At 42.3% G+C, this 64,862-nt stretch overlaps 1 protein-coding gene across 2 annotated transcripts; it reads left to right on the plus strand.

Annotated features, from left to right (window-relative positions):
- The first annotated feature begins 19,813 nt into the window (after window positions 1–19,813).
- On the plus strand, window positions 19,814–59,134 carry dalrd3 (DALR anticodon binding domain containing 3). Of its 2 annotated transcripts, XM_060835071.1 has the most exons (13): window positions 19,814–20,027; window positions 28,976–29,277; window positions 30,761–31,056; window positions 35,062–35,114; window positions 36,054–36,170; window positions 36,840–36,910; window positions 45,166–45,224; window positions 47,960–48,042; window positions 48,786–48,912; window positions 52,554–52,612; window positions 54,600–54,713; window positions 56,214–56,282; window positions 58,519–59,134. In XM_060835071.1, exons 1-13 carry the CDS (start codon window positions 19,836–19,838, stop codon window positions 58,636–58,638), a joined length of 1,662 nt encoding a protein of 553 aa, XP_060691054.1. In that variant the 5' UTR covers window positions 19,814–19,835; the 3' UTR covers window positions 58,639–59,134. The 2 variants fall into 2 exon arrangements, with proteins under 2 accessions (XP_060691054.1, XP_060691055.1); XM_060835072.1 differs by lacking the exons at window positions 52,554–52,612; window positions 58,519–59,134.
- The last annotated feature ends 5,728 nt before the right edge of the window (window positions 59,135–64,862 follow it).

Raw genomic sequence — 64,862 nt, forward strand, 5'->3', positions numbered from 1 at the left:
CTCCGGGTGCTCTGGTTTCCTCCCACAATCCAAAAATGTGCAGGTTAGGTGAATTGGCCATGCTAAATTGCCCGTAGTATTAGGTGAAGGGGTAAATGTATGGGAATGGGTCTGGGTGGGTTATGCTGCGGTGGGTTGGTGTGGACTTGTTGGGCCGAAGGGCCTGTTTCCACACTGTAAGAAATCTAAATGAACTATAGGCTCCTCAAGATCCCAGGCAATTTAAAGACAGGTGCTTGATTGGGATATTCTCCATTTTGTTTGGGGAGTAATAGCTTCTTCACACATATGGTGGTGGACATTTGGAATGCAATTTTCCAAATGGTATTTGAGGTAGGGTTACTTATCTGAGAATCATAGAATCCCTGCAGTGTGGAAGCAGGCCATTTCACCTATCGAGTCCATGCCGAACCCTGAAGAGCATCCCACCCTGACCCACCCCATCTCGGTATTTCCCATTGCCAATCCATCCTAACCTGCATATCTTTGGAATCTAGGAGGAAACCGGAGCACCCGGAGGAAACCCATGCAACACAGGGAGAATGTGCAAGCTCCACACAGACAGTCATCTGAGGCTGGAATTGAACCCGCGTCCCTGTGATGTAGCAGTGCCAACCACTGAGCTACCATGAGCTTGATAGATATCTGTGTTCCATGATATTGAAAAATATGGGCAATGTCAGCTTAATGCAGTTAAGTCGGAGATCAGCCAAGATCTGTTTGGATGTCAGAACAGGTTTGAGTGGTGAGGTAGCCTACTCGTATTCCTATGTTCAAAGGTGATTGAACTGCAAGCAAGATGTTCTATCTATAATAATGATATTTATCACCTAAAAGGACAAGGGAAATGGAGAAACACTACCTTCAAGTTCCCTCCTCACTACACACCTTCCTGAGTTGGAAATATCACTGTTCCTTCACTGTTGCTAGTCTAAATCTTGGATTTCCATCCAGTAGCACAGTAGATGTACCTAACTGCCATGACCTAAAGTGGATCAGGAAGGCAGGAGTGGGGAATAAAGGCTGGCTGTGAACCAAAAAAGGAAATCTTAAAAATTAATGAGAAAAAAGACCAATGTTGATTTGAAGCAAAAATAGAAATTGCTGGAAAATCTCAAAGCATCTGTGGAGAGAAATTAGAGTTCTGAGGAAAAGTCACTGGACCCAAAACATTAAATCTGATTCTCTCCATTGATGGTGCCAGACTTGCTGAGCTTTTCCAGCAATTTCTGTTTTACTAGAATCCCTAGAGTGTGGAAATAGACCATTTGGCCCAACAAGCCCACACCAACCCTCCAAACAGTAACTTATCCAGATCCCTTTCCCGTCGGTGGCACGGTGGCACAGTGGTTAGCACTGCTGCCTCACAGCGCCAGAGACCCGGGTTCAATTCCCGCCTCAGGTGGCTGACTGTTTGGAGTTTGCATATTCTCCCTGTGTCTGCGTGGGTTTCCTTCAGGTGCTCCGGTTTCCTCCCACAGTCACAAAGGTGTGTGGATCAGGTGAATTGGCCATGCTAAATTGCCCGTAGTGTGGGGTAAGGGGTAGGGGTAGGGGTATGGGTGGGTTGCCCTTTGATGGGTTGGTGTGGACTTGTTGGGCCGAAGGGCCTGTTTCCACACTGTAAGTAATCTATCTACTCTATATTTACCCTTGCTTAGTGCACCTAACCTACACATTCCTGAACACTGTGGGCAATTTAGCATGGCCAATTCTCTAACCTGCACATCTTTGGACTGTGGGAGGAAAGCAGAGCACCTGGAAAAAACCCAGCAGCTACAGGGAGAATGTGCAAACAACACACAGACAGACACCTGACACTGGAATTGAACCCAGGGCCCTGCTGCTGTAAGGTAACAGGGCTAACCAGTAAGCCAGAATCTAGATTAGAGTGGTGCTGGAAAAACACATCAAAATTTTACCTGCACATCCACCAATATCATTTATTGTATCCGTTGCTCCCGATGCGGACTCCTCTACATTGGGAAGACTGGACGCATCCTAGCAGAGCGCTTTAGGGAATATCTCCGGGACACTCCCACCAATCAACCCCACCACCCTGTGGCCCAACATTTCAACTCCCCCTCCCACTCTGCTGAGGACATGGAGGTCCTGGGCCTCCTCCACTGCCGCTCCCTCACCACCCGACGCCTGGAGGAAGAATGCTTCATCTTTCGTCTCAGAACACTTCAACCCCAGGGCATCAATGCGGACTTCACCAGTTCCCTCATTTCCTCTTCCCCCACCTCACCCCAGCTCCAACCTTCCAACTTAGCACCACCCTCATGACCTGCCCTAACTGCCAATCTCTCTTCCCACCTATCCACTCCACCCTCCTCCCTGACCTATCACCTTCATCCCCACCCCCATCCACCCATTGTACGCTTTGCTACCTTACCCCACCCTCTTCCCTGACCTATCACCTCCATCCCCTCTCCCATTCACCTGTTGTACTCTATGCTACTTTCTCCCCACCCCCACCCCCCTCTCATTTATCTCTCCACTCTGCAGGCACCCTGCCTCTATTCCTGATGAAGAACTGTTGCCCGAAACATGGATTTTCCTGCTCCTCAGATGCTGCCTGACCTGTGGTGCTTTTCCAGCACCACTCTAATCTAGATTCAGCCTCCTTGTTATTACCGAACCACTGAGCCACCCGATTTTCTAGGATCCATAGTTCTTTTGGTTTTTAGTGTTGAAATCAATTGAATTTGCAGTGAAGTAATCTATTTCTTTCGGACTCAAATGGAGAAAAATTAGTAACCATTTAACTGTTGTTAACTTAACTCTCAAATAACTGAGAGCTTCTTATAGTAGTTATTAATTATGGGTGTTCTTAAATGAATAAAATATAAGGCACTTTTCAAATCACAATTAAGCAATCTGTCTGATTTATATAGGAGCTATAAATTTCAGTCTCTTGGTTTCAGCTCCACTTTGCAATCCCATTCAATTTTTGGCATGTGAGAATATTCCCTTGAAGAGTAACAAATTGAGGCCATAATAATGGAGTTATAACAAATTGAATTTAACGTGTACAACTGTAAAATGCATCCTGTAGCAATTATTTAAAGTGAATTTAGAGTCATAGAGTCATAGAGATTTACAGCACTGAAACAGACCCTTTGTTCCAACTCTACCTTGCCATCCAGATGTCCCAATCTAATCAAATCCCACTTGTCAGCACTTTGCCCATATCCCTCTAAACTCTTCCTGTTCATATACCCGTCCAGATGCCTTTCAAATGTTGCAATTGTACCAGCCTCCACCACTTCCTCTGGCAGCTCATTCCATACATGTACCACCCTCTGCATGAAAGTTGCCTCTTAGGTCTCTTTTATATCTTTCCCCTCTCAGCCTAAACCAATGCACTCTAGTTCTGGACTCCCCACCCCAGGGAAAAGACTTTGTCTATTTATCCTATCCATGCCCCTCGTGATTTTATAAACCTCCATAAGGTCACCCCTCAGCCTCCGACGCTCCAGGGAAAACCACCCCAGCCTGTTCAACCTCTCCCTATAGCTCAAATCCTCCAACCTTGGCAACATCCATGTAAATCTTTTCTGAACCCTTTCAAGTTTCACAATATCCTTCTGATATGACAAAAAATTTTGATTACAAAGAAATTCGTCAAATCCACGAATAGGTGCACAATTTTCTCAGTTAATCAAACTGTGGCCAGGAATGGGTGGAGTGAGAGAAACAGACGACATTTCTTTTACAGATGTACATTTCTAAAACTATCAACGTCTGGAGAAATATGTTTTAGTCATCTGATGATTACTATGAGTCAAGTAGACCAGGAAATTCCCAGGTTTGACTTAAGCATGCAGGTTTGGGCAGGGCATTGTGGGAGCAGAAAAACTTGAATAGCAAATGCACGAAAGAATGTGAAGGGCCCTGGAGAGTCCAAGTTTGATTAAACCCGATTTTCCCTTACCAAATTTTCCCTCTTCATAATAAGCAGTTGGCACCACTGAATTAGAGTAGATATTTACAGCAGCCCTGAACATGAAACCTGATAAACAGCATAAAATTGGCAATAAAATATACACAAGAACAATAGTTTCTGCACACACTTAAATTAGTCTACTTTTCCAGTTAATACATTTCTTTAACGTGGGTGCCAAGTTATCACAACGTTCATAGGCTTATTGGCAACCAGTGTTATCCCAGTGATATATTTGCCTAAACATATTCTGACAGGTTATTACACATTGCTATGTCTCCAGCACATTTGACTGTCGAGTATATGTTGAATTCTTGCCAAAAGTTGTTTGTTCCAATTCAGATTCAGCTGATTACCCAGATCGTTTGCAAGATGTTCCACCCATACAGACATCACTTGGCCTTTGCATGAATCAATTGGAATATCTTAACTGGGCTGTCTTTCAAGTGGCATTTGTTGCTGGGGTCTACAAAGGTAGAATGTTCAAAATGCCATCTCAGCTGCCAAGGTCACTTTGACATGGAGTATTTTTAGTTCTAATGGCTAGGAAGGTGTGGGCACCTCTCACAAATACTTTCAAGGCAACTTGTAGCTCTGGAAAGGACCATCATCAGTTGTGAAACAGGAATTGATACCAATTTGACTAAATACTGCAGTTTTAACATTTCGTTAGTGTAAAAGTGTTTCACGCAAAATAAATCCATGAAATAGTTTTAACAGCAGTGTATTCAGGTCAAATTACAAAGATGCAACTAGTCATAAATGGCTTCGCAACTGAGCACATTTGACTCAAGAATAAAAACTTGCCAACTGTACATTTTTAATAGCAGACTTTGGAGAAATGCATTACAAACCCACATTTTCTACGTAATGAACTCTCACAATCAGGTTCAGCATCCTGTTTATTAAAAAGTTTAAATTGAAATTTGCACATCATCATAAGAAATCATGCAATGAGAAATATATAGTGGGTTGTCAAGCCACAAAGCGTTTACAGTTTCATGGAGTCATAGAGATGTACAGCATGGAAACAGATCCTTCAGTCCAACTTGTTCATGCCAACCCAGATATCCTAACCTAATCTAGTCCCATTTGTTAGTACTTGGCCCATATCCCTATCAACCCTTCCCATTCATATACCTATCCAGATGCCTTTTAAATGGTGCAATTGTACCAGCTGGGAGCCTTATTGAGAATGTCTGCATTTTCTGGAAACTTGTTTGATCATTCTGTGGAATTGGTGAATTTTTTCTCAACGTCCTCTGGCAGCTCATTCCATACACAATCCACCCTCTGCATGAAAAAGTTGCCCCCTTAGGTCATTTTTATATTTTCCCCTCTCACCCTAAACCTATGCCCTCTAGTTCTGGCCTCCCCACCCCAGAGTAAAAACTTTGTCTATTTATCTTATCCATGTCTATCATGATTTTATAAACCTCTATAAGGTTGTCCCACAGCCTCCGACGCTCCAGGGAAAATAACCACAGCCTATTCAGCCTCTCCCGATAGTGCAAATCCTCCAACCCTGGCAACATCTTTGTAAATCTTTTCTGAACCTTTCAAGTTTCACAACATCATTCCAATAGTTAATATTCCAAAAGTGGCCTAACCAAAGTCCTGTACAGCCACAACATGACTATACCCATACTCGAGTAAAAAATGAGGTCTGCAGATGCTGGAGATCACAGCTGCAAATGTGTTGCTGGTCAAAGCACAGCAGGTTAGGCAGCATCTCAGGAATAGAGAATTCGACGTTTCGAGCATAAGCCCTTCATCAGGAATAAGAGAGAGAGAGCCAAGCAGGCTGAGATAAAAGGTAGGGAGGAGGGACTAGGGGGAGGGGCGATGGAGGTGGGATAGGTGGAAGGAGGTCAAGGTGAGGGTGATAGGCCGGTGTGGGGTGGGGGCGGAGAGGTCAGGAAGAGGATTGCAGGTTAGGAGGGCGGTGCTGAGTTGAGGGAACCGACTGAGACAAGGTGGGGGGAGGGGAAATGAGGAAGCTGGAGAAATCTGAATTCATACCTTGTGGTTGGAGGGTTCCCAGGCGGAAGATGAGGCGCTCCTCCTCCAGCCGTCGTGTAGTTGTGTTCTGCCGGTGGAGGAGTCCAAGGACCTGCATGTCCTCGGTGGAGTGGGAGGGGGAGTTAAAGTGTTGAGCCACGGGGTGATTGGGTTGGTTGGTTCGGGCGGCCCAGAGGTGTTCTCTGAAGCGTTCCGCAAGTAAGCGGCCTGTCTCACCAATATAGAGGAGGCCACATCGGGTGCAGCGGATGCAATAGATGATGTGTGTGGAGGTACAGGTGAACTTGTGGCGGATATGGAAGGATCCCTTGGGGCCTTGGAGGGAAGTGAGTGTGGAGGTGTGGGCGCAAGTTTTACATTTCCTGCGGTTGCAGGGGAAGGTGCCGGGGGTGGAGGTTGGGTTGGTGGGGGGTGTGGATCTGACAAGGGAGTCACGAAGGGAGTGGTCCTTGCGGAACGCTGATAGGGGAGGGGAGGGAAATATATCCTTGGTGGTGGGGTCCGTTTGGAGGTGGCGGAAATGGCGGCGGATAATACGTTGTATGCGCAGGTTGGTGGGGTGGTAGGTGAGAACCAGTGGGGTTCTGTCTTGGTGGCGGTTGGAGGAGCGGGGCTCAAGGGCGGAGGAGCGGGAAGTGGAGGAGATGCGGTGGAGGGCATCGTCGATCACGTCTGGGGGGAATCTGCGGTCTACTCATATACTTAATGCTCTGATCAATAAAGGAAAGCATACTAAACGCCTTCTTCGCTGTCTACCTGCAGTTCTACTTTCAATAAACTATGATCCTGCACTCCCAAGCTCTCCTTATTCAGCAGCAAACCGTAGGACCTTACCAGAAATGTATAAGTCCTGCTCTGATTTCCCTTTCTAAAATGCAGCACCTCACATTTATCTAAATTTAGCTCCATCTGCCACTGCTCAGCCCATGAGCCCATCTGATCAAGATCCCATTGTACTCTGAGGTAACCTTCTTCACTTTGGAGGGTTCCTATGACCCAGGTTTGGGTCTGGCATTAGAAATTATTGTTATAAACTCTATTGCCAATATAATTTCTAACATCAAAAGTTCTGAAAAAAATTCACCAATTCCACAGAATGATCAAACAAGTTTCCAGAAAATGCATTCATTCTCAATAAGGCTCCCATGCAACCACAATCTACTCTTTACCTGGGAAATGAGGCAGTACTCTTGCAAACAACAATTTGATCATGGTCAGATACGCCATTTTTGTGATGTTGATTGAGTGATAGATGTTGGCTAGAGTTGGCTGTCTTGCCTTTCTTGAAAATAGCGTCACGTGAATCTTCCACATCCATCTGACAGAATGTAGAACGCGCGAAGAAGCTATCTATATGATAGCTAATGACCCCACTAACGGTAATGTATCCAGGTCACATGCACTAAACAACCCCACCGCTTTGTGGCCGACCACTTCAACTCACCCTCCCACTCCGCCAAGGACATGCAAGTCCTGGGCTTCCGCCAATGCCAAATCCTGGCCACCTGACGCCTGGAGGAACGCCTTATCTTCCACCTTGGGAACCTCCAACCGCACAGGATCAATGCCAATTTCCTCATCTCCCTCCCCCCACCTTATCCCAAATCCAACCCTCAAACCCTCCAGTAATGTCCTCCCTGTCCATTTTGCTTCCACCTAATCCGCTCCACCCGCCTCTCCGCCCTATCACCATCACCACCCCCCACCTGCATCTATTGCCTTCCCAGCTACCTTGTTCCCAGTCCCTCCCCTCTCCCATTTATCTCTCAGCTCCCTTGGACCACACCGCTTCCCACATCTCTGATCAAGGGCTTATGTCCGAAACGATGGTTTTCCTGCTCCTTGGATGCTGCCTGACTTGCTTTGCTTTTCCAGTGCCACACTTCTTTACAGTAATGTTTGTCAGGTCACAAGATATACAGTTTGTTGAGTATCTTGATCTGAGATGGTCATGCAGGAATCACTTCCTGCTTGACATGCAATGTATATAGCTGAATATACAGCTGAATGTATATAGCTGAATATACAGCTGAATGTATATAGCTGAATAAAAAAAGTTTCTGACTGTCAAGAATTGCTCTGTGGCTGTCTTTAAGGATGATTACAAATTTGTGGCAGTGGACCTTCCTCCTAGGAATGGGATCAGCATCCAGCTGTGCCTGGCACTGACCCTGAAATTTTAGCAAAAATCAACAGCATGTCCTGATGTTAAAGCACCACAGGAAGGTCAAAAAAATAGCAAGCATACAAAATGAAGTGAGTGAAACTGCCAGAGAATCAGTTCTCTTCTCCCTTCCTTCAGTCAAATAGAAATAATTAAGCACCATGTTATTGAATTTTCTGATGAAAGATGTAAAATTCATATAGTTTACTATCATTTTTGGAATTCAGATTTCAAAACAAAGCCAATCACTTCTGTGAAGGATTTTCATTAAAACAAAATGGCTACTTTTGTCCTTCTGGAACAGTCCTGCATTCCATTAGAAAGCAGGTGACTGCAGTCTTGTGGCTTTAAAGAAAAGATGTTTATACAGTTGGGTTTACAACAGGTGGAGTAGATCTGCAAGGCCATCAGCTTTACTTTCAGTCCACAAAGAATGTAGGAGTAAGCATTTTTAAAGTTCATTGCGGAAGACACCAGGGGTTCAGTCTGTTAGAAAATGCTGTTTTTATACATTCACAGGATCTGGGCGTCACTGGCTAGGCCAGCATTTATTGGGAAAAAATGAGGACTGCAGATGCTGGAGATCAGAGTCAAAACGTGTGGTGCTGGAAAAGCACAGCAGGTCAGGCAACATCCGAGGAGCAGGAGAGTCGACGTTTCGAACATTAGCTCTTTATCAAGCATTTATTACCCATCCCTAATTTCTTAGATGGTAGTTTAGAGTCAGTTGCATAGCTGTGGATCTGGGGCCACATGAGGACCAGACCAGGAAAGGATGGCAGATTTTTTTTTCTCTGAAGGACATTCATGAACCAGCTGGGATTTTATGACAATTGAAGTGGCTATATAGTTGCCACTATGCTATGGTTTTATTGCAGTCAAGGGCAAGGAAGCAGTCCCCTTGTCTACCTAGGCTGAAAGAGGTCAAACCCCATGCTAAGGTATCATTCAAAACCACATGCTATCCATCTAGCCGTCTGAACGAATTGCCACACAGAAAGTCAGAGATCAGAGGCATGGAAAATATAGGTGGAAGCTTTAAGGGCTGCAGATACTTACTGAGATGCAGCACTAAAGCAATTTGATAAAGATAAAAATGTTAAATTTGAGGCATTAAAGAGAGAGGAAAAAGTAAGGACTGCAGATGCTGGAGATCAGAGACAAGAACGTGATGTTGGAAAAGTACAGCAGGTCAGGCAGCATCCAAGGAACAGGAGAATCCACATTTTGGGCATAAGCCCTTCATCAGGAATGCCCGAAACATCGATTCTCCTGCTCCTCGGATGCTGCCTGACCTGCTGTGCTTTTCCAGTCCCACACTCTTGACCCCGCATTAAAGAGAAAGCAGAGTCCAATGTAGATGCAGGATGACATGGAAGGTGAACAGTCCTTGTTGTGGGACAGGACAAGAGCAGAGCTTTGAAAGGGCTTATGTTTGCATAGGATGGGGAGTCTCACTAGGAGATCATCGACATGGTCTTATTTGCAGTTGGAACCGGTACAAATGGGGGTTTCAGCAGCGAACAGACTGAAATAAGGATAGAGGTATTGTTGTGAATGCAGTTTTGTAATGATGAGGATCTGAGGTCAAACAAGGTGCTGAGGTAGCAAACAAGTAGTCACAAGAGAAAATGGAAATAGCCAAAATGAAGTATTATCCCATGACTGATGATGGGTAGAGGATGCAGGTAGTGGCAGAAAAACAAAACAGCAAGATGCAAGTAGACCAGTTTTACCAGTTTTGATTGCAAGTTCTATCATTACAACGGAGGGAGAACTTTTCTTTAACAAGTCACATATAAGGGTACTCCAGGTTGCACTGTGCTGTTGATACTGATAAGTAAAATGCAAAAAAAAAGGCCTAAATACATAGATGAAACAATATTCTTGGGCCCTATAGAATATTTTGGAATATCTTTGGCATTTCTTTATCTTTGGAATTTCTGTTTCATCGAGTTCAAAGGATATCTGGATGGATTAAAGTGAATTTTGTACACAAAATATGGGAACATTTTGATACAGGCTAGATGGGCAGGTCTTTTCCTCTCTTTCATCACTCACATCTGCAATTTGAACTCATTATTTTCCCAAAGGTTGGATCTCCACAGTGTAATTTCTCTTGTGACCTTGGTCACTTTAGATCAGATAAACATGGAATATAGGAGCAGGAGTAGGTCAACTGGCCCATCGAGCCAGCTCTGCCATTCACTACCATCATGGCTCAGTACCCCATTCCCACTTTTTCCCTATATCCTTTGACCCCTTTAACCCCAAGAACTATATCAACATCCTTCATGAAAGTCTTCCCGATTAAGTCATCAAATATCCCTGCCCTGATTTCAACTAGTCTGGTGAAGAACCACTTCCTTTTTGCCTTTTCATTTGTAGTTGCATCTATATTCTGCCCATACCTGTAGAACTCAAAAGCAATCCCAGTGTAACTTGAGTCCCTCCATTACTTATGGAAAACAGAATAGTACAGCATAGGAATAGGCCCTTCAGCCCATCTGGTGCCATCCGTAATACCATTCTAAAATTATCGAACTTTTTAAAATTATATTCAGCTGTTTATAGCTATACCAGGGGATTTGCTGTCATGGTTTAGCACACTTATCTGTCTCTTGCCACCCTACAGATCCACTGTGACTACTCTGTGACATCCATCATCTAACTATGCCTTGCTCACTCCTCTGCTGCTGTCTCCTACATTGCACTCCAAGAGTGATTCTTTAGCCTTTGAGCCCTGATCAAATGGCAGAAATGCTGATTTCTCTGTTTCTAGGTGTCACTTTGAAAGGTTTATTTTGTTCTTAATTACACTTTGCTTCCCTTCTCCCAAAGGCAATGGCTGCTTCTTGGATACCTATTCCCATCCAATTGACCGTGCCTCCGAGAATCAGCAGAGAAAAAGACCATTCATCCCATTATATCTACAAAAGTGCTATCCGATTAGTCCCACTCCCCTGCACTTGCAATGTAGCCCAGCAATTTCTTTTCCTCTTCGACTTTGTATCTAATTCTCATGGTTTTGTGCCAAAGAAATTATGTCTCACAAACTTGATTGAATTTTTTGAGGAAGTAACCAAGAAGATTGATGAGGGCAGAGCGGTAGACATTGTTTACTTGAACTCCAGTAAAGCCTTTGATGAAGTTCCACATGGTAGACTAATTAGTGAAGTTAGATCACATGGAATTCATGGTGAGCTTGCCAATTGGTTAGAAAATTGGCTTAACACAGGGGACAGAAAGTGATGGTGATGTTTTTTGGACTGGAAATCTGTGCCTAGCAGTGTTCCACAGGGATCGGTGCTGGGTCCACTTTTGTTTGTCATTCATATAGATGATTTAGATGAGAATATAGAAAGCATAGTTTGCGAATGACACCAAAATTGGTGGTATAGTGGAGAGTGAAGACAATTATACAGATCATAAAGAGATCTTGATCATTTGGATCAATGGGCTGAAGAGTGACCAATAGAGTTTAATTTAGATAAATGTGAGGTATTTTGTTCTAGTAAAACAAAGACAAGATTAATATAATCAAAAGTAATGTCTTGGGCAGTGTATTGGAACATTGAAGGGTTCAGGTACATAATTCTTTGAAGTTTGCATCATGTATAGTAAAGGTGATTAAGAAGGTGTTTAGTGTGCTTGCCTTCATTGCTTTGAGTATAGGAGTTGGGGTGTTATGTTGAGGTTGTAGAAGACTTTGGTGAGGCCTCTTCTGGAGTACTATGTCCAGTTCTGGTCACCCTGTTAGCGGAAGGATATGAAGCTGGAGAGGGTTCAGAAGAGATTTATCAGGATGTTGCTGGGAATAGAGGGTTTCACTTATAAGAAGAGACTGGATAGGGTCTTTTTTCCCTGGAACATAGGAGGTTGAGAGGTGATCTTATAAAAGTTTATAAAATAATGAGAGGTATAGATATGGCGAACAGTAGATATGTTTTCCCTAGGGTGGAGGATTTCATGACCAGGGCCATATTTTAAAGTGAGAAAAAATACATTTAAAAAAGACATAAAGGGCAATTTTTTACACAGAGAAGGTGGGATGAAAGTCCAGAGGAGGTGGTGCATGCAGATACAAGTTATACCTTTTAAAAGACATTTAGATAAGTGCATGAATAAGAAATGTTTGGAGGGTCAAGAACAGGCAGTTTAGTTTGGGATTGATTGGCAAGAACTGGTTGGACCAAGTCTGTTTGCCAAGAGTCTGTTTCTGTGCTGTATGACTATGACTCTATGAAATATGCCCGTTTAGGTAATTTGAGCTCATTGTTCCTGAACCAGTATTGACATTGATTTACAGTTAACAAGCTAGTATCTAGAAAGTACTAACACAGTTAGACTGGTCTTTCTTAGGTAAAAAGCTTTTTGCTTTGACAGCCACTTTCCTGTGGTTACACAGAGGAAGTGAAAGAATCTAAAAAGATGTTTGCTTTAGAATAAACTTCGCCATCCTGGTATTCTAGTTAATGGTTTTAGCATTACAAAGAAAGAACAAATTATTTGGTCATTTATCTCATTGCTGCTGGTGGGGATTTTGTTCAAAGTTTGCGAGAGGATTTGTAGCTCGGGTGCTCGTTGTGGTTCTGTTCGCTGAGCTGGGAGTTTTTGTCGCAAACGTTTCATCCCCTTTCTAGGTGACATCCTCAGTGCTTGGGAGCCTCCTGTGAAGTGCTTCTGTGCTGATTCCTCCGGCATTTATAGTGGTTTGAATCTGCCGCTTCCGGTTGTCAGTTGCTGTCCGCTGCAGTGGCCGGTATATAGGGTCTAGGTCTAGGATTTTTTATATGTGTATTGTACAATAATAAAATATTATATATTGCTATAGAAATGGGTTTTTTTTGCTTTCCCTGTGTGGATCCAAGAACATTTAAATGAGTTTGAATTCAAACAGGAGAAAATATTGGAAACATCAACAGTCCATCGCACCTTGGGAGAGAAACATGTTAAGTCTGGGAAAACTGGGAAAAGTTATGAATGTTGAAGATAAGGGGAACTTGTTGTGGTTTGGGAAATTCCAGAGAAAAAGGCAGAACTTCTTCAAGTTAGGCATTCCTGGAAGAGAAGTGACAGCAATTTAAACATAAATTGAAAAGCAATGTCCTCTTTCAAGGAGTCATGTGTTGCCAAGATAGTTGTGTTTCTTTTTCACCTGTGCCAACATCCTGATAATTTCTTAAAAACAAAGTTTAAAAATCCAGGAACACCAGGTTATAGTCCAACAGGTTTATTTGAAAGTACAAGCTTTTGGAATGCTTCTCCTTCGTCAGGTAGTTATTTTTAACCTTGTCCATCCCAGTCCAACACCAGCACCTCCACATCATTCCCAAAAACAGTTCACCTATCTCTGTTTTCACCTTCTCCCTTTGAGTTAAACATAAACTGGGCTAGAGGATAGAAAAAATTTTGCCAACTTTCTTCCTACAAATAGTCATCATGTTATAGACAGTGTCCCTCCCCCCAGCAAACTGAAGAGAGTCATCAAAATCATTTGGGCACCGAGTGCTCCAATAAAGTCAGAAGTCACACAACACCAGGTTTAAGATCAACAGGTTTATTTGAAATCACAAGCTTTTGGAGCATAGCTCCTGTGTCAGATGAATAGTGTTGCTAGCTCTACTGGACATATTCCAGGAGATGGCATCACTTGACCTCCCACCTTTAACTGCCCCATCCCCAAGACTCTCACCATCGATCACCCACTATGTCAATCGGCACTGAGACCTACCTTTCTGAAGCCTTTCAATGTCTCAAGGATTTAACTTCCAAAATATCTGATCCCATTTAATTCGTCACCCTAATACTGCTGGTATAACCTGCTCAGTACTTCCAGAATTTTTCTGCCTCTAGTAAAGCTTTTCAACTGCTATACTACCACAGAATCATTCCAGACCGTTTAGTACATCATTCCTAGGCCAGTGTTATGCCAATGAATTGCCTTTTCCTCATAAACTTGCACATTGTTTCTGTTTGAATAATCATCTAATGTCTTCTTCAAACTAAGCGGTACAGTCCCTAAACCAACACATTCCACCCTGACCTTAAATTTACCCGGACCATCTCTGACACCACACTCGCCTTCCTGGACTTCTCCATCTCCATCAACGACGAACCACTCAACACTGACAATTTTTACAAACCCACCGACTCCCACAGCTACCTGGATTACATCTCCTCCCACCCCACCTCCTTCAAAAATGACATCCCGTATTCCCAATTCCTCCGCCTCCGCCACATCTGCTCCCAGGAGGACCAGTTCCACCACAGAACACACCAGATGGCCTCCTTCTTTAAAGACCGCAATTTCCCCTCCCACGTGGTTGAAGATGCCCTCCAATGCATCTCAGCTACATCCTGCACCTCCAGCCTCACTCCCACCCCTCTAACCACAAGAAGCATTGAACTCCCCCGGTCCTCATCTTCCACCCCACCAACCTCCACATAAATCAGACCATCTGCCGACATTTCCACCATCTCCAAACGGACTCCACCTCTGGGGATATATTTCCCTCCCCATCCCTTTCCGCTTTCCACAAATACCTTTCTCTCCACGACTACCTGGTCAAGTCCATGCCCCTCAACAATCCACCCTCCCCTCCTGGCACCTTCCCCTGCCACTGCAGGAATTGCAACACCTGCACCCACACCTCCCGCCTCACCTCCATCCAAGGCCCCAAAGGAGCCTTCCACATCTATCAAAATTTCACCTGCACTTCCACATATGTCATATCTGTTGCTCCCGATGCAGTTTCCTCTACACTGGGGAGACTGGACACCTTCTAGCAGAGCGCTTCAGAGAACACCTCTGGGACACCAGCATCAATCAACCCCACCGCCGCGTCGCTGAATATTTCAACTTCCCCTCCCACTCTGTCGAGGACATGCAGGTCCTGGGCCTCCTCTGCTGCCACTCCCTCACCACCCGACGTCTGGAGGAAGAATGCCTCATCTTCCACCACGGGACCCTTCAACCCCGTGGCATCAATGTAGACTTTACCAGTTTTCTCATTTCCCCTCTACCCACCTTACCCCAGTTCCAACCTTCCAGCTCAGCACCGTCCTCGTGACCTGTCCCACCTGTCAATCTTCCTTCCCACCAATCGGCTCCACCCTCCTCTCCGACCTATCATCTTTACCTCCACCTCCATCCACCTGTTGCACTCTTAATTACCTTCTCCCCAGCTCCACCCCCTCCCATTTATCTCTCCACCCCCAAGGCTCCCAGCCTCATTCCTGATGAAGGGCTTTTGCCTGAAATGTTGATTTTCCTGCTCCTCGGATGCTGCCTAACCTGCTGTGCATTTCCAGCACCAGTCTAATCTTGACACTGAGGTCTGCATTCAAGTACTACCTCCTCCAGAGTCGTGTCATCATATAGTTGAATAAGCTGAATGAAAATTTAGAGTCAAAGAGTGTTTAAAGCACAGAAAGAGTTCCTTTGGCCCATCATTCCATGTCAGTCACCAAGCACCTAATGACCCAGCACTTCACCCAGAGCCTTATATGCTATGGCATTTCAAATGCTCTTCTTATATAGTTCTTAACTGCCTTGAAGGTTCCCACCTCTACCACCTTTTTCGGCACCTTTACAGCACCCTTCAATCCAACTCATCCATGCCAACCAAGTTTCTGAAATGAAACTAGTCCCACTTGCCTGCATTTGGCCCTTATCCCTCTAAACCTTTCCTATTCACATACCTGTCTAAATGTCTTTTGAATACTTTAACTGTACCTGCGTCTACCACTTCCTCTGAAAGTTCATTCCACATACAAGCCATCCTGTGTGTAATACAGTTGCCCCCCACGACCTTTTTAAATCTTTCTCCTCTCACCTTAAAAATTTGTCCCCTTGTCTTGAACTCCTCTACCTTATGGAAAGAATCTTTGCTATTCACCTCATCTGTGTTCCACATGATTTTATAAACCTCTGTAAGGTCTCCCCTCAGCCTCCTATGCTCCAGTGAAAAAAGTCCCAGTCCATCCAGCCTTTCCTTATAATTCAAACCCTCTAGTCCCAGCAGCATGCTGGTAAATCTTCTCTGAACCCTCTCCTGTTTAATAATATGCTTCCTATAGCAGGGCGACCAGGACTGTACAAAATACTCCAAATGTGGCCTCACCAACATCCAACAATTTTGATTTCCATTTGTGTCAGATCTCCAACATCCGCAGTTTTTGTCTAATATTCCTGGTGGATCTTTCTTCCAGTGCAATCACATCCCTTTGGCATCCTGCAGCCTTCGGGACTCAATATTGAGTTCAAAAGTGTTAGAACCTGAACATCTCTTTTACCCATTTCCACACCAATGTCAGTCATTAAATGGCTTACTTTCATCACAGACAATGCATTTTTCACCCCCACAGCCCAATTATGACCTATCCAACTTCTCTTCTTAAATGATGAAAATGAAGATGACACAAAAGAAGAAATCTGAAACAAAATCAAACAATTCTGAAGAAACTCACCAGCACCGGCAACATCAGTTGAAAGAAAACAGACTTAATGTTTCAAGTTCAAAGACCCTTCAACAATCCCTCCGTGAAACCTTTTTAATTTCTCTCTGGACTGTCTCTACCTATCTGTTCACTCCTTCTTTATCTGACTCTTTATCTGACCCCCCATCTTCCCACCCCTGTCATCAAGATAAGAACCATAATAAACAGGAACAGGAGTAGGTCGTCCAGGCCCTCAAGCCTTCTCCACCATTCAATAGATAAAAACAAGCACTGCAGATGCTGGAAACCAGATTCTAGATTAGAGTGGTGCTGGAAAAGCACTGCAGTTCAGGCAGCATCCAAGGACCAGAAAAATCGGCATTTCGGGCAAAAGCCCTTCATCAGGAATAGAGGCAGAGTGCCTGCAGGGTGGAGAGGTAGGGTCATGGCTGATCTGACGTTCCTCACAATCACTTTCCTGGGTTTTCCCCGCAACCCCGATTCCCTGACTGATCAAAAATCTCTCATTCTCAGCCTTAAAGATACACAAGGGACTTGTTCAGTATTATAATCAGCTGGGGCCATACCATTTCTGTACTGTAAATAGTTCTGGTCTTCACATGCCAAAAATAATAGAGAGAGACATCTGCAGTAACTTGAAAATAAATGTTTACTAAAATGAGACCTGAGCGAGAGACCCATCAGAAAAGTGGAACAGTTTGAATTTTTCTGTAGAAAAGAGAAGATTGAAGGGTAAACTGCTGAAAATATTTCTACTTATGAGGGAAGATCAGAATGGGACATTAAGATAACCACTAATAGATCCAATAAGGAATTCAGGACAAACTTTGTTACCATAGAATGGTGAATATATGGAAGCCATGTACACAGAGAATGATTGAGGCAACTTGCATTGATGCATTTGAAGGGGATATGTTGATAGGGTCAGATAAAGAGTCTTGGGAAGAGGTTTGTGTTGATCATAGGCCCTGCAATAAACCTTTTGATTCAAATGACCTGTTTCACGTTTGAAATACTTCTGAAAGTTATGATTGAATCTATTTCCACCAGCATTTCAAGCAATGCCTTTTAAACCAATATCATTTCTTGCATTAAAAGAAAATCCTCCTCAAAGTCCATCACCAGAGGTCAACATATCAACACAAGCAGATGTTAGAGTAGTTAAAACCATCTAAGAATAAGGATAATTCAAAATAAGTGTTTGTCATGTGTTCATTCATTGAGGCTCAGAAACCAGTTAGTATAGGGCTCTGGGTTGTGTCAAACTGAAACCTAGGGGTGCAGGCATATAGTTCCTTGAAAGTAGCGGCAGAGGTAGTCAGGGTGGTGAAGTAGGCATTTGGCAAGCTTGCTTTCATTGATAGAGCATTTAGTATAGGAGTTGAAACGTTATATTATGGCTGTACAAAACATTGTTAAGGCTACATTTGAAGGAATACAAATCTGGTCACCCTGCTATTGGATGAATTTTATTAAACTGGAAAGCATGCAAAAAGTATTTACGTTAAAGATCTCTAGTCCGGAAGGTTTGGGTTATCAGGAGAGGCTGGATGGGTTGGGACATTTTCCCTGGAGTGTCGGAAGCTATGGGGTGACCTTAAAAAGGTTTATAAAATCCATAGCAACCTGAATGGTCCGTCTACACAGAAACACGAGGCTTCAAACAAAAATAAGCCCTGAAATTAGAAATAATCTCAAAATCTTGTCTCCACTATAAAAAGAAAATGTCTCCTTTTGGGTTTTGTAGATAAGGTCCAAAACCAGAGGGCACATGTTTAAGGTGAAAGGAAAAAGATTTAGAAGGGGCCTGAGGGGCAACTTCTTTCCAGATGATGGTGTGTATATGGAACAAGCTGCCAGAGTAGTGGCAGATACAATTACAATACTGATAAGACATTTGGATAGGTACATGGATAAGGAAGAAAAACCAAAACAATTGTGGATGCCATAAATCAGAAACAAATATAGAAATTGCTGATAAAGCTCAGCTGAACTTGCAGCATCTTTGGAGCGAAATCGGAGTCAACATTTTGGGTTTAGTTCTGAGGAAGGGTCACTCAATCTGAAACATTAATTCTGATTTCTCTCCACAGATGCTGCCAGACCTGGTGAGCTTTTCCAGCAATTTCTGTTTTTGTTATGGATAAGGGAGGTTTCCCCTGATTCTGAAGTCTGCAAACAGGGGACACCATTGGAAAATAAGTGGAATACCATTTAGTACCGAGGTGAAGAGAATTTCTGTAACTGAGAGGATTGTGAACCTTTGGATTTCTCTGCCACAGAGGGCTAAGCTTAGCCTTTGACTATAAAGAAAAGTAGTATATTTTCATTCCTGCTGTCAATTCTGAAATAGGGACTCAACACATTAGCTCTGCTTTCTTTCTCCACAGATGCTTGAGTTTCTCCAGCATTTTTTTTTTGGTTCACATTCATCCTGCAGGCCAGAACTGCTTACAGTACTCCATGTATATACTTGAAAACAGATGTTTTCATTTTATAGTGGGGGCAGAACTTTGAGATTATTTGTGTTTATACTTGAAAAGAGTTTTTTTTAATATAGTGGAGGCAGGATTTTGAGATTATTTCTAATTCTGGGGTTTCTTTTATTGGTTCACATCCTTCCTATAGACCAGAACTACATACAGTACTCTGTGTATATACTTGAAAAGAGATATTTTCATTTTATAGTGGGGCAGGACTTTGAGATTATTTGTGTATATACTTGAAAATATTTTTTTTAATATAGTGGAGGCAGGATTTTGAGACTATTTCTAATTCCAGGGTTTCTTTTATTGGTTCACATCCTTCCTATAGACCAGAACTACATACAATACTCCATATGTATACATTGAAAAAAGATGTTTTCTTTTTTATAGTGGACATGATTTTGAGATTATTTGTGTATATAGTTGAAAAAGGATTTTTTAAAATATAGTTTTTTGAGATTATTTCTAATTCTGGGGTTTTATTGTTTCACATCCTTCCTATAGATCAGAACTGCATACAGTACTCCATGTGTGAATGCTTAAAAAGATGTGTTTTCTTTTTATAGTGGAGGCAGGAGTTTGGGATTATTTCTGATTCCAGGGTTTAATTTTAATGTTTGAAGTCTCCTGTATCTGTGCAGTGGGACCACACAGGTTGCTATGGCAACCAGCTCCGCCAGAACCGGAAGTTGCCGGGTGACCCGGAAGCGGTACACCGCCTCCTCCTCACGGGGCTGAAGGGTCCGTTGTGATGGAGACGGCGGCCTTCGCTCCGGAGTTCAGCCTCGCCGCCTGCTCGGCCGTGCTGGAGGCGGCGCTGCGGGGCCCGGGCCGCGCCCCTGACGGCCGGGTCTGGTTCAAGGAGAGCAGCGGGCGCAACCTGAAACGCCGGGACTGGATAGCGCCTCGAGCGGCCCTGAGCAAACTTTACCCGCGGGGCCAGGTGGGGCGAGAGGAACTAGGCCGCGAGCCTGAGGGGGGAGGGGAGGGGGTGTGGAAGGGTAAAAACAAACTCATAGCCCCCACCCCCGCAATAAAACACACAAAATCCACCTTGACCAAAAATATGATGAGGCGACACTCTTGCATCCAAAGGCAAAGGGCGAGTTGGAGCTGGGATTATTTTCACTGGAGTCAAGAGAGTTCACTCAATGAAGATTTTCAGAGATTCACTTCGATGTGATCAGGAGCTTGGATGTGAGCAGAATGCCTGCAAATCGACTGGTGGTAGAAGGGCCGAGAGAGCTGCTCGCGTTCCCAAGACTGTTTTCCTCCGCGCGGGGAGATCCTTCAGATAAGGGGGTCATTAATCGTCCAAGAGAGTGAGATGTGCCAGGAGAAATTTGCTTGAGCAGGCTTTGTAAATTCAGGAAGCATGCTGTGGCTGCCTGGCTCACATTGTTCCGGATATCTGTATGGCCTAGCTCGCATTGATCAGGATATCTGCATGATCTGGCTCACATGGATCAGGATATCTGTATGGCCCAGCTCATATTGATCAGGGTATCTGTATGGCCTAGTTCGCATTGATCAAGATGTCTGTATGACCCAGCTCACATTGATCAGGATATCTGCATGATCTGGCTCACATCGATCAGGATATCTGTATGGCCTAGCTCACATCGATCAGGATATCTGTATGGCCTAGCTCACATCGATCAGGATATCTGTATGGCCTAGGTCATATTGATCAGGATATCTGTATGGCCTAGCTTGCATTGATCAGGATATCTGTATGGCGTACCTCACATTGATCAGGATATCTGCATGATCTGGCTCACATTGATCAGGATATCTGTATGGCCTAACTCACATTGATCAGGATATCTGTATGGCCTAACTCACATTGATCTGGATATCTGTATGATCTGGCTCACATTGATCAGGATATCCGTATGGCCTAGCTTGCATTGATGAGGATATCTGTATGGCCTAGCTCACATCGATCAGGATATCTGCATGGCATACCTCACATTGATCAGGATATCTGTATGGCCTAGCTCACATTGATCAGGAATCTGCATGATCTGGCTCACATTGATCAGGATATCTGTATGATCTGGCTCACATTGATCAGGATATCTGTATGATCTGGCTCACATTGATCAGGATATCTGTATGATCTGGCTCACATTGATCAGGATATCTGTATGGCCTAGCTCACATTGATCAGGAATCTGCATGATCTGGCTCACATTGATCAGGATATCTGTATGATCTGGCTCACATTGATCAGGATATCTGTATGGCCTAGCTCACATTGATCAGGAATCTGCATGATCTGGCTCACATTGATCAGGATATCTGTATGATCTGGCTCACATTAATCAGGATATCTGTATGATCTGGCTCACATTGATCAGGATATCTGTATGATCTGGCTCACATTGATCAGGATATCTGTATGATCTGGCTCACATTGATCAGGATATCTGTATGGCCTAGCTCACATTGATCAGGAATCTGCATGATCTGGCTCACATTGATCAGGATATCTGTATGATCTGGCTCACATTGATCAGGATATCTGTATGGCCTAGCTCACATTGATCAGGAATCTGCATGATCTGGCTCACATTGATCAGGATATCTGTATGGCCTAACTCACATTGATCAGGAATCTGCATGATCTGGCTCACATTGATCAGGATATCTGCATGATCTGGCTCACATTGATCAGGATATCTGTATGGCCTAACTCACATTGATCAGGAATCTGCATGATCTGGCTCACATTGATCAGGAATCTGCATGATCTGGCTCACATTGATCAGGATATCTGTATGATCTGGCTCACATTGATCAGGAAATCTGTATGATCTGGCTCACATTGATCAGGATATCTGTATGATCTGGCTCACATTGATCAGGATATCTGTATGGCCTAGCTCACATTGATCAGGAATCTGCATGATCTGGCTCACATTGATCAGGATATCTGTATGGCCTAACTCACATTGATCAGGATATCTGTATGATCTGGCTCACATTGATCAGGATATCTGTATGGCATGGCCCATATTGATCAGGATATGGCATGTCTCACATTAATCAGGATATCTATGGCCTGGCCCATATTGATCATGATATCTGTATGGCCTGGCTCACATTGATCAGGGTATCTGTAGGGCTTGGCTCATATTGATCAGTGTGATTTAGCTCACATTGATCAGGGTATCTGCATGGCTGACTGGTCCAGTTTCTAGCAACCCGTCATTCAGCATTTTGACTTGGGCTAGATTTCTCTCTGTCATTTTCTGATGTGGAGACCATTTAGAGATTTGTTGAGTGGCTGGGTGCGTCGAGCAAACAGCTTGCAGACACTGAGCATAAGCTGTATAACTTAAAGTCCTTTGTCAGTCTGCCAATCCAACTGATTGAAAATCAGAATTTGACACTCCCATACCCATCACCCATTTCAATAACTGACTACTGGGTAGAACTGTATATTTGGCTCCTAATTATGGGTTTACCCATAGTGCATGGACTGCAGCTGTTCAAGAAGGCAACTCGCCACTAATATAAGGATATCAACTTAAGTTCACACTTATTGCTAAGGGTAGCCTTTGAGGGTGGAAAATAATCATATGGCATGTGACATTGCTTCAGCTAGTTCTGTTGCTGGAAAATTGGAACATACTGGTCACCTGAGTTTTTTACAGTGTTTTTGGCATTGAAATTTGTTGTTTAATAGTGTATTTGAGGCAGAAATTATTTTAAAAATTAAAGTTTGTGCATATGGGTGATATAGGATGATACAGCAAACATGAGAGACAATGGAATTAATTTTAGATTGTCCTGTCAAAGAGTAACTAGACTTCTGATCATTTCAGTAGACCAGCTTTCTAATAGAATACGTGATGTTTGCTGTTGCAAGTACAAAATAAGTGGTGATCATTATTCACATAACTCAGTACCCTTCTCTTTAAGACATCTCCAATACAGTAGATGAGTATGTCCCAATCAAAATTGTACATGTTATTGACAGTACAATTTTGTTTTAGTGCCTCACCACATTTAATGAGTGGTTTAGACAGCAGCAGTATCATAGAGGAGAAAGTGAGGACTGCAAATGCTGGAGAAGGGCTGAAGAAGGGCTTATGCCCGAAATGTCGAATCTCCTGTTCCTTGGACGCTGCCTGACCTGCTGCGCTTTTCCAGCAACACATTTTTCAGCACCAGTATCATAGACAAGTATGTTCAGCGTCTGTGATGGAAAGCAGTTAGACAAGTTATTTTTCTTGAGGGTAGTCTTATAGGTTTTTTTTAATAGGGTTTAAGTGATACCTTTGGCAAATGTTGGTAAAAATATTACTTGTTGAAGATGCTCTCATTGGCTCATTAGTTATACACACATCCCATTATGATATGAACCCTGTTTATCCAGAAGCCCATTAGATGATCCACTTCAGCCTCCTCCTTCAGCTGCCAGCTCTACTGATGTCAGTCTTCAGCTAATTTGATTAATTTTCCATGATATCAAGAAACTGTTGAAAACACTGAATACTCAAAGACAATGGGCCTGAACAGCATCCTCACTGTGTCATAGAACTGTGCTGCAAAGTTAGCAGCACCCCACATCAAACTATTGTGATATAGTTCCAGCACTGTCAACTACTTGTTAATGTGAAAAACTGTTCAGGTATGTCCCAACCACAGAAAATGAAGAACAATCAAACTATCTCCATCTACTGAGAACCTTTTACTGACACTGAGAACCTTTTACCGCTAATGGAGTCAGGTGTTACTAGGGGACGCAGCTTTAAATTAAGGGGTGGTAGGTATAGGACAGATGTTAGGGGTAGATTCTTTACACAGCGGGTTGTGAGTTCATGGAATGCCCTGCCAGTAGCAGTGGTGAACTCTCCTTCTTTATGGTCATTTAAGCGGGCATTGGATAGGCATTTGGAAGTTATTGGGCTAGTGTAGGTTAGGTAGGATTCGGTCGGCGCAACATCGAGGGCCGAAGGGCCTGTACTGCGCTGTATCTTTCTATGTTCTATGTACTGCAAATCAGAGATGTTCGTGACAGTGCTGTCGTGTGGCATATACTCAGCAACTGCTGACCAGAGCTCACTTTAGGTTTTGTTGAGACAAGTCAGTTCCAGACCTCATTACAGTTTATCAGAACATAAGAGCTGAATTCCAGAGGTAAGCTGTGATTGACTGCCCTTCACCATATCATGGCAACATTTGATTAAGCGTTACAGTCAGTGGAAATGATTAGTTGCGATAATATTTAAACACAAAGGCAGATGGTTTTTGGAGACAACAGTAATTGTATTATAATTGTATTATCACTGAACTGTTCATTCAGAAACCTAGATAGTGATCTGGGGTGGAGATTGAATCCTGCCACCGCAAATGGTGAATTTTGGATTCAGTAACAAAAAATCTGGAATTAAAAGTCTAATGGTGACCATGAGTCCATTGTCGATTGTTGGAAAAACCCATCTGGTTCATTCATGTCTTTTAGGGAAGGAAGCTGACCTACATGTGCTCTCAGACCTGCAGTAATGAGGTTGATAAATGACGGAGAGAGAAATCTGGCCCTAGCCAATGATGCCTTCATCCTATGAATGAATAAAAAAAGACAGTGATCTCAATCCCAGGGTATTTCTGCAAGAGTTCCTTAGGATAGAATCCTGGGTCCAACCAACTGCTCAATCAGTGGCCTTCCCTCCAACATATGGCCAGAAAGAGTGTCACTCTCTGTGCAGTGTTCAACCTTTCAGAAGTTTACAACTTCTTAGAAACTAGGTAGCTGACAATGATTGGGCCCCGGACACAACCTTGAGTAAGTCCTGCATAATACTGTGAGCAGTTTGATCTTCGTTTCTTAGGAGGCATTGGAGGCAGTCTGGAAAAGGCTTGTGTGGTTGATCCCAGGGATGGAGGGACTGTCTTAACAGCAGAGATTGAGTAGTTTGGGCCTGTACTTGTTGGATTTTAGAAGAATGAGCGGTGACCTTATTGAAACACAAGATACTTAGGGGACGTTAGAGAGTGTATGTGGAAAGTTTGTTTTCCCTGTGGGAGAGTCGAGGACCAGAAGACATAATCTCCAGAATAAGGGGTGGGCTTTTGAGACAGTGATGAGGAAACTGTGGCATTCTTTACTGCAGGCTGTAGAAGCTGGCTCATTAATTATCTTCAAGCTGAGATCGACACATTTTTAATGGGTCAGGAAGTCAAGGGTTATGGGGAAAAGACAGGAAAGTAGAGTTGAGGATTATCAGTTGAGCCATGATCTCATTGCATGGCAGAGCACATTTGAAGGGCTCAATGGCCTACACTTGATGATCATTGACCTGGGACTAAGAACATTGGTTTTCAAGAAACCACAGCCCAGCTTCCTCATTCATGAATAATAAGCAGAGAAGGACAAGGTACCATTTTTGATCCTTCAGTTAAATTAACTGAAGAAATAGAAATAGAGCACAAGAAATAGGAGCAAGATTAGACCATTCTGCCTCAAAACTGCTCAGCCATTCAGTACAAACATGGCTGACCTTCAGCATCAACTCCACTTTTCTGCCTGCTTCCCACATCTCTTGATGGCCTGAGAGACGAAGACCTATCTAGTTCAGCCTCAAATGTATTCAATGATGGAATATCCACAATCCTCTGGGGTAAAGGATTCCAAAGATTCACAACCCTTTGAATGAAGAAGTTTTACCTCAATTTCACCCTAATATGTCAGTCCCTTGAAATTGTGCCCCATGTTCTAAATTCCCCAACTAGCGGGAACAAACTCTCAGTATTGTGTCTCAATCCTCTTGAGCATCTTGCATATTTCAGTGAGATTGCCTCTCATTCTTCTTAACTCCAGAAAATACAGACCCACTTTGCTAAGTGTCTCATTATCAGCTTATGGGATGAGGGTTGTTCTGTGCTCTGAAGCTTTACTGTACTGCCTTCAATCCTACGTCCTTCCTTTATTTAGAGAACAACAGAACAGATCACCACATTCCACCAATAAAGGCCATTTGCTTTAGTCATGTCTTGCTGTACCTACTTGCTCACTGCATATTCCTTGTATGGTTATATCCAAGTCCCTCTGAACATCAACATTTACACGTTTCACTTATAAAAATGTTTTCCCTTTCTATTCCGTATTTCCAAAGTAATTTGAGGGCTGTAATTAAATTACCTGCCACCACAGGTTAAGAAAAGGGGAGGAATAAAGATATCAAGATTCCTACTATTGCATATTGTCCAATGGCTCCTGTAGATAACTAAGCATGTATATGCAGACTTTGGGTGTGAATGTATGCCAGGTAGTCACAGGAAGGCTACCTCTTTTATGTTCAGACAAACAATGCTTTTCACATGAAAGATTGGCATGCGGAGGGTAATGGAGGGCTTAGTTTGGTATCAGGCATTGCACCACAGCTTGAATAGGTGCTTTTCAATCAAGAAACTGCATTGAGACAAGAAGTGGGAATAGAAACATAGCTCCTGGCAGTGAATCAGCAAGGACTGGGTAGAAGAGGTTAACCAGCTTTCTTTGAGTTTGCCACTCAGCAAGTTAGAAAACACCTGGGACTCGTGAATCGTACAAATTGTCAGATTGTTAGAAAACCTATTACAGTCAGTTCACAAGAATGTTTTGCAAGTTGACTGAATATTCACACATTTTAATTTCAAAAGAAAATTGGATGGGCAGTAGAGGGAAATACACTTGCAAAGTCATGGGAATAGATTGGAAGAATGTGTCTCCACAAGAGTCAACACAGATTCAATGGGCCAAATGGCTTTCAGTGCCGTGATAACTATTGATTCTATGATGACCACCACGGCAAAATAATCAAAGATTGTTCTGCTAAAGGGTGCAATAGTATATCACAATGAAATCACAGTTGGCAGTGTAAGTTCAATTTAGGTTTTATCAGATACAAATGAGCATTTAATAATAATGCAGGCATTAATTTCTCTAAACTCAGGGAATTTTGTGCTGCAGGTGTTTTCAACAGCACTTTTGACCAAGGGACTACAGTCAGATTGAGTTCCAGCAATGTGCTTTTTGACGACAAAGCATAACTTCTCATTTTAAAGAAACAAACAAACCAAGAGATTAAATCATTTCTGTCATATCCCCATTGCAAAATAAAACCTCTGGTCATCTGCAGTGAACCTGGAGAATACTGAATGTCATTTGCTGGCAATTTAGCCACTGGGTGATATAACAGACAAGCAAGAATCACTGCAAATCTTGGAGTGGTTTGTCACATCCATGTCTCTGGGTCAAAAGGTTCAAGTCCCTTTGAGGTTTGAAGATATAAGTCAAGGCTGATAACTTCATTGCGAGATGAAGAGAGTGTTGCATTGTTGGATGCGTTGTCTTTTGGACGAGGTGCTAATTTAAGTGCACCTCTGCTTCTGAGAGAGTCTAAAAATTCCATGGCTCCATTTTGAACAAGAGTTTTATACAATCATAGTGGGGATGAATAGCCAAGGTCTTTTTCTCAGGTAGGAAATCCAAAACTGGTTCCAGGGGAAGTGGTGGAGACTGGTACAATTACAACATTTAAAAAGCATCTGGATGGGTACATGAATAGGAAGTGTTGAGATGGGTATGGGCCAAATGCTCACAAACAGGATTGGGGTGGCATGATGGCTCAGTGGTTAGCACTGCTGCCTCACAGCACCAGGGTCCCAGGTTTGATTCCAGCCTCGGGAAACTGTCTGGGTGGAGTTTGCACATTCTTCCCGTGTGGGTTTCCTCCACAGTCCAAAGATGTGCAGGTCGGGTGAATTGCCCATAGTGTTAGGTGTATTAGTCAGAGGGTTGGTGTGGACTGGTTGGGCTGAAGGGAATCTAATATCTGTTTGACACAGACAGGTTGGATAACTGAATTCTCCCTGGTGCCCTAGTCAATATTTATTCTTCTATCAACATCATTACTATTTATGGGAACTTATTGTGCCAATTGCTACCATGTTTCCTGCACTGTAATAGTGATTACATTTCAAAAGTATTTCAAAGTTGTTTGAGATATTCGATGACTGTGAACGGCACTAATACAATTGAAACCCTCCTTTGTGATTAGGAACAAGAACACCAGCCGATCATCCATAATTGCACTTTTTCTCCATCCCCTGTACCTAGCATAGTTCTTATATCTGATCTTGCCTTCCCAATAGAAAACACCATAGAGCAAAAGAATCACATCTGCCAAGTGAAGTGCACTTACCAAAATCAACCACATGGTGGATCCCAAAGCAAACCCAGGGCCACACAGGACCTTGTTTAGCAATATTTGAAAGGGAGTGAGGTTCAAATATTTTCTTCTTTTACCTCTTCCTCAAAAAAAATGTGGTGATGTCAGCCATGTTTCACACCAAATTATGTTCACATGTCACTCCTATGATCGCTGACCTGCACGTTCTCCAGTTAATCTGCAACATCTTGATTTTAAAATGTTCAAAAAAATCCTTATTTTCAAAATCCATTACCTCCTTTCTGTCATTGTAATCTGTTCTGGCTGTGAAACCCTTGACAATGACTGCAATTCTGGATTCTTGCACATCCCCTCAATTGTAAACCATTCCACCATTGGTGGTGATTCCCTCAGGTTGATATACCCTAAACTCTGAAATTGCCTTCCTAAATCTCTCTTGTTTCTGCTAAAAATCTCCTTATAAGCTCTTTCCTTGTCCATCAACCCAAATTTCCCTACGTGGTCAATTATGGCATCAAATTTAGCCTGATTGAGCCTAAGAGACAAAGCAACGCTTAGCCCTAACCTTTATTCAAGCTTTCAGCTCAACTTTCCTGATACCAGATAGAAGCTGGACTGCTCAGCATGTTCCTGATTGTCTATTCAAATTGTTATCCCTTCAGATTCAAAATAATTATAAATAATCAAAGTCTTCAAATGCTTTCAGGTTCCCGAAGACCTCATAGAAAGGTTGTTGTCAGAGTACCGCCACCGTCTCTACATTCAGAGCTGCAAGCAGACAGGCAATGGACTGGTGATTCTCCTGGACCATCCTGCCCTTTTCACACAAGTCCTGAGCAACATCCTTCCCTATACAAGACCTCTGAAAGTTTTGTCAACAAAGAAGAAATGTGTGATTCTTAACTGTGCACCTTTACAAGGGAATAAAGGACCTGAATCACTTACAGTTAGTCACTTACGAGCTATCTTACTGGTGGACCACCTGGCCATAGTGTTAAGGCAACAAGGGTAAGTTTTACTTCAATCACCTTCTCAATATGCTCACTTACAATGGACTCGTCTCCCAAAAGCTTCTGTTCTGCAAAACTTAATAGCGATTGATTGTACCCTACAAGGCAAGCATTGGCACTAATATTTAAAAACACTGTCAACTTCCATGTTATGTCAAAATGTTAAGTAACGCAACCATTATGATTATTAATCCATTTAAACAGCTTAATTCATTTTTAACGTTGTTAATGACTGGATTCAAATCCTACATAAATTATTTGCAAACATCTTTAACAAAAGAAAATGCAATTGCAGAGCTCTTGAAAATCCTTATCGTTAATCAATCCACAGAATCTGACAAAGCTCTAGGACTGTCAGTGTCAAAAACCTGAATGTCAAGGAATTGGTGCATTCAGGAGCGGGGAAGGAAATCAGATATTTTGTGACCTATTCATATCTAAATCATCCTTTGCCTCTAGTTCTGATCCCTTTCATTTACAGTTATACAGTGTGCAAGTTTGAGACTCTTTTAATCCCTGCAGGAGCTTTAAACTACATATTTAATTTACCAACAATTCTGTTCATTTCTACATCTACAATATCGTCTGCATTCAAGATCTTTGTTGTCACTGCTTCTGGCCTTATCTTGCTGGCTTCCCAAATCTCATTGTACACAAACATCAGAATTTGAAATATTCATTTGCAAACTACCTTTACCTAATCTGCTTTTGCAACCCCTACTATCTTTTATCAACTCATACTCTGGTTCTTTGCATCTTGTCTACTGTACATCCCTATCCCTTTGCAGTGATTCTCAGGCATGAGACATTCATCTCTCACCCCAATTATTTGGAATTCTTTCCTCCCAACCTTTCCAACAAAGGATTCTGGATGTTTGCTAACATCTTCAAATAAAGGTCAAAGTTGGGTCTGATGACACTGCTAATGTTTGCTTTTCTGATGTACATTTAATGACAGGTTCTATATAAATGTTTGCTCTTGTCCCTAGTTTATATAAAACTGATTGGAGTCAATAATATGTGTTGTTGTAGTTCTAGGATCTGGTGCTTTTGATTAGGACGGTGGCTCAATGGTTAGCACTACTGCCTCATTGCGCCAGGAACCCAAGTTTGATTCCACCCTTGGGCAACTGTCTGCATGGAGTTTGCACATTGTCCTCTTGTCTGTGTGGGTTTCCTCCGGGTGCTCCGGTTTCTTCCCAACATGTGCAGGTTAGCTGGATTGGCCATGTTAAATTGCCCATAGTGTCCAGGTTGTGTAGGTTGGGTAGATTAGCAATGGGAAATGCAGGGTTACAGGGGTGGGTTTGGGTGGGATGCTCTTCGGAGCTTGGTGTGGACTCAATGGGCTAAGTGGTCTGCTTCTGCACTGTAAAGATTCTATAAAAAACATTTAGTGACCAAGAATATTTTGTGTTGGTACAGCCGATGTATTTTTGGTGCTTGAATTTCTCACTTCTAAACAACCTTTATTTCTTTAGCTGGGAAGTGCATGTAACACCAAATCTTCCCCTAAAAACCTCTGTCTGCAACTTTCTGAAATTATTGAGAGTCAGTTGGCCATGCACCCAACAAACCACATCCAACGAGGAGACTGTTTCCAGCTACAAGGAGATTCTGTCAGAGTCAATTTATACACAGCTCGGGAAGGACAAGGCTTCTTCAAACCACGCACAGCATATACTGCCAAAAGATGCTTTGTTCAAGGTGCACTTAAAACAGTTTGTGAAGGACAAAGAGCTAGAAGGTTATGATGCCAACTTGGATATGGCTTTGGGTATGTTCTGAAATTACTTTTTTAAAAAACCGACATGTATTAGAATTCCGCTTCTTTGTTTTTTTCATAAAATGAGAACATAACAATGAGTGGGAACAGAATAACATGAAAACTTTTTGCCTCTGAATAATAGAAATTGAAAGATAGCCTTTGCAAATATTGATTTCATATGCAAAGTGCAATATCCTAAAAATGGCAGTTAAAAAGCAGGATTAAAAAAAAAACAGGCATTATTCAGCTTACAGTTTATAAGCTATTGAATCACCTAATGGATAATTTGAACATGGGGTGATGCAAATTCCACTATATGCAAAAATAGAGTGAGACTAATCTACACATATTGAACTGGAGGCATCCAAGTATCAAAACCTAGGGAATTTTTTTCAGAAATGTTTTTTTGAAATTCATCATGGGATTTGAGTATCATAGAACATAGAACATTACAGCGCAGTACAGGCCCTTCGGTCCTCGATGTTGCGCCGCCCTGTCATCCTAATCTGAAGTCCATCCCACCAGACTATTCTATGTACGTCCATATGCCTGTCCAATGACGACTTAAGTGCACTTAAACTTGGTGAATCTACTACCGTTGCAGGCAAAGCATTCCATACCCTTACTCCTCTCTGAGTAAAGAAACTATCTCTGACATCTGTCTTATATCTATCTCCCCTCACTTTAAAGTTATCTCCCCTCATGTTTGCCGTTCCCATACTTGGAAAAAGGCTCCCTGTCCACCCTATCTAACCTCTGATTATCTTGTATGTCTCTATTAAGTCACCTCTCAACCTTCTTCTCTCTAACGAGAACAGCCTCAAGGCCCTCAGCCTTTCCTCATAAAACATTCCTTCCATATCAGGCAACATCCTCGTAAATCTCCTCTGAACCCTTTCCAAGGTCCCACATCCTTCTTATAATGCAGTGACCAGAGCTGTACATGATACTCCAAGTGTAGCCATACCAGAGCTTTGTACAGCTGCAGCATAACTTCCTGGTTCCGGAACTCAATCCCTCTATTAATAAAGGCCAAAACACTATATGCCTTCTTAACAATCCTGTCATCCTGGGTGGCAATTTTCAGGGATCTGTGTACATGGACACCGAGATCTCTCTGTTCATCTGCACTCCCAAGAATCTTACGATTATCCCAATAGTTTGCATTCCAATTACTCCGTCCAAAGTGTATCACCTCACACTTGTCCACGTTAAACTCCATTTGCCACCTCTCAGCCCAGCTCTGCATCCTATCTATGTCTCCCTGCAACCTACTACATCCTTCGTCACTATCCTCAATTCCACCAACCTTAGTGACGTCCGCAAATTTACTAACCCACCCTTCTAAGTCCTCATCTAGGTCATTTATAAAAATGATGAACAGCAGTGGACCCAACTCTGACCCTTGCGGTACGCCTCTAGTAACTGGACACCAAGATGAACATGTTCCATCAACTACAACCCTCTGTTTTCTTTCAGCAAGCCAATTACTGATCCAAACTGCTATGTCTCCCACAATCCCATTCCTCCACATTTTGTATAATAGCTACTGTGGGGAACCTTATCACTGGCATTTATTGCCCAATCCCAATTGCCCTTGTATAAGAATTCCAGATGAACAGACACTTTTTAATGTGGGACAGCATGAACATAGATTCATAGAGATATACAGCACGGAAACAGACCCTTCGGGTCAACCCATCCTTGCCACCCAGATATTCTAACCTAATCTAGTCCCATTTGCCAGCCCCTGTCCCTCTAAAACCTGCTTATTCATATACCCATCCAGATGCCTTTTAAATGTTGTAATTGTACCAGCCTCACCACTTCCTCTGGCAGCACATTCCAAAAATGCACCACTCTCTGCATGAAAAAGTTGCCCTTTAGGTCCCTTTTATATCATTCCGTCTAACCCTGAACCTATGCCTTCCAGTTCTGGACTCCCCCACCCCAGGGAAAATACCTTGTCTGTTTATCCTATCCTTGCCCTTCATTTTATAAACTTCTATAAGGTCACCCCTCAGCCTCTGACACTTGAGGGAAAACAGCCCCAGCCTATTCAGCCTCTGCCAATAGCCCAATCCTCCAATCCTGGCAACATCCTTGTAAATCTTTTTTTAACCCTTTCAAGTTTCACAACATCTTTCTGATAGGAAGGAGACCAGAATTGCACGTAATATTCCAAAAGTGGCATAACCAACATTGGAAAGAGTCATGATGTGAAGGACTGGCGTGGATAAACTCAGAAGTCACAAGCTTTTGGAGCATTGCTCCTTTGTCCAATTAGGTGACTTCAAATAAACCTGTTGGACTATAACCTGGTGTCATGTGACTCCTGACATTGCAAAGAGATCAGTTTGTCAAGTAGCTAAAGCCTTAGAGGTTGTCTTTTAAAACCTGAGTGTTGAGGAGAAATAGAGAGAGAAACAGAAGAACTGGGCGAGGCAAAAGAGTTGCAGGTTTTTTTGATCTTGGGAAAGAGAAAACGGTATGATTTTAAATGCACCAAGGATATGCAAATACAATTGTGTTATTTGAAGCTCAGTAGAAACAGAAAGGGGAAGGTCCAGAGCAACCTGGAATGAGCAGATCACCTTATGAAGAAAGGCTTGATTGGAGACTCAGAGGTGGAAATCCAGATCTAACCTTCCAACTTGGCACTGCCCTCATGACCTGTCCAACCTGTGCATCTTCCTTTCCACCTATCCGCTCCACCATCTGGTCTGACCTATCACCACTACCCCCACCTTCATCTAACTATCACATTCCCCGCTACCTTCCCCCAGCTCCACCCCATCCCATTTATCTCTCTACCCCCTTGGCTCACAAGCCTCATTCCTGACGAAGGGTTATGCCCAAAGGGTTATGTCAATTCTCCTGCTCCTCAGATGCTGCCTGACCTGCTGTGCTTTTCCAGCACCACACACTTGACACTGGAGATTCAAAGGTGTCTTAACTGAAACGTATAAGATGCTGAGGGGACTTGATTGGTTGGATATTGAAGGAATGATTGCTTGTGTGGGAGAATCTAGAATTAGCAGTCATAATTTAAAAATAAGGAGTTGCCCATTTAAGACAGAGATAAGGAAACAATTTTTCACTCAGAGGATTGTCTTTGGAATTCCCTCTCTCAAAAGGCAACAGATGTAGAACCTTGAAATATTTTTAAGGCAGAGGTAGATATCAAGGGGATGAAAGATTATTGGGAATCTGCAGGAAAGTAGAGGTGAGGTTAAATTCAGATCAGCCATGATCTTATTAAATGGCAGAATAGGATCAATGGGCTGAGTGGCCTACAGTTTCTTATTCCGTGTTCATATATAGTAAAATAAACAAGTACAGCTGCTACAAGAAGCTAGATGCAAGAGAAGATTAGACAACAAGCCTTTACATTTTCTCAGGTACCGATTAAATCTAAATACAAATCTGGAGTGCACATTTCATTCAATTCATTTATTACTTTCATAATAGCATCAATATGAACAAGCACAGCAACATAAAGCGATCCAATTTATTCATACAGAATAAGTGTAGAACCAACAGGGAGTCTCTTTTAAGATTGATTTATGATAATGGCAACATACTGAATGAGGTGGTATGGTGGCACAGTGGTTATCATTGCTGCCTTATAGCATTAGGAACCCTGGTTCAATTCCAGCCTTTGACAATTATCTGTCTGTAGTTTGCTCATTCTCCCTGTGTCTGTGAGGGTTTCTATTAGGTATGGTTTTCTCCCACAATCTAAAGATGTGCAGGTTTGGCAAGTTAGCTATGCTAAATTGCCCTATAATGTACAGGCTAGGTAGATTAGTCCCTGTAAATGTGGGGATAGAGTAGTGTGTCTGGGTGGGATGGTTGGTGCAGACTTGTTGGGCTGAATGGCTTCTTGCTACACTGTAGGGATTCTAATCACTTAAAAACAAAAGTATATCTTTCTTTCTGTATTCAAACTCAGAAAGATACATGTTGCACTGTCAAATGTTAACTCATATAAAATGATTCTTCTTTGTACAGTGAAGGAGGAAGCACTGAGACAGATTGCAGAGCTTCAACACATAGTCAAAGAGGTCAGTGAAAGTATAGCTTATTGTAATGGAAAAGACTCTGTTCCCTCATTGAATCCTGTTCTAAGCTACAAATCTGCATCCTGAGGGATGTCAGTCGACATAATAAAGCTTTTTCCATTGATTCAATGTTAGCCTCAGAACAGTGTCATTGTAAAGTTTCACCTTTCTGAACTATTTCTCCCAGTGGGTGTTTTAGTAACATTGCCATGTATTTTAAATTCTGTTTAGTTTTGAGCTGTCAGATAACAGAGGGATGTATTAATTCTGCAAATAGATGACAAATGAGTCTGTAAAATGCTCAAAGTGGTAGTGCAACTCACCAAACCTTTTCGGTTAGATGTGGGATCTGGCATTGTGGAACAGGGGACTAGATTTGTTACAGTAAAATATTATTTTGCATTAAACTGGGTGGGAAACATGTTTATGGTAATTGCCAAAAGATGCAGGAACAGGGTAGGTTTTTTTGAACAAAGCCGATGATTTATGGAGATCTGGATTGCACTATCTGAAAGGATGGGGGAAGTAGATTCAAGAACAACTTTCAAAAGGGAATTGGAGACATTCTTAGATGTGGAATTCATTGCCACAGAGTGCAGTGGAGGCTGGGACGTTAAATGTCTTCAAGGCAGAGATTGATAAATTCTTAATCTCACAAGGAATTAAGGGATAATGGAGAGAGCAGGTAAGTGGCGTTGAAATGCCAGTCAACCATGATTGAATGGTGGAGTGGACTCAATGGGCTGAATGGCCTTACTTCCACTCCTATTTCTTATGGCTCTTAAAAGGGAAAGGTTTGCAGGGCTTTAAGGAATACATGGATAGCTCTTTTAGAGAGGTGGTACGGTCATGATGGCTAAATAGCCTCGTCTCTCACCTGATTAACACAATTTCAAATGTAAATATCTCTTGAAAAGTCAGCAGATTGCTTTGGTATCTTAGGAGAATGCTGAGGAGTGTCTGGTGATCCATGTGGTGGGCTGCGAAGAGGAATTTCAGCAGCAGAAGATTGACCTACTTTGGCAAATCCTGAACACCGGCCGAGATCGAGTGACTCAGGTTAGTTTGACAAATAGGCCAGGTTCTCATTGAATAGCACAATCAACTCAAGAGGCTGGGTGGCCCACTCTTAATTTTCAGATACAAGAATAACCCATGGAGGATTTCCATTAGAACACTGAGCCCTTTTGCTACAATTAGAGTTCTCAGCCGAAATCCAAAAATTGCAGCTGTTCCATCCTCTCTAGTTGTTTATTCCAGCTATTTGCATCGTTCCTTCAAGAGTTTGAGTTGCACCTTTTTGTTTTGACCTATAAAATTAGACAGTGGCTGAAGATCAAAAGTGATCTTTGCAGATGTACGGATCCAATTCTCAAAGCACCGGGATAAATTTGAACTGAGTGGGGGAGCCTCAAAAAACTATTTAACTTTCATAATTGCCAGGACAGAAATTTAAACAATTTCAAAACTTCGTTCACACCCTTTTCTCTCCCAAAAGCCAATGAACAGTTGGATGTAAAAAAAAAGCCCTAATGTCAATTCTATTCAGAGGTCAGCTAGTTGCAACTTCATCGTTAGGTATTGAAGGACTTTGGCTGTGGTGCATGCATCAGCACACTGCCACCTTCAGACTTATGATTTGTGGAGCGCAGAATTATTAATTATTATGTAATTAACTGGCATGTTGAATTCCAGAATATTTATAGTGCGTTTCTCTTTCATCCACAGAAACACCTTGTGTGTGGGTCAGTGAAAGTAATTGACGAAAACTCTCACATCAATGCTGTACAATATTTCCAGTAAGTCACCTTAGCAGCTGATCTCAACACAAAAGAAATATGTTAAAATGCATGCGGTTTTCTACGATTATTTTTTATTTAATGCAAGCATCAGCTTCCATCGAAAAGCACATAGCTCCTGTATAGCATTAAAAATTATCCAGTTGTTATAAAAAAAGAGTCATTTTGAAATTGAAGTGTTGACTCTCTTTCTCTGTCTATAGAAGCTCCCGTACCTGCTGAGGTTCTACAGCACTATGTCTTTATTTCAGCTCTCCTACTTCCGCAGTACTTTGCTTTTATGAAACTTATCCACGTTACTTATTCCTTTAACCTCTGAGTGAACATATTGAGATATGCCCCAAAAATTTCACTGTGCATTGTTTATCCCTCCAGATCATCACTAGCTACTATCCCATCACTACTTGTGGTACCTTACTGCATACACATCTAATTAGCTGCCACGTTCCTTGCAATATGACGACTCAGAACACAGAGAGAAAAGTCCGAGCTTAGTCAACCTCTCTTCGTAAGACAAGCTCTCCAGTCCAGGCAGCATCATGGTAAATCTTCTTTGCACCCTTTCCAAAGCCTCTGTAGCCTTTCAATAGTAGGGCGACCAGAACTGGACATAATATTCCAAGTGTGGTCTCACCAGAGACTTGTAGAGATGTAGCAAAACCTCGTAGCTCTTAAACTCGATCCCTCTGTTAATGAAAGCCAAAACACCATATGCTTTCTTAACTCTATCTACTTGGGTGGCAACTTTGAGGGATCTATATACTTGAACATCAAGATCCCTCTGTTCCTCCTCACTGCCAAGAATCCTGTCTTTAATGTTATATTCAGTATTCAAGTTCGACCTTCCAAAATGCATCACTTCACATTTATCCAGGTTGAACTCCATCTGCCACTTCTCAGCCCAGCTCTGCATTCTGTCTGTGTAGTGCTGCAGCCTGCAGTAGCCCTCGATACTATCATCGGCATCTCCAACCTTTGTGTCATCTGCAAATTTACTAACCCACCCCTCAATCTCCTCATCCAAGTCATTTATAAAAACTACAAAGAGCAGAGGCCCAAGAACAGAGCCCTGCAGGTCGCCACTCATCACTGACCTCCAGGAAGAATACTTTCCATATACAACCAGTTCTGTCAGCCAACCAATTCTGAAACCAGATAGCCAAATCTCTCTGTAAACCACATCTCTGACTTTATGAATGAGCCTACCATGGGGAGCATTATCATATACACCAGATCCACTGCTTGACCTTCATCAACCTCAAAGTTTGGGAGAAGATTTGTAGCTTGGGTGCTCGTTGTTGTGGTTCTGTTCGCCGAGCTGAGAATTTGTGTTGCAGACATTTCGTCCCCTGTCTAGGTGACATCCTCAGTGCTTGGGAGCCTCCTGTGAAGCGCTTCTGTGATGTTTCCTCCGGCATTTATAGTGGTTTGTCTCTGCCGCTTCCGGTTGTCAGTTCCAGCTGTCCGTTGCAGTGGTCGGTATATTGGGTCCGGGTCGATGTGATTATTGATTGAATCTGTAGATGAGTGCCATGCCTCTCGGAATTCCCCAGAGAAACAATAGCCAACCTGCTGGACATACAAAACAGACAACAGGACAGTGAGCCTATCAACAAAGACGGCATACTCAAACTACTGGACCTGTGCCTCACAACACTTCACATTCAACAATCAAATATATGAACAAATCAACAGCACACCCATGGGCTCACCCATCTCTGGACTCATAGCAGAAGCGGTAATGCAAAGATGAGAACAAACATTCTTACCGCAAATTCAACCCAAACTCTGGGTCAGGTATGTGGATGACACCTTTGTAATCATTAAAAACACAGAAATAGAGAACACACGCTGGATCATCAACGCCACACTCACAGGAATCCGATTCACTAGAGAGGAAGAAAAGGACAACCAACTTCCATTCCTAGACATGATGGTACAGAGAACACCCAATGGAGAATTCACCACAAAGGTATACAGGAAAGCCATGCACACAGACTAAGTCCTGAACTATGAAAGCAACCTCCCCAACACACACAAAAGAAGTTGCATCAAAACTCTGTTCAAAAGGGCCACAACACACTGCAGTACACCAGAACTGCAAAAAGAGGAAGAAGAACACCTATACAATGTATTCACCAAAACGGATACCCGCACAATTTCATCAACAGATGTCTTAGGGAAAGACAACGGAACAAGGACATGCCGCAACCCAAAGGACTAGCCACACTACCATACATCAGGAGCATTTGCGAACTGACAGCCAGACTACTGCGACCACTAGGACTCATAACAGCACACAAATCAACAGCCACTCTCAGACAACAACACACCAGGACGAAGGACCCAATACCCAGCATGAGCAAAACCAATGTAGTGTACAAAATCCCATGCAACGACTGTACAAAACACTACATAGGACAAACAGGAAGACAGCTAACGATCCGCATCCATGAACACCAACTAGCCACGAAATGACACGACCAGCTATCCTTAGTAGCCACACACGCAGATGACAAGCAACATGAGTTTGACTGGGACAACAACTACTATTATAGGACAAGCCAAACAGAGAACAGCCAGCTAATTCCTAAAGGCATGGCACTCATCCACAGATTCTATCAATAAGTGCATCGACCTGGACCCAATATACTGACCACTGCAGCGGACAGCTGGAACTGACAACCGGAAGCGGCAGAGACAAACCACTATAAATGCCGGAGGAAAGATCACAGAAGTGCTTCACAGGAGGCTCCCAAGCACTGAGGATGTCACCTAGGCAGGGGACGAAATGTCTGCAACACAAATTCCCAGCTCGGCGAACAGAACCACAACTTCATCAACCTGTCTTGTCAACTCCTCAAAGAACTCAATAAGATTAGTTAGGCATGACCTGCCCCTCACAAAGCCATGCTGACTGCCTTTAATCATGCTATGCTTTTCCAAATAGTCATAAATCTGATCCCTCAGAATTCTTTCCAAAACCTTTCTGACCACAGACATAAGACTGACTGGTCTATAATTGCCAGCGATTTCCCTATTAAAAGAGGAACAACATTCGCCTCCTTTCAGTCCTCCGGTACGACTCCTGTGGAGAATGAGGAGGCAAAGATCTTCGCCAGTGGCTTAGCAACCTGCTTTCTCGCTTCCCAGAGCAACCTGGGGTAAATCTGGTCTGGCCCTGGAGACTTATAAATCTTAATGTTTGCCAAAATTTCCTGCACATCAACTTTATCAATCTTGATTTGTTCAAGCTTATTTCCCAGCTCCTCAAAGTTCTCATTCACAACAAGGTCCCTTTCCTTAGTGAAAACCAAAGCGAAAAACTCATTTAGGGCTTCCCCTATCTGCTCAGACTCCACGCACAAGTCCCCTACACTATCCCTGATCAGCCCTACCTTCTCCCTGATCATTCTCTTATTCTTCACGTATGATTAGATTAGATTAGATTAGATTAGAAACAATTGCACTTGAAATATAGTTTATCGGCTATAAAGTGTTTTGAAACTTCCTGAGATTGTGAATAGTGCTATGCACGTTTTGTTTTTCTATGTGATGCCAATTTGCACTATCTTTCCAATGAAGAATGTACCATGGCTAAAATCCTAAGCATTAGGAAAAGGAAGATGCTTGATGCCCCCTCGCATTTCCTCCTTCAATTAAAAACCTATTGGCTCAATCTTAAAACTAATGATAATATGCAAAGTACAGAGTACAGTGGATTAGGTTAGATTACAGTAAACTCTGTTTCAAAATAAAAGTTCCAAAATACACACCGTCCTCTTCCATAATGTTTGCTGTGCATCTGAAGAGAGCAGAATTTTAGGTGCCCTATTAGTTTGGAGCACAAAATAAACTGGCAATTTCATGCAGTTGCAAGAAGGGAATGATGCATTGTCAGAGATGGTACCTCTTAGTTGCATCTGAACAAACCACATCTACCCATGTGGATGGACGCAAAACACCCTGAGGCACCATTCAAAGAGCAGAGGAGTCCTTGTCAACAACATTCCTACATCTCTTGCTGTTTGTGGCTTCTTGCTGTATGCAAATTGACTGCTGCATTTCAAAACAATTCCTTGGCTGTGAGGTATTTTGAAACATCTTGAGCACATGTAAAATGTGATGTAAATCAGTTATTTCTTTCAATGCTGCCCAACAGTACATAGGCAAAGTGCTGTACTGATCAAATCGGGGAGAATTGATCACTCCAGACCTGTGCAATGCTTCCAAGTTTAAAATGTGATTGATCCCACTTTTGGAATTTACAGGAAGAGGGGAAAATTAAAGAGCACTCATGTAATGAAAAGACAAAGCTCAAGGACACGGGGAAACCTGATCTTAAAACTGATACTTCTTGGGGTATTTACACTCTGAATGTAGAGGGCAACCAAGAAAAAAAGACAATAACAAAGAATATTATCAAAGAGTCCAAAGAGAGAATGTCGTAGCAAAATTACTAATCAGAATAGAATTGAAAAGGCAAATGATTAGTTTTCCAGAATCCTGACTAAAACAGTTTTTTAAGGAAAAAGCAATATTTCAATTGTCTTGTAGTGACATTTCATAGAAAACAGGAGCAGGAAGAGGCCCTTTGAGCCTACTCGATCCTTCAATGTGATCAGCTTTTCCCCTAAAGTCAAAAGAAACAAAAATAAATAGAGGGGACAAAGGAGGGCAAATAATTGGGCTTGTGCAAAACTTGACCTACTCTTGGGAAATAAGGCAGGGCAAGGTGACTGAGGTGTCAGTCGGGGAGCATTTTGGGGCCAGCGACCATAATTCTATTAGATTTAAAATAATGATGGAAAAGGATAGACCAGATGTAAAAGTTGAAGTTCTAGATTGGAGAAAGGCCAATTTTGACGGTATTAGGCAAGAACTTTCGAAAGCTGATTGGGGGCAGATGTTCGTTCGCAGGTAAAGGGACGGCTGGAAAATGGGAAGCTTTCAGAAATGAAATAACGAGAATCCAGAGAAAGTATATTCCTGTAAGAGTGAAAGGAAAGGCTGGTAGGTATAGGGAATGCTGGATGACTAAAGAATTTGAGGGTTTGGTTATATAAAAAAAAGGAAGCACATGTAAGGTATAGACAGGATAGATCAAGTGAATCCTTAGAAGAGTATAAAGGAATTAGGAGTATACTTAAAAGGGAAATCAGGAGGGCAAAAAGGGGACATGAGATAGCTTTGGCAAATAGAATTAAGGAGAATCCAAAGAGTTTTTACAAATACATTAAGGTCAAAAGGGTAACTAGGGAGAGAATAGGGCCCCTCAAAGATCAGCAAGGCGGCCTTTGTGTGGAGCCGCAGAAATGGGGGAGATACTAAGTAAGTATTTTGCATCAGTATTTACTGTGGAGAAGGATATGGGTGATATAGACTGTAGGGAAATAGATGGTGACATCTTGCAAAATGTCCATATTACAGAGGAGGAAGTGTTGGATGTCTTGAAGGTAAAGGTGGATAAATCCCCAGGACTTGATCAGGTGTTCCCTAGAACTCTGTGGGAATCTAGAGAAGTGATTGCTGGACCTTTTGCTGAGATATTTGTATCATCGATAGTCACAGGTGAGGTGCCGGAAGACTGGAGGTTGGCTAACGTGGTGCCACTGTTTTAGAAAGGTGGTAAGGACAAACCAGGAAACTTACAGACCAGTGAGCCTGACCTTGGTGGTGGGCAAGTTGTTGGAGGGAATCCTGAGGGACAGGATGTACATGTATTTGGAAAGACAAGGACTGATTAGGAATAGTCAACATGGCTTTGTGTGTGGGAAATCATGTCTCACAAACTTGATTGAGTTTTTTGAAGAAGTAACAAAGAGAATTGATGAGGGCAGAGTGGTAGATGTGATCTATATGGACTTCAGTAAAGCGTTCGACAAGGTTCCCCATGGGAGACTGATTAGCAAGGTTAGATCTCACGGAATATAGGGAGAACTAGCCATTTGGATACAGAACTGGCTCAAAGGTAGAAGACAGAGGTTGGTGGTGTAGGGTTGTTTTTCAGACTGGAGGCCTGTGACCAATGGAGTGCCACAAGGATCGGTGCTGGGTCCTCTACTTTGTCCTTTACATAAATGATTTGGATGCGGGCATAAGAGGTACAGATAGTAAGTTTTCAGATGACACCAAAATTGGAGATGACACCAAAATTGGAGTGAAGAGGGTTACCTCTGATTACAACAGGATCTTGACCAAATGGACCAATAGGCTAAGAAGTGGCAGATGGAGTTTAATTCAGATAAATGCGAGGTGCTGCATTTTGGAAAGCAAATCTTAGCAGGACTTATACACTTAATGGTAAGGTCCTAGGGAGTGTTGCTGAACAAAGAGACCTTGGAATGTAGGTTCATAGCTCCTTGAAAGTGGAGTCACAGGAAGATAGGACAGTGAAGAAAGCATTTGGTATGCTTTCCTTTATCGGTCAGAGTATTGAGTACAGGAGTTGGGAGGTCACATTGCGGCTGTACAGGACATTGGTTAGGCCACTGTTGGAATATTGCATGCAGTTCTGGTCTCCATCCTATCGGAAAGATGTTGTGAAACTTGAAAGGGTCCAGAAAAGATTTATAAGAATGTTGCCAGGGTTGGAGGATTTCAGCTATAGGGAGAGGCTGAACAGGCTGGGGCTGTTTTCCCTGGAGCGTCGGAGGCTGAGGGGTGACCCTATAGAGGTTTACAAAATGATGAGGGTCATGGATATGGTAAATTGGCAAAGTCTTTTCCCTGGGGTCGGGGATTCCAGAACTAGAGGGCATAGGTTTAGAGTGAGTGGGGAAAGATATAAAAGAGACCTATGGTGCAACGTTTTCACACAGAGAGTGGTACGTATATGGAATGAGCTGCCAGAGGAAGTGGTGGAGGCTGGTACAATTGCAACATTTAAGAGGCATTTGGATGGGTATATGAATAGGAAGGGTTTGGAGGGATATGGGCCGGGTGCTGGGACTAGATTGGGTTGGGGTATTTGGTCAGCATGGACTGATTGGACCGAAGGGTCTGTTCCCATGCTGTACATCTCTATGACTCTAACTCAAATGGAGGAATTTTAAGGATCAAGTACTGCCCAGTTAGACACTGCATTATTAGTTGGAGAGTACAGCACCTGTACCACTCCACCTGTGCCTTACCAAATTGATCCATCTTGATAATACAGGCTAAGTGCAATTGCTAATTTAGTCTCAATTTTATGTTCTGCATGCCCACACCACTCACCAACATATCAGGTTTGCAATGCATTCAATCTTTTCCTCACTGCCCTTTTTATTCATGTGGCATTTTTTTGTTTGATTCTTCTTACATGTGGGATGTGAATGTTTGTTGCCTATCCCTAACTGCATTTTAACTCAATGGCTTGCTTGGCCATTTCAGAGGACAGTTAAGAATCAGAAGTCACACACAGGATAGGGACATTATATATTCCAGATTTGTTAATTGAATTCAAACTGTATGTTATGATTGGACCCCAAGTCCCTGGAGTATTCGTCTGACCTCTGAATTACTAGTCCAATGACATCGCCATACAACCATTATTTCCCCTTAAGTGATTAGCACTATAAATTCAAACTGTCACTTTCAGCAAATATTGTGCTGTTTATACATTATCTGTTAGAAAGCTCTGAGCTGACAAGCATAATATTCCTCAAAGCCTACAGTTTTCTGTAATTTCTCCAAATTAAAAGCAAGAATGAAATTACTATTCATTAAATGATAAAATTGCTTGTCCTAAACTGCGACCTGACCAAAATTTAGAAAGGGAATGAAATAATTTCAGGGGATACACATTTTGCATTTTAAAGACTAAAACGTTGTACATTGAACAAGTTGAGCCCAGTAATATATCCCTTCTAAATTCACAAGGCAACATAGCATGTCTGAGAAGGTGAGTAAGCAAAATACTTGCAGATCAGACACGGTGAACCTGATGCAGGAAAAGTTTCTATCATTTCGTCAGAAGGGAAGTTTCTGATTCTAAACTACTGCCTGTCACAATGGACAGACCTGCCCTTTGGTCTTCAGTAAAAGTTTCCTCATTGCCTTTGAAGCAACTATAGTATGTAATGTGGGAAGTCATCCTTTCCAGCAGTGAGGTACTCGATTTTTAACTAATCTTTATATAGCCATTATCTTGAAATTCTCAGTTTTAGGTAGAATTAACATATGTTAAATCACTAATAATTAAGTTAAATTGGAGAATGCAAGAAATTTCAAATGAATTATATATTCAAATGTTCACTCAATTTTTCCTCCAGGTTTCGAAGGTCTCAAATGCAGGATGCCTCTGTGATGAAGTATGGAAACCTGGTGCAAGGTATGAGCTCTACTATCCAGTTTCCTTGTCCATCTTCTTTTCTTTTAGGTTCTGTTATCAGTGATGTTGATGATAGAATGTCTCAACCTGGTTTTCGAGTAAAAAATGAGGTCTGCAGATGCTGGAGATCACAGCTGAAAATGTGTTGCTGGTCAAAGCACAGCAGGCCAGGCAGCATCTCAGGAGTAGAGAATTCGACGTTTCGAGCATAAGCCCTTCATCAGGAATAAGAGAGAGAGCCAAGCAACCTGGTTTTCGACAAGTCATGAGAACAGTCCTGCTGAAATTGTTAGTGGCACAAGTGCCAATTGTCTAAGAGCAATAAGTTTGTCAGTAGGGATTGAATTATATTGTGTGCAGCAGTTTTCAACGAACTAACTTTCCTTCAGTATTCAGATGGTTAAGGTAGCTGAGTGATATAGTTCATCTCTGTAGCCGATGTTGAAGTTCATTATAGAGATCTAAGAAGCGTGTAAGCTGTCACTGAGGTGAAAGACTTTTAAAATAATGGGATCTTTTACAGTCCTAAAGGCCAGAATTTTAAAAGAGTGGAATTTGTTCTGCCTTTGGCTAAAAGTGATAAAGAAATCCTTTGAAATATCCAAATGGCTAGAATTCTCTTCCTAACAGATCAGACCAGATAGACTGCAGCAGTTCAAGAAGATAGCTCACCGCCACCTTCTCAAGGGAAATTAGGGATTGGTAATAAATGCTAACCCAGCTAGTAAAGCCCATGTCCCCTGAATGAATAAAAAATGCGCTTTATGGGTGGAATCATATGGAGGTCTGAGTGATATGAAATATGGCAACATGTGTGGCAGAATCAAGTAATAAGTGAGGTCCATCTCGACATCAGAAGTAACTTGCCCCATCCTTAATACTTTTGAAAAGCTGCATGGTGAAATTCTCACTGAGTTGTGGCTGTTGCCAGATGCAGGGGTTGGTTGTTAAATGCTTTGTTAACAGCCCAACTCATTTCATTAATAGTAAACCTCCCATCTTACCTTGAGTAAATTCAAGCACCACTTTCTCCAAATGACCTCCTTGTTAGAATCCAGGCACCGATATCTCAGGACACACTGCATGGGCACTGGCCACATCCAGCCCATATCCATGGACATTGGCATCCAAAATGTATCTCTAACAACCCACATAGCCTCGTCTAGTCTATGAGTGCACAATGTCCTTGCTGCAGGATTCCATTGATAGTTGTCACTGCCGCATCTCCACACTGTTCGCTTACTGTCATAACATTCACTCATTCTGAGCTTACTTCAATGCACACAGCACCCTTTCTTGCATTACCTTTTTGCACTTTGCTCCCTCAGCCAGAGATACCAGGCTCATTTTACTGCTGTTTTTCCATTTAGCACAGAAACACATCTAGGAAGTTTGTAATAGTTGTCAGCAGACTTCAGTCAGTCTTCAATCAGGGTGTTTTAACAGACTAAGCCAAGGACAGTCTTCAGTGATAGTCCAAGCCAAGTGCAGCGTAGTCAGCGTCAAGATCATGTCCGCATAAGGAGCAAGGAGCTGAATGAAAAGCAGCATTCTTTCTGTCCCATTGTGATCTGTTTACCTCATGGAATGAGAGACTGGGCCAGTATATAACATAGAGTCATAGAGATGTACAGCAAGGAAAGAGACCCTTTGGTCCAACCCATCCACGCCGACCAGATATCCCAACCCAATCTAGTCCCACATGCCAACACCCGGCCCATATCCCTCCAAACCCTTCCTATTCATATACCCATCCAAATGCCTCTTAAATGTTGCAATTGTACTAGCCTCCCCCACATCCTCTAGCAGCTCATTCCATACACGTACCACCCTCTGTGTGAAAAGGTTCCCCTTAGGTCTCTTTTATATCTTTCCCCTCTGACCTTAAACCTATGCCCTCTAGTTCTGGACTCCCTGATGCCAGAGAAAAGACTTTGTCTATTTGAACTGAAAGTAGGTGGAACAGCTATCACCGTTAGCGCAATTGGAGAGGTGCACTGATTGAGTAGGCAGTGCAGAAAGCTTGCAGGATTCTGCTGTCATGGGTTAGTGTGGGTGACAGGAAGTGGAGATTACATTACAGAAATAGTTTGTGAACCTTGGTAGGAGATGGGTCCAGTAGCAGAGGTAGTTTGATGTGAGATATTGGCAAGAACACGGTGAATTCACCCTGGCGCAGAAAGGCCCAGGTAGCAACCTAAAGTAACATGGTCTGGTTCCATCACCTCCGCTGTTGGTTCTGAGGGAAGTTCCCTGTCACCAACCCAATAAGCAGGACACCAGGTCCCTGACCCCAAGCAGAGTCCTGATCTCCCCCTGTCTGCCCTGTTTGGGGCAAATGTCAGCTGTAGGGTAGCTCCAGACTGATTGTGCACCCAGTCAAACACTATGACGTTCTAAAGATGGTGTAGGCTGAAGGGATGTCAGTGAATTCTGGGATTTCTGCTAACTGGCCAGTTGTTGTGGTAAGATAGGGCAGAAATTGGATATGAGGTAAGTAATTAAGGAGGCGTGCTTAGGAAGATACGACAGCAAACTATCCAAAAAACATATGCAAATCAGGTTTAGCCAAAAATGAAAGACTCAGCCTATGTAGCAGTTAATCTGTTCTCTATAAACTGGTCTAAATCCTGTAGTTGGAATGTAGATAAGCAGGATTGTTATCTGAAGATGTAGTGAAATCAATGGGAAGACATTTGCTTGGTCCTAATAAAACTTATTACATTTCTCCCCAGGGGATTCATGGACTGAAATAATCAGCAGCATGACTTCAGCCACCATCAGGTTCGAGTTGTTATCGACAGCACACCGCAGTCCAGTAAGTAATGTGCATGTTCCAGCTGTAGCCATTGATATTTAGGGAAAGACTTCCTTTCTCTGCCTTTCTCCCCTTCTGCCTTTCTTTTAAATCTTGCTGCAGCATCTTTATAAAAAGATGATGAGATGATATCCCACTTCCCAGCAGTTCAAGGTCAATTGGTTCACGAAAGCAGCCAGACTTTGGCTTGTTCCCCACTAAGAGGCCCCTGCAAACTCCATTTGCACCAGTAACACGCCCTGGGCCACTGTAGGGAAGAGCTACAGAGAAAACGACTTGACAGCATGTCCGTCACTGAAACACGACTAAAAACATACTTCAGAGGTTTAAACAGTCAAAACTTAGAGTTGATCATAAGAGCCTTATCTATAAGTATAGTAATTAAGCAAACTGAATGTCTGGATTGGGACTGGAAACAAATTCTCTGATCTGTTTGTATCTTAAATAATTCCAGTCTGATGTGAAGGATAGACTGAATAGCCCTTCTCTCAATCCCTTTCACCCCCAACTGCCATATCTTTTCAAAATGGTGGCTGCATGTTGGTAGCTGGGGGTTGTGTGCCCCTCTTATTGGTTAACTCAGGGCAAAATGTCAGCCATTTGCTAAGTCCATACTATTTCTGTAAATATTTGATTTTAAATCTTGCAGTCAAGAAACCTTTGCAGCTCAAGTGTGGAAAAGTTAATTCCAACATAAATTCACTTTTCTCTCTCTCTCTTCCCCCTTCTACTGTGAATTTTAGCTGAATTTGGACCTGACACAAGCGGTCAACATTTCTACGAAAGGAACTAAGAGTGGAGCATTTGTTATGTACAATTGTGCAAGGCTTGCAACGTTATTTGATCATTTCAACAAGTCTGTTCATCAAGGTAAAACCTAAGATATTCACAATTGATTGAGAAGTCAGCCAAACTTTTTGCATTTTCTTTAGTCAGGTTTATTGAAATTCCAATAAAAGCAAAGGACTGTAGAAACATAAAACAGAAATTGCTGAGAAAGCTAGGCAGGTCTGGCAACATCTGTGGAGAGAAATAAGAGTTAATGTTTCGGGTCAAGTGACCCTTCCTTAGAACAGTTCTGTTTTAGTTTCTGATTTACAATACTCGCAGTTCATAGAGTCATTGAGATGCACAGCACGGAAACAGACCCTTTGGTCCAACCTGTCCATGCCGACCAAATACCCCAAAGGAATCTAGTGACACCTGCCAGCTCCCAGCCCATATCCCTCGAAACCCTTCCTTTTCATATACCCATTCAAATGCCTTTTAAATGTTGCAATTTACCAGCCTCCACTACTTCCTCTGGCAGCTCATTCTATACACACACCATCCTCTGCATGAAAAAGTTGCCCCTTAGGTCTCTTTTACATCTTTCCCCTCTCACCCTAAACCTATGCCCTCTAGTTCTGGATTCCCCGACGACCCCAGAGAAAAGACTTTGTCTCTTTATCCTATCCATGCCCCTCATAATTTTGTAAACCTCTATAAGGTCACCCTTCAGCCTCCGACGGTCCAGGAAAACAGCCCTGGCCTGTTCAGCCTCTCCCCATAGCTCAAATCCTCCAACCCTGGCGACATCCTTGTAAATCTTTTCTGAACCCTTTCAAGTTTTAGGACATCTTTCTGATGGGAAGGAGACCCCATTCTTTCAGTTTTTACAAAGAATGGCAGACGTTGGAAATTTGAAGTGAAACCAAAGTGCTGGAGAAACTCAGTAGGTCTGCCAGTATCTGGAGAGAGATAAACAAAGTAACATCTCCAGCCAGATGAGACTGTCTTTTCAGATAGGCAGAAAAAAAAGTGTAGATTCATTTGGCACTTCTGCCACAATCTAATTCATTAGATTAGATTAGACTTACAGTGTGGAAACAGGCCCTTCGGCCCAACAAGTCCACACCGACCCGCTGAAGCGAAACCCACCCATACCCCTACATTTACCCCTTACCTATCACTACGGGCAATTTAGCATGGCCAATTCACCTGACCCGCACATCTTTGGACTGTGGGAGGAAACCGGAGCACCCGGAGGAAACCCACGCTGACACGGGGAGAACGTGCAAACTCCACACAGTCAGTCGCCTGAGTCGGGAACTGAACCCGGGTCTCAGGCGCTGTGAGGCAGCAGTGCCAACCACTGTGCCACCGGAAAGCAGACTCTGAAACCAGCTTTGCTTTCTCAGGAGTGCTTTTGGTGACAGATATATTCTACTCCTGCCATTGACACCAGCCTATTTGGACTTACCTTTCGAAAACAAACATGGCCTGGGTTCCACAAGCTGGTTCACAGGGTTCCAATTAAGGAAACAAAAACAAGCAGAGTTCCTGATTCCTTTCCTTTGGGAAATAGATTACCATTTGATTTTCCTGTTGGGGACCACTCCATATAGAAAAGAACAGAGGTACAGAAGTGTATGGTGCAGAAGGAGTCCATTCAGTCCACTGTCAGTACACTAGCTCTCTGGGATGATTGAAGTGGAACTATCAATTTAAATTCCATCACATTGCATTGTGAATTGTAAACATGCAAATGCAACATTGAATTTATACTATCTAAAACAGTTGAAAACTCCCATGGTTTGCATTTAGTCTTTAAATAACAACAATACCACTCAGTTCATAAATCAATAGTCAATTCATTGTCATTCGATATCAAAAGATATCTGTTTTATGCAATGTTCTTTGATGATGGTCAAAACTAGGAAATGAGTGTCCATGGATACATTTGCTAGGGAAACTTGATTTTTAATATTTAAATTCAATGTTAGCAGCGAGACAGGTCTCATAATAGAAGACTTCACGTACAGCTTCAGAAATCAACCATTCCTCCCTCCACTGACTCATATTGGAGGGAAATGACTGTCCTCATATTCCTGATGAAGGGCTTTTGCCCGAACATTGATTTTCCTGCTCCTCGGATGCTGCCTGACCTGCTGTGCTTTTCCAGCACCACTCCAATTTTGACCCTGTCCTCAGTTTCTCAATCATCTGGCCTCATTTTCCCACAGGATACTCAGAAACATGACTTGGGGTCAGAAACAGATTCTGTGCTGATTTGTGCCTGTTTCACTGTTGCGCTAACCCGGCAAGTTGATTTGTTTCACTGCAGCATCAGATGTTCCATTTAGCCTTCCAAGTGCGAAACTTCAAACTCAATAAGTTTGTGATTGCTAATCTGATTGAGAAAGACTGGTTGTTAGATTGCTGGTTGAATTGGAAAAGGGGGTTCATTGTAACAAAGAAGAGTCCTGCCAAGGGCATGTTCTCCTCCATTAAAAACCAAATCAAATATTCAGTTTTCTACATATACAGAGAACAACTGTGTTATAACTCAATGAAATGTTAAACCAAAGCCTCGTCTGTTTCCAAGTGGATGAAAAATCCTGCTTCAAAGAAGAGCAGAGATGTTCTCTCTCATGTTCAGGGCAACATTAATCCCTCAAATAACATTAGAAGTGGATTATCAGACCTTTATAATATTATAAGAAAGAAGTGCAGGAATAGGCCATTTCGCCCATTGAGTCAGCCAGTCATGATTAATCTAATTGTGAATCTACCACTTTCCTTCATGTCTCACCTTTGATTCCTTTGTCAATCAAAGACCTGTGTAATTCAGCCTTTGAATATACTCGATAATCCAGCCTCTGTTGTTCTCTATATAAGAGAATTGCAAAGACCCATAATCCTGTCAGAGAATAGAGACTTCTGACCTTCAAGCTCATTCTAGATTCCTTCAAAAGGAGGAAACCTCCTGTCAGCATTCATCAAGATCCCTCAATCATAAATGTTTCAATGAAATCACCTTTCTTTTTTTCTAAACTCGAGATACAGCCTCAATCTGTTTAGCCTGCTGTTTGTGGGAAATTCACATTTCCCTGACAACAGCAACTAGACTTCAAAATAAGTACTTCTTTGATTATAAAACACTTGAGGTTTTGAAAGAAACTACTTTAATTTGGGTGTTTCTTTCACACACCTCTTCTCTGATCCACTACATTATTTGAGACTTACCTGGACATACAGTACAAAGAAAGAATTCCAGCTCCCAGTGACAAGTCTATTCCTTCAATGGATCGGATGGTATGGTCAATCATCAGGGTTATCTTGTATGTACCATTGACTTAACTGGTAGAGATTCCTGCTTAGAAATAATTGATGGTTGCTACAAATGATACACTAGCTACATGATCTTGGAGACAAGTAAGTCCCAGAGTCATTTTTTACGATCCCTGTCTCCATACCTCCTTGCTCCACTCCCCACTCTGCTTTCCTTGTCACCTGAGGAAGGAGGGAAACAAATATAACATGGCTACAGTTAGTTTGACACAGATAGAAAGATTTTGAGGGTAGTCATTGGCTCAACCAAAAACCAATAGAAACAAAAAAAACTTTCACTCAGATTTAGAAGTCGATTTCCTAGAGAATTGACTTGACATCAAAATACATAATACAAATAATACAGTAAAGTTTGTAGTGTTTATTTTCTTAAAATAGACATTTCCTTGCTTTCTCAGGCTTATACCCAAAGTTCCCAGAAACATCGCAGCTGAATTTTTCTGCTCTTCAGGAAGAGGTACCTTATCCCGAATCCGCAATGTGATTCATTGTTCTCCTCCTTGACAGGATTAAAATGTGCTGCAGTAATCAGAGACAAAGAAGACTTGAGAAAAGGCCACTACAAAGTCTTCCTTCACGGGAAATATACCCCATGGTACAGACCTACTAACATATTAGTTAATGAGGTTAAGGGATAGGCTAGCAAAGTTTAAGAGATAAGAACATTTATTAATATTTAGCTATTATCTCCCGGCCCCCCCTTAAACAATGCAGCTGTGTCCAAGGTATTCATGAGAATTTGCATGCCTCACATCATGATCAGAATCAGAGCCTACTGATGCACAACATGAGGACACTAATGGATTGTGTCACAGGATGTTCTGAGCTTATTTTGACTTGCGCATTTAAGTCTTTCATTTGCTTGAAAGTTTTAAAATAAATATTAAATCTATTAAAAGTGTTTCTGATGCATATTGAGCGGAGTGCTTTTAATTCCATTTAACTCAGTGCCAATGCACACTGAAGCCCACAGCCTTGCTAAAGAGTCTTTAAAACAAATTCGAGAAATATTAGGAAGCTCAGAGCATTAACTAGATCCCCTTTACAATCTGTAAACCTTAGGCTCTTGCCTTACGAAATTCTGTCATAATTTTTAGTTTGGCCTCCTTAACAGCATTTTAAAAGGGGAGACAGTTTCACATTTCAATAGACAATAGGAATAGACCATTCGGCCCTTCGAGCCAGCACCACCATTCATTATGATCATGACTGAGCTTCCACCTCAGTATCCTGTTCCCCTAGTTTTTACCCGAAAAAAGTGTTTCCTAACATCATTCCTGAATGGCTTAGCTCTAATTTTAAGAATCATTTGCCATGTCTGGGGCACAGAGTTTCCCTGTCGAATTACACAACTTCTTGATGTCCTGAGTGGCCCCTCAACTAGGAATCTGTTCACCTCCTTAAAAATTTATAAGAGCTTGCACTCACTAAGCAACCTGAAAACCTTTTCCAACAGCATAAACCAAGCGAAATGGCACAACTCACCGTGAAGTATGTGTGTGGACATAGCAACCATCTCCTCTGACCACAGCTGGCTCCACAGTAGATCTAACCTTTGACTCCTTTGTCAATCAAAGATCTGTGTAATTCAGCCTTTGAATATACGCAATTGTCCAGCCTCTATTGTTCTCTGTATAAGAGAATTGTAAAGACCAACAATTCTTTCAGAGATGAGAGACTCCCAACCTTCAAGCTGTGGCTCTCATTCTAGATTCCTCCAGAGGAGGAAACATCTTGTCAGCATCTATCAAGATCCCTCAAACTTAAATGTCTCAATAAAATCACCTTTCGTTTTTTTCTAAACTCAAAAGTTACAGCCTCAATCTGTTTAGCCTGCTGTTTGTGGGAAATTCACATCTCCCTGACAACAGCTACTAAACTTCAAAATAAGAGGGATCAGATCTAACTTTACAAATCTGAAGTCTGACTGTCCCTGACAAGTATGGATGAATTGAAAAACTAAATATAGAAAGTAGTAAGCAAGGGCTCTTGCTATACAATGGTAGTGTCTCTACTCCTAGGTTAGAGATTTGGATTCAAGTCCCACCTACCACAGAGCTGTGTCATAACATGTTCAAACAAACTGATTTTAAAAAACTTACATATAGCAACAAGAAATATACAGCAACTGATATGAAGCCAAGCCAAGGCTTGACTTTCTTGCCTGACTGAAACCAGCTGCCAAATTGTCACTTAAGTGAAGCCATTAAACTGCCAACCATTGCATGTGCAACTCAAGTTGCATGCAATTTGTAGTGGTCACTGAACATTGGAAATCTATTTAAAAATGCATTGAGAAGTTGGAGGGAAAAAAGTGCAGGATTTTAACAGTTCAGTGGGAAGGATCCAAGGACTTTCATTTTTAAGGCCAGTGTTTGAGTGTAATTTTTTTTAAAACGTTCAAGTTATCCTCAAGAAGTAACCACAGTTTCCTCCTTGTGCAGGGGGAGTGGCTGTTGCTGTACAATTATGTTATTCCATTCCAGGATGTGCTTTGTCAGACTACACAATCTCTGAGTTCAACTAAAGGAATTCGTCTGACCATCAACACCGAGGCAGTAAGTAGAACTAACAAGCAAAGACGACAGATTTTCATTTCCAACTAAAATGTTTTTAGAACTATTGTTATAGAATCTTTCAGCACATAAGGAGGCCATTTGGCCCTCCATATGCGTGCCAGCTCTTTCTAAGAGCGGCTGATTAGCTCAGCGGTGCATCACATACAGCTAAATATTTCCAAGGCTTACCCAGCTGCATGTTGCATTAATTCATATTTTACACAAATCCAACTTAGGTAAGAGTGTTAGAATTGCAGATATCCAAGCTGTCTGAGAGTTAATCAGTTGGTAGTTTAAATTTTAAACATTGGCAGTATTGTACAAGATAAATAAAATTTGACAGCACGCATTAATGAATGGCATTTGACAGCCCTGGATCAATGATTATCTGCTACAACATTGAAGGCCAACCTTTTCAGTGGCTATGAATGTGGTGGAAATTAAAGAATAGTTTTAAAAAAGAGTTACAACAGGAGTAAGATGACACCGTAAAAGCTTGTACAGTAAGTTAGTACATTTAAGCAGACTTGAACTTTGAACGCCCTAAGTATCCACACTGGCAGAAAAGACTGAACAGGAACGTTGTACACACTAAGGCTAGTATCAGCCTTGAGAGCAGCCTAGAGAATATTAACAGATTCCTGTAGATGGGATAAAAGGGATACCTCAGTTGGAAGATTTCTGTTTATTGTACAAGAATGAATGCAAATAATACATACATATGTGATCACAGGTTGATATTGGAAAGATCCAGGATGGGTATTTAGTCCATCTAAGACAGACTGTCTGTCTGAGATTATTTAAATGAACATAACCTGCATACCCAAGCCCTCCTGTGGTCTGTGTAAAAGATTAACCACAATACTAACCTCTGAAATGGTCTCCCTAAATTACCTCTAGTGGTTCTTTTGGACTTCTCACCAACTATCTTACTCTCCTTCCCTTAATTTCCTAGCTCCTCCAGAGTGTCCTTTCTCTTGGCAGGGACTAAATCTTCATTGCAGATTGTTAAGATGTCAGACACAACATGGTGATGATAATATTTTTGCCCCTGAATCAGCAGGCCATGGATTAGAATTATTCTCCAGAGGTGAGAGTGTATAATCTTGGCTGACACCACAGTGCAGTATTAAAAGAATACTGTCCAGCTGTAAATACAGCCATTCACATGAGACATTAAATTCAGATCCCAGTCATCCTCTCAGGATAAATGATCTGCAGTGCAGCTGAAGGAAGAGTGTGGAGAATGTCAGCATTTAAGTCAACATTATCCTTCATCACTCACTGATAACATCTGATACAACTTCTTATTCTGAGATTATGCCTCTTGGTCCTGGAGTTTCCCAGAAAGGGCAACAGCCTTTCCACATCTAACCTGTCAAGTCTCATTGGAAGCTTATAAAAGTGCACTTTGTGGTGATATCTTCAAATTGTAAAAGGCACTTAACTTCCTTTATCAAGTACTAAAATATCTTCTTCTCAATATAACTTATGTTTTAGGTCTGCAAGTTTCTTGTAAACCTCAGCATTGATTTCAGCTCCTATTACAACCGTGTGCACATACTTGGAGTAAGTATCAATGTTGTAAGTTATTGTCTGACCATCATTATGTAACCAAAGGCAGTTATGTATGAGGTGAAGAGCGAAGATAGGCCCATTTTCATGAGCCTAGGTGCTGAAATATCTTAATTTATGAAGAGTGGAAAGGAAATATTTTTTATTTAGGGCTTTGACTGCTCTTCTTGCTCCATTTTTACATCTAATTTTTTGTCATCTACTGATGTTACTGATAGAGTTCTAGTGTGGCAATACCAGATTTCCAAGATACCGCAGAGATTTTGTGGGACATTGGGTAGCATTCCACTCTGAGCCAGTAGCTCTGAGTATGGGTTCCACTCGGGGACTTGATGAGCAAGAAGGGTACATACACACAACAAAGCCAACAGGCGGAGCATCAATCTGCAACCCTTCCAACATACACCAATGGCAGTAAGAGCAGGAGATATTCCTGGGCATCTGTCTGATGGAAAAAAGTCATTGGAGCCTTTACCATCACTACTCACAGCTTCAGCCAACAACACTGCATCAAATGTACATTGTCACTATAATTCCATCTTCCCAAAATGAACTTTAATGCATCACTATCACTGAAGATACATTATCTTTGTTATTGAGTCAGCCTTGATCAGGAACTCACAGCAGCTATTCGAGCATGAATCAGGGCCAATTTCATCTTTTTGCTCCATGCTACTCCAAGCCCAAGGCGGAGGAACTGGAAAAGAATTCTGAAGAAACCATATTCTGAAATTCAAATGGGGAGGGTTGGTTAGCTATAGTCAGCAAACCACACTTTCGGATACATCAGCATCTTTGTTATTCATAATATCATGATTTCAATTTGATTAAGAGTGCATTTGGAGAAAATCCCACTGACAGATCAAATTCAAGTCAAGTTTGGTTACAGCCATCATTGGAGGATAGGGATAGGATTCCCTGGAAAGCAAAGATAAACACATTTGACACTGAATCTGATCAGTTCACCATCCACCACAACAATGTGTTGTTGGATTTCCAGTCTTAATGACATTTAAAACATATCCTTGAAGTTAATAAACTAAGCAAACACAAAGTGGGTTCAAAGTTAGGAGAAAGAGAATGTGAAAGGTAACAGCTGAGCATAAGCTGGGAATCGAACCTTTACCAGGAGTGCAAAGTTCAAGGTATGCATTCACCGTGGTCCCAGAGCAATGAAAACAACATATGTATGAGCATTATAGGAATGCAGCTATCTCATTGTTGGTCCAGAGGATGCTACAGAACCAGAGGTCATATGAGGGACTTGAAAGCAAGGATGAGAGTTTTAAAAATTGAACTGTTGCTTCATGGGAATCCAATGTAGGGCAGTAAGCACATCAGTGATTGGTGAATGGAATTTGGTGCAAGTTAATATGTAGGCAGTGGAGTTTAGCATGACTTTAGATGATTGGCGAAGTAGAAGATAGGTGGCTAGAAGATGAATGACAGACAAGAGTTCATTGTAGTAGTCAAGTCTAAAGGTAACCAAAGGGTATAAAGGTTGCAGCAGTAGAATCAGGACATGTCACATTGACAAAAGTCAGTGGTGTTAGAGATGCCACAGATGTGATCAGAATCTTATCTCAGAGTCAAATACAACATCGAGGTTGCAAAGTCTGGTTCAGCCTCAGACAATTACCAGGGCAAGGAATGTCTAGGAAACAGAACTTGTCCCATGGGCTGGTCTTCCCAGTAGTTAATTGGAGGAAATGTCACCTCCTCTAGTATTCCAGGCCCAGTTTCACACAGCTCTGCCATGGGTTTATGAAGTGACCTCATGTTTTGCTTTGTCCTACCTTGGTATTTTCAAACATGGGCCAGTAGTTTAGAAAGCAATATCTTGGATAGCCGGGTGTATTGTAACCAAGAAAAGGCAAGGCACTGGTCCAAACAGCTCTTCATATGGAGAGACCAATCTCATCTGTGTCCTTGAAAAGAAGTGAAGGCCTGTGCGTTCCTATGTTTGGACCAACAGAGGAGGAACAGGAGAGACAGAGTGTGAAAGAGTCCCATTTCCTTAACAACGTAGAAAGGTCAACACCCCTCATTCCTTTGAGCAAGAGGTTCTAGAGCAGCTTTGATGCCCAGTCAGTGACACTCACATCCCATTAAAAAATGCTGGAGATGGAGGGGGATCCCAAAAAATCTATTTCTGTGGCTTTACTGGAATAGCTGAGACCACTCCCCCATTATTTTTGCTCAGTGTTCAAGGTAGCTTCTCACTCCACAGGAACCGTTGGAACACTTGTTCAACCAGATGTTTGCTCGCCTGCAGCTGATGAAAGCATTGAGAGAAGTGTTTCACACAGCGTTGGGCACACTGCACATCACACCCCCAAGCCAGCTCTGAGAATCCAGCAATGTGTTCGGCACCTCACCAAGATATGGAAACAGAAAACTGGATGGTCTTCACATTCCACCAGCAGGTCAGCAAAAACTAACACTGCCGAGACCTGCCAACAGCGTGCAGAGCAGCTTGACAGATCAGCAGAACATCACTGTTTTACCTCTTTGTGTAATCAGGTGTGAATGTGATTTAAAACATTGAAGTTACACTGTATACCAGCAGACAGAACCTACCACCTCTCTGCACATCATCATCTGTTCCAAGAGCATGTCTCGTCCGAAGCAGATGCAGGTGCTAGTTGCAAAATCAATTACATTCAGAGTTGCCAAGTTACTCCTGGAAGAGAGCTTTCATCTCATTATTGAATGAATTACAACACTGGCCACAATGCCATTTCACTACTGTATGATATTTCTGGCCTCTACATCCTGCTCTTGATCTGAACATATTCCATTTTCTGTGCCCCCAGCTTTTAAATAAAAATAAACATGAATTTTAAGCATCCTAATTTGTCTCTGCATTATCCATCAACATGCATATATCCCTAATCCAGCTAGCTACCTGACAAAGGAGCTGTGCTCCAAAAGCTTGTACTTTCAAATAAACCTGTTAGACTATTAGCTGGTATTATGTGATTTTTAACTTTGTCCACCCCAATCCAACACTAGCATCTCTTCATGATAAGCAACGAAGATAGTATCTCAAGTTAAAATTAGATGAATCATCATCAGCTGTCCCTCGGATGAGAATGACTATCTTCCACTCTCAGGATGAGTCAATAGGTGGGTGTACAGAGCAATGTGACTACCGCAGGCTCTGTTACACTTGGGACGGGGGGGGAGGGTCACAGGAATGGGTGGGTGAGGCATTGGTGTGGCAGAACACTCCTATTGCTGTTCTCACCCGGCTTCTATTTTTTTCCCAAAAAGGCAAGTTTTGAATGCTTCCCAAATGGAGCAGCTATAGCAAACTATATAAATATCTCAGGATGGTGTTAAGACACTTACCAGTTGTTTGACTGGTTAGGCAAGTGAGCCAGACACTTCATTCTGACAACCGATTAAAAGCCTCTTCCCTTTTACTTTCTCCTTAATTGATATGTCAGCCTGTCAAAAGTGAACAAAGTCTACTAAATGGCTAAACAGAGTGCTGCTATAGGTGACCAGGTTCCTTTCAACCTTTGGTCATGCGTGATGACAGCTCGCCTTCTCAACCTGTCTCTCCGTTAGCTAATTCAAGCAGTAATGGTATAGAAAAGACCAACTGCAGGGATCGCTGCATCTTCATAGCAAAGAGATGGTGGTGTGGACTGGAGAATGATTGATTGAAATAGTATTTGACGTTTTTTTAAGAAAAAGAAACCAAAGGGACACCCTAGAACCATTACCCTAATTTACCATTTGTGCACAACATTGATTTAACATTTGTTCTATGCAATATTATGTCATTTCACACTGACAAGAACCACATTTACTGCCCATCCTCATTCTTCAATTAAGTTCTGCAGCCATGGTGATTTTTTTTTAAAACAGTTTTTGGTTTTTAGCTTTAGAATGAATGGTTTTTTTTGTGTACATTGATATGGTTTTACATTTGAACAAGGGCGGCACGGTGGCACAGTGGTTAGCACTGCTGCCTCACAGCACCAGGGACCTGGGTTCGATTCCCGCCTCAGGCGACTGACTGTGTGGAGTTTGCACGTTCTCCCCGTGTCTGCGTGGGTTTCCTCCGGGTGCTCTGGTTTCCTCCCACAGTCCAAAGATGTGCGGGTCAGGTGAATTGGCCATGCTAAATTGCCCGTAGTGTTAGGTAAGGGGTATATGTAGGGGTATGGGTGGGTTGCGCTTCGGCGGGTCGGTGTGGACTTGTTGGGCCAAAGGGCCTGTTTCCACACTGTAAGTAATCTAATCTAAGATAAGCAAGCTCAAGTTTAAAGAAGGTAAGGAGAGTTTTTTTCAAGCTTGAGGGAAACACCCACTGGTTAAAGAGGGAGACTTCTGTGTTTCATTTTTGTAACTTTGAGTGAAATAGTTTTGTGAATTGCTAGGAATAGATGGTTATGGAGAGCAGTGCTTCTGAGAAAGAAAGGATATGTAGTGAACTAGGTTACCTTAGGATGACGAGTTAGTGTTTGTCCCTGAGCTGAAGTATTCAGGTAATACCTTGAACAGGCTGGCATTTCCTTTCCTGGATGTAACTTTTAAAAGCATTCCTTTTGCTCTTACAATTTCAAACACATCTCAATGGCCTTCTGAACTTGTTAAACATATAACTTAGCATGTTTTAAAGGCTTCAAAACAAAATCTTTAAATTCCACTTGCAAGTTCATTCCTTGGAAGAGCAAAGGAGTTCGTTCTAATTGCCTGGCCAATATATATCCCACAAACAACAGCAGAAAAACAGATTATCTGGCCATTATCACGTTTCTGTTTGGGGGAGTTTGCTATGTGTGAACTAACTGCCACATTTCTTACAACAGTGACTTCAAAAATAATTGTACAGTGCTTCAAGACATCCTGTGGTTGTAAAAAACTTCTTATAAGTACAATTTTTTTCTTTCTTGTACAGCATAAATCTGTAATTCATTTGCTTCCTAGCCTATTTTGTTGGAAAAACTGTTAATGCAGCAAAATGTACTTCTTTCATCACTTCAACATTAAGCAGACCACTCGCTTTGACTTGCCTTTTGACGTAATAAAACTTTCCCATTGAATGAAGAGGTTGAGCCAGTCACTTGGGCCATCTAGGATGTGTTTATGCTCCACATTTTGTGATGGACCAATGCAAAAGGCAAGATAGGTTTCTCTACTTTGTGCTGGGAGTGCTCTTTGTTTTGGCAGTCCCCAGGGGTTCATTCATGAATATGTTTGACATGAGTGTCCTCTGTGCTCTGTACTGCTGCGACTGGTAGTGAGGCAGCTCAAAGAAAGAGAATGTAAAGTTTCGGGTGAAGCTGAGACTGGAGATGCATTGGACCGGAGGCAACTTTATGCCACCTCGCAGTTTACTTCTCACCCTCCTCTGAGACCAACTGTCCTTGCCACTTCTTTGAATCACCAATGCCTCAGCCATTGTTGTCTCCCTGGGTGAAGCTCTGAGCTGTGCGGCTTTGCTGCCTACTCCTTTGTGCCCATCTTGATTTCCACCAAAGGTATCCTCAGTGAAATCCTTGGCGCTGCCACACCAATGTCTGATGGTGCCATGTGAAAGTTGGTGCTGAGCACTGGTATGGCATGGGAGTGGTTCCAATGACTGTGGAATGGCATTGAAAGGAGTATCCAGAAGGGAGGTCCCAACCCATGGTGCGATATCTTTGATCGTGTTACGTTTGCTCACTTTCACACACGGTGCTGTACGTGGTGGTAGTTTCATTGGTTTCGAATGATCTGAGGAAAGTAATTTCTTCTCAGGTACCTTTTCTGTCAGAAGACAAAGGAAATTCAGCCTGTTTCTCGATGCAAGTTAATATAAGAACATGAGAAATGAGAGCACTAGAAGGCCATTTGGCCCATCAAGTCCTTTGTACCACTGAGTATGATTCCCTACTCAATCCCCACATCCCTGGATCTTCTCTCAGTAGCTAAATGCCTAATGATTTCTATCTTTGATCTCATCCGAGATGGAGAAACAATACTGACGCTGATAGAGGATTGGCTGACTGGCAGAAGGCAGAGAATGAGGATAGAAGAAAGTGAGGATTGCAGATGCTGGAAATCAGAGTCAAGAGTGTGGTGCTGGAAAAGCACAGTAGGTCAGGCAGCTTCCGAGGAGCAGGAGAGTTGACGTTTCAGACAAAAGCCTTTATTCAAAAATGAGGATAGAGGAGTGTTTTTCAGGATGGCAGCTGGTGACGAGTGGAGTCATAGAGACGTACAGCATAGAAACTGACCCTTCGGTCCAACCCGACCATGCTGACCAGATATCCCAACCCAATTTAGTCCCACCTGCTAGCACCCAGCCCATATCCCTCCAAACTCTTCCTATTCATATACCCATCCAAATGCCTCTTAAATGTTGCAATTGTACTGGCCTCCACCACTTCCTCTGGCAGCTCATTCCATACTTGTACCACTCTCTGTGTGAAAAAGTTGTCCCTTAGATCTCCTTTATATCTTTCTCCTCTCACCCTAAACCTATGCCCTCTAGTTCTGGACTCCCCAACCCCAGGGAAAATACTTTGTCTATTTACCTATCCATGCCCCTCATAATTTTGTAAACCTCTGTAAGATCACCCCTCAGCCTCTGACGCTCCAGGGAAAACAGCCCCAGCCTGTTCAGCCTCTCCCTGTAGCTCAGATCCTCCAACCCTGGCAACATCCATGTAAATCTTTTCTGAACCCTTTCAAGTTTCACAACATCTTTCTGATAGGAAGGAGATCAGAATTGCATGAAATATTCCAACGGTGGCCTAACCAATCTCCTGTACAGCCACAACATGACCTCCCAAATCTGGTACTCAATACTCTGACCAATAAAGGAAAACATACCAAATGCCTTCTTCACTATCCTATCTACCTGCGAACTCCACGTTCAAGGAGCTATGAACCTGCACTCCAAAGTCTCCTTGTTCAGCAATACCCCCGAGGACCTTACCATTAAGTGTATAAGACCTACTAAGATTTGCTTTCCCAAAATGCAGCATCTCACATTTATCTGAATTAAACTCCATCTGCCACATCTCAGCCCATTGGCCCTGTTGTAATCTGAGGTAACCCTCTTCGCTGTCCACTACACCATCAATTTTGGTGTCATCTGCAAACTTACTAACTGTACCTCTTACACTCGCATCCAAATCATTTATGTAAATGACAAAAAATAGAGGATCCAGCACCGATCTTTGTGGCACTCCACTGGTCACAGGCCTCCAGTCTGAAAAACAACCCGACACCACCACAATCCTCATTCTCTATCTTCTATCTTTGAGCGAGTTCTGTATCCAAATGGCTAGTTCTCCCTGCATTCCGTGAGCTCTAACCTTGCTAATCACTCTCCCATGGGGAACTTTGTTGAATGCCTCACTGAAGTCCATCTAGATCACATCTATCACTCTGCCCTCATCACTCCTCTTTGTTACTTTTTCAAAAACCTCAAGCAAGTTTGTGAAACATGTTTTCCCACGCACAAAATCATGTTGACAATCCTTAATCAGTCCTTGCCTTTCCAAATACATGTACATCCTGTCCCTCAGGATTCCCTCGAACAGCTTGCCCACCACCCACGACAGATTCACTGATCTATAGTTCCCCGGCTTGTCCTTACCACCCTTCTTAAACAGTGGCACCACGTTAGCCAACCTCCAGTCTTCCAGCACCTTACCCATGACTATCGATGATACAAAAAAGTCAGAATAAGTTAGCTTCCCACAGAGTTCTAAGGTACACCTGATCAGGTCCAGGATATTTATTCACCTTTACCCATTTCAAGACATCCAGCATTTCCTACTCGGTAATATGGTCATTTTGCAAGATGTCACCATCTATTTCCCTACAGTCTATATCTTCCTAATCCTTTTCCACAGTAAATACTGATGCAAAATACTTGTTTAGTATCTCTCCCATTTTCTGCAGCTCCACACAAAGGCCGCCTTGCTTATCTTTGATGGGCCCTACTCTCTCCCTAGTTACCCTTTTGTCCTTAATGTATTTGTGAAAGTCCTTTGGATTCTCCTTAATTCTATTTGCCAAAGCTATCTCATGTCCTCCTTTTGCCCTCGTGATTTCCCTCTTAAGTACACTCCTATTTCCTTTATACTCTAAGGATTCACTCGATCTAGCCTGTCTATACCTTACATATGCTTTCTTCCTTTTCCTAACCTAACTCTCAATTTCTTTGATTCTCCTTTGATGCTGCCTGATCTGCTGCGCTTTTCCAGCAACACATTTTTAAGTTTCGAAAGTTCTTGCCTAATACGTCAAAATTGGCCTTTCTCCAATTTAGAACTTCAACTTTTACATCTGGTCTATCCTTTTCCATCACTATTTAAAATCTAATAGAATTATGGTTGCTGGCCCCAAAGTGCTCCCCCACTGACACCTCAGTCACCTGCCCTGCCTTATTTCCCAAGAGTAGGTCACGTTTTGCACCTTCTCTAGTCGGTACATCCACATACTGAATCTGAAAATTTTCTTGTACACACTTAAATTCTTCTCCATCTAAACCCTTAACACTATGGCAGTCCCAGTCTATGTTTGGAAAGTTAAAATCCCCTACCATAACCACCACAGAAC

This window comes from Hemiscyllium ocellatum, chromosome 14 (genome assembly GCF_020745735.1).
Source record: "Hemiscyllium ocellatum isolate sHemOce1 chromosome 14, sHemOce1.pat.X.cur, whole genome shotgun sequence".
NCBI lineage: Eukaryota > Metazoa > Chordata > Chondrichthyes > Orectolobiformes > Hemiscylliidae > Hemiscyllium > Hemiscyllium ocellatum.

Excerpts from the sequence above, each read along its gene's own strand:
- dalrd3 (XM_060835071.1), top strand. The coding sequence starts at position 19,836 with ATGGAGACGGCGGCCTTCGCTCCGGAGTTCAGCCTCGCCGCCTGCTCG. Across the intron at positions 35,115-36,053 it reads TTCAACACATAGTCAAAGAG|GAGAATGCTGAGGAGTGTCT; the intron begins GTCAGTGAAAGT and ends TTGGTATCTTAG. Across the intron at positions 45,225-47,959 it reads GTATGGAAACCTGGTGCAAG|GGGATTCATGGACTGAAATA; the intron begins GTATGAGCTCTA and ends ATTTCTCCCCAG.